Source organism: Gossypium arboreum, chromosome 3, assembly GCF_025698485.1.
Source record: "Gossypium arboreum isolate Shixiya-1 chromosome 3, ASM2569848v2, whole genome shotgun sequence".
In the NCBI taxonomy this organism is placed as follows: domain Eukaryota; kingdom Viridiplantae; phylum Streptophyta; class Magnoliopsida; order Malvales; family Malvaceae; genus Gossypium; species Gossypium arboreum.
Window position 1 is genome coordinate 12,455,371 of NC_069072.1, and position 72,089 is coordinate 12,527,459.

Below are 72,089 nucleotides of genomic sequence, written 5' to 3' on the forward strand. Positions count from 1 at the left end.
ATTACGTATTTAGGGAAACAAGTTCCTTGTCCCGCGTGATCTATCAACATGGGAAGTGCCTTCGCTGATTTTCAAGCTTATCTTAGACAATGAGTTACGTAGAAACTCAAAAGGTCGCCCACAAGTCACCAGGATAATCATAAAATGGACATGAAAGAGAAAATCGAGGGCAAACTTTATGGCGTGTAGTTGGTCATAACCGGACTAAATGCCCGCATCAAACCTACCGTATTAGACAATCATCGCAATCGAATGGAATATGAATTAATGTACTCCATGTTCAAGCTTGTAACAAAATTTTAATGATTATGATGGAATTTTCACATTTATTATAGTGTTTTCAAATAAAATTAAGTCAAACATTTGCTATAACTAAATTAATTACAAACTTGAAAATTAAGTCAAACATTTGTTATAATTAAATTAATACAAACTTGAAATTTTAAATTACAGTGTAAATGCAGTAAATATAATGTTACACCCCCTAAAATTTATGGTTCGATGGTGTCAGGGTGCTCACGGTGGTCATTGTTAACCTCACCCGGGACATCATTCACAACATCCATCTACGAACCTTGTGGTGTGCTAAACATACTTGAGAAATCGTATGTCCCAAAGGTTTGCCCGGGAGGGTTGAGTATTGGGGTGGTAATGGGCCGAAGGTATCAAACGTAATTGGTGATCTCAAAACCGATTGATTAAACATGGAACCGAGAATCTCCGATTAATATGCGTAGCCTAACGAGGCTGGAAAATAATTATTGACCCCAAGTCCAGATGGTAAGAACTACCCTCAAATAGTAAATAAAACCACTCGAGTTCAAGCACTGGCTCCAGTTCGAGTGCAAGAGGCGAATGTGGTAGATAATGTGAGAGGTGCCTAACTCGTTGCATGTGTGAAGAGATAAGCATCGTTCACCCACCAAATAAGAAAGATTTCCTACATGCCATGTACTAGAGTTGGTACTCCTCAAATGGCCGCAAATCAAATGCATAATCCATCCGAGGTCTCCGTTCAGATCATTCCACAATACAATATATTTTTCATACTCTACTGCCCAATTCTTGTCATGTTTCCCCATTTTGTTTATTAAGTGTACAACCCCTAAACTTCACAGAACATTCGAAATATGTTGGATGCACCCGAACTATCATAGTACTCAATTCCCATTACACCACTCAATTGTTGAGAAATTCAACAGGGGTGAGTTAATGCACCACAAGTGTGAATGGATGTAAGTAAAGTGAGGAACAAAAGCCATAATGTGCAGGAAAGAATATCCAAGTAAACTGCATAATTAATAATATTGTTATAATAGCACGAGTCAAATAACATAAATAAAGTAAGTACATTAATGAATATTAGTAAAAATTACCCTCTCCCCAGTGTATGTCTCAATCATCTAGCGGTAAATCAAAAGCGTATATGACCTCTCGTTACCCAGAGAAGAACTCCATCTATGAAAAAAGTAAACTTTTTAGAACAAATTTTCATTAAAAAAAATATTGTTATAATGGTTAAATTTTATCAACCTATTAACGAGATGGAAAACATATGTTTGGTGAGTAACTAATGCTAAGAATGGTATCCTATAAAGCGCCTAGGACTGCAACAATACCAAGCACCCATCTATGTCCATGGCACGGCGCTTTGTCGTCCGAAAAAGCTCACGATACAATGTAGCTAATACTGTTAAGCCCCAACTGTATGAACGGGCAGCGTATAAATCAGATAACAGGGACAAGTATATCAAGTGGACCTTGTTGTTATTTGCATCTGGCATGAGTACGCCCCCTGTCATATGCATTATATATGCTTAAACGATGCACATCATCTCTCGCTCAGTGGCAGTACTTGGTAAATATTCTAAATTCGTCTTCAACCATGAAAATCTCAAAGTCATTAATTTATCGTTACCATCACCGGTCGAGCATCCTAATAAATCATAGCAAAGGGTCTCCGGATCGAACAATGTACTAAAACCCATGACCACTATGTTGTCGGTTGGGAACTCAAGTTGCAGTGCAACATCTTCCAGAGTAATGGTGTACTCCCCACACGTCAAATGAAAAGTGTAAGTCTCCAGACGTCACCGCTCGACCAAAGCAGTGATTAAATTGTACTTCGAATCAGACATGTGGATCAATGTCGTCGATCCAAATTCGGATGCCTTCAAGTATGGCATAAGACGTTCATCTGGTAGATAGCCCATACTATTGACACGACCCCTCAGTACGCAATAAGAACCCTAACAAGATATTCAATAGTAATAGTTAATATATACCACTTAAATTAAAAAAAAAAATTATGTGGAGGTTTATAAGGTGACCCCTTAATAAGAAATAACAATTTTATTACTAACACATTAATTGTATTTGATGTGTGATCTGATGTCTACAGTTTCAAGTAAAAAATTTAATCACCGCCTGAACAAATAACGAAAATGAATTTTGCACCATTTGTTATTTTTGATGATTTAATAATATTTTACCCATATAAATAAATCAATAAATATGTAATTTGGGGTACACTAATATAAGTCGATCATTTATTTTTCAAAACCATCTCACTTATTTTTTTCAAATAATTTTTATCCTAATAACAATTTTTTATTACGTGATGATATTAAACATTTCTTAACTGTAAATTTTTTAAAGATAATTCAGTTCAATTAATTAGTATTCAATCAATTTAACGTAAAATGTATAAATTAATTCTCTTAAAATTTTCAACACAATGGGACCATACAAAAAATAATGTTAAAACAAAACAAAACTATCAAAAATAAATAAACTCAATGGATCATATGTTATTTGCATCTACTAAATAACATAAAATAAACAAATATTAAAAAAAACGAAACATACCGCTGAGTTTCTTTCAAACCCCTTTTCTTTTTTTCTTCCCCTATGTAAAATAAATAAATAAATAATCAAAATATCAATAAAACTCAATACAAAAACCATTTCTAAAATTAAAAAATAACATTCATAACCTATATAAATCAAAACAAATAAAATAAAATTCATAACCTTAATCCCCTTCTCCTTTCTTTCTTTCCCCAACCCCAGACAACAGATACATAAATATACTGAAACAAATACATTTTTTTCCCCAAAACCCAACTCTTTATTTTTTTCCCTTTCCCAACTCCTGACCTGTCATACCTCCCTTCCCAAGCCTCATTTTCCTTTCCCAAGTTGTGACTAGTGATCGGCCTTGCCGTCGCAAGCGGTCAGGATAGTGGTGCCGCTTATCTCTCCTCCCCCTCCCATTGGTGCTGCCTCTCTCTCTCCCTCCACCCACCACCAGCAACATTACAACTCCCCATAAAATTTATGTGGTGTCACCTATCTCTCCCCCTCCACCCCACCTCATCGTATAGCATCTTTTATTACCGGGTTTTAATTAAAACCGGATACTAGTGGTGCTGCCTATCTCTCTCCCTCTACGCCTAGTACTATTGCAAACATATCATTTTTATAAATAATGGTATAGACATACCATTTAAGTTTTTTTTTTTTTGTATTATGTAAGGTAAAAAGCCTTTCATTTTCGATGCTTTTCTATAACTAATAGATTCAAACTCATTCTAATTTAGTTTCTTATTTAATTATATCTTTAATTTATCCAGTTAAATTAATCAATATTTTTATTATTAAAATTATTAATTTAACCATTAAAAGATTGTAAAATTTTATGTGATATAATATAAAATAAAATTAAAAAATATTGTAGCGTAAATTTTAAAATTAAAAACTAAAAATAAAGTAAAACTAAAAAGAGAGTGAATGATAGTTTACGTAAAAGTTTCAAAAATCTCAAAACTAAAATTTTGTTCTACATTCATTTTCGTGATATTCATTTTTCTTTAAAATTTTAATTTTAAATTATGTCATATAAGATTTAACATCTCATTTAATAATTAAATTAATAATTTTAATAACCAAACAACAATATTAATAATTTGAAATGTGAAGTTTGAAAACCCAACCAAAATATATTGAATGTTTAATATAATTAAGTCTAAATAATATTTCAGTTCCATTTATTTTAAATTATGATTAATGTAAAACAAAACTTTACCAATTCGAGTACGTTCATTTTATTTATTTTGTAATTTAAAAGTGGAATTTTTTATGATAAAAAGGTGAATATTTATCTTTATATTACTAAATATTAAAATTGAGAAAATCAATTCTAGTATAGTTCATTCGTGTTTTGCACTGCATTGATTATTTATTTGTGTCAAATTATAGAGTAAAATTTGAATTAAAATATACTCTAAGCAAGATTTTTAAAATCGGACTAGTGGTTGAACTTATCAAGCCATTGGTTCATACAGTTCTATTAAATAAATTATTAAAAATCATAAAAAATATTTAAAAATAAAAAAATCAATTCAATCAAATTTTTAGCCTACTTCAACCGGTTCTTATCGGTTCATAGGTCAATCAGTTTGATGCCTCTCTCTGGACCAGTACTTGTTTGGTCCAATCTAGTTCAAACAACCATGACTATAAGTCTCAGCACTTCGTACATTTGAAATTCAGTCCTCTTACTTTTATTTTCAAAGATTTTAATCGTTCTACTTTTTAGATTTAAAAAATCACTTTCAAATTATATATAACCACGTAACATTTTAATTAAAAGTTAACAATATTAACTATTTAAATTAATTAATAATATTGTAAAAGTATTCAATTAATTAATAATATCATAAAAATATAGTGATCAAATTATGTTAGAAATTAAAGTATGATGATTAAATTTCAAATTGAAGCATAATGGAAGGACGAAAACTGAAAATAAACAATTTTCACAAAATGAAAGAAAAAAAGAAAAGAAAATGAGCTTGGCTTATGCACGTGTCAGCCTGAGAATATATAGGTATATAAATTTAACTTATAAGCTGAAAATTGAATTGAATATGTGTAATTACAAAATAAACTAAAATTGAAATGGAGTAGACAGAATCAAACTGATGATGTCCAATTCATTCTCAAATTTTTTTCTGTATATTGTTTCACACTGCAATTATTGAGATCGTTGTTGGAGATGAACAAGGCATGTGATGTAAATGAGGACTGCAAAGGAGGCTGGGTTTTTTTTTTTTTTATAAATTTGACTCTATAAATTTAAAAAATTATAAAATTGACTAAATTTCAAGATTAATTATGAGAATGACATGATTTAACAGTAGAGTTAGGTGTTACCACATTCTCAGGCGTCACCACCCTAAAAAATTCCTTCAGTTATGATTTAATCATTAAAAAAAAATTCTTTTGGTCCCACCTGATAAATTGGTAATACTGAACTAAAACGTGAAGAGATAAAACGTTTAAGGACCTGATAAAGCAATTGCCTTATTTAGATTTTTATTGGAGGAGAAAAAGTGTCACTAACATTATGCCAGCACCCAATTAAAAGTTTTATCTATTTGCATATTAAGTCTATCATTTTTTAAATTAAATTTAAATAGTCCTTAAAAATTAATTAATGAAAAATAAAAACCTTTCTCATTTATTTTTTAAAACAAATATATATATATATATATTTCTCATTTAAATTACCCAAATATATCCTTAAGAAAATTTCTTCAAATTTATCTAAATTTAAACATTTTAGTTCATTTCCTAGCCTATTTAAATTTAGATAAACTTGAAGAAATATTTTGAGGGTAATTTAAATAATAATTTTATATAATTTTTCAAGTTTATTATTTTTAAAAACTTTAAAAAGAGAGAGATTTATTTTTTTATTTTATATCTTTTAATGATTATTTAAATTTAGTTTCAAAATGAGACAAACTTAACATGCAAATAGGCCAAAATTTTAATTTGGTGCTTGCATTTTTTTAGCCAATCTAAAAAGGTAATTACTTCATCAGATCCCTGAACATTTTATTCCTTCACGTTTTAGTCTGGTGCCGCCAATTTGTCAAGCGACACTAAATTTTATTTTTTTGTAATGATTAAAACATAATTGGGGGAATTTTTAGGATGGTCTTACTTGAGAAATTAGTGATACCCAACTCTAGTATAGAAACAAGGTCATTTCTATAATTAATTTTAAAGTTATGTCATTTTCATAATTTTTTAAATTTATATGATAAAATTACTAAAAGAACCCTTCATAAATTAATGATGATATACATACACTGTGCCATAATGTGATGGGTTTTTTAGGCGGATTTGGTGGGTTAGTGCTATCCAAATCCAATGGATAGCTTAGCTTAGGTTGCCTTTGGTTCAGCAGTTATTGCCAGTGAGGTGCAGTTGCTGCTACCAACGTCACTGCACTGCTATTTGGTTCAACATGAAAGTCTAGTGAGAATGCATTTCAACCACACTGGAAGGCTGAAAATTAGCTGGAGATTTCAGCTCCAATGAAAAAAAAGCAACCCCAATCAACATAGTTTTTTACAATTTTAACCTTTTATTTAATATATGTTTGTTTTGCTGATTTTTTTTAAATAGTAGTTATATATGTATTACCATTATAAAATTAATATTAATTAATTAAAAATAAACATTTTAATAAACATATTTTATTAAATGAATTTATAAATTTACCTATTTTTAATAATTTTGTAAAAGTAAAATAATTTTAAAAAATTCTATTATATATCATTTCTAATTTAATGTCCTTATTAGTCATTTTATATTTTCACATCACCGCTACAGCTGCGTTTAAATCCAAACAGACACTCCACCATTGTTTCTAATCTCACCGCTACAATATCCAATCTCACCGCTACAGTAACTAATCTCACCGCCACCGTTGTTTTTAACCTCACCGGAAGTAAACACACCGCCCATCCAAACTAAGCCTTAGCTTAGCTACCCTATCATCTCTACTCGGAGTGTCGGGTTTGAATCTCAATTTTAAATTTAGTGGTGGATTTTGGTATTATTATATTCTAGAAAATTAATTAAATTTTTAAAAAGTTAGGAGTTTTATAAGAAATTTTAAATTTTGAAGATTTTAATTAAAATTTTTAAGATTTTAAGAGATTTAATGAGATATTTTTAAAATTTTGAGGATAATTAAAATATTTGCAATTATTTCAAGAGTATAATAAGATTTTTTTTTTTTAATTGTGACTAAGGCCCTTAGCTTCCATGACAGTCCATCTTTGTTTAAGATGTTAACAGAAAACTGCAACCACTTACTTTTTGTGGGGGTACAATAGCAAGAAACAAATTGCGGGCAGGAGAAGCTAGTGAAAACTTTGAATGCACATGCTACCAATTGTTTAATTTCTTTTCTGAGTTGCAGGTTGTTCGTTATCCCATGGTGGAAGGAGGTGGCAAATGCTTTCAAAAGTCTGTAGGAGCTTTCATCCTGCAATGGTGCATCCAAGGATAATGTAAACTTAATTTTTATCATTACCTAGAAGCCTATAAGAAGTGACATTATGAGCTTTGAGAATAAGAAGAATAGAATACAGAATAAGAATTCTAGCTTGAAGTTTGCTAGTGAATTTAAAGTTTTCAATATACAACAGTCCTGTGCGATTGTAACTCCACTTATCATGTCGTTTTAATTGTCATGGATAATGTTTAAGCAAAGTGTCTAATGAAGAGTTGGCCTTTCGGTGTCAAGAGATCTTGAGACCCTTGATTGGGTGGTCAGAGAAAGGTCAGAGTCAAAAGAGCCCAAAACAAAGAAATCATTGATACTTTTGAGGACACCTAAGGATTGAGCTCAATCTTTCACTCAATCCTTTTTTAAAATGAACTCGATTCTAGATTTCTAAATGATCCAAAGGTACAAGCAAACAAGAGTATAAAAGCTCCTTGAATCATGAGAATTAATGTTATTGGATTGTAATCGTTGAAAGTTTTTTTCCAATAAATCTTAAGTTTAACTAAAGTTATTTTTTCAAAAGGGACAATATAATTTTGGCTCAAAATTGGTAAATGGATTCATTTTGGTTCTTGAATTTAAAAAAAAATTGATGATGTGATATTTTGAGATTATGTCACATGATCGCTTTAAACTTAAAACAATAATTTTTTAAGTAATAACGTTATACAATTTTAAAATATCACATACAATGTTCTAATAGTTGGACTAGTGAACCAATCAGACCATAGTTCCCGATTCAATCGATTTAGTCAGTTCAACTGCTAGACCAACAATAGTTAAATAATTAATTAAAAATTCATAAAAAATTTTAAAAAATTAAAAAAAAATTATTAAATCGGTTCAACTACCGTTCTTGTCTCAATTTTTGATTTTTGCCATTTTTGAGCAACTTTCGATTCAATCGATTCAACCCCTTTGTTTGGACCAATACAATGATCGATTCTCAATCCAATCAATCCAACCAACCAATCCAATCATATTCCTAAAATACTAGTCACATCATCAAATCTCAATGAAATCCAAGTTCAAGAACCAAAATGAATTTAATTGCCAAGTTTATATACCAAAGTGAAAAAAAAAGTACGAAAATTAAAGTAAATTTAGGGCCAAAAATTATATTATGTTTTAAAAATAATAAAGTTTTAATACACAATGGGGTTTGAACTTCGAAAGTCCATTATATGTGCAACTAGGTATTTATCACTTTCGCAAGGTTGATCCAAATGAAAATCTCTAATAATCTTGTTAAGACAATACAGCAAATTAAGCTTTTAGTGATGTTTTTAGTGGGGTTTGGATCGTAAATGCCGCAAATGTTCAAACGGCGTTTGTCTTGAAAAACGCCACAAATATATGCCATTAGTGGCGCTAATCGAAAAATGCCGTAATAAGTCATTCTATAGTGGCGATTGTTGAAATAGCGTCATAAATAGTATACATATTTAGCAGCATTTTATGCTACGCGCCGCAAAGGTACACTGAATGGGAGCAGCGTTAGCGGCGTTTTTCCCATAAATACCGCAAAAAGTAAAGAAATAGCGTCGTTTTTCCCTAAACGCAGCTAAAGGTATAACAACAATAGCGGCGTTTTTCCCATAAACGCCGCAAAAGGTAAAACAATAGCAGTATTTTTCTCATATACGCCTCTAAAGGTAAAGCAATAGCGGCGTTTTGCCCATAAACGCTACGAATATTTTTTAATTTTTATTGAAAGCGCCATTTTGATAGCTGACCCCCAACCTTTATTCCTCCAAATTGTTTTCTTTAACTCCCTATCTTAGTTTTTTCTTTCCCATCGCCTGCTGCTGCATCATCGTCGACAGTGCATTTGCCATCGATCTCTATCTCCATCGTCGACGCTGCTCCATCCATCACTGCTCGACAGTCCTCTGCTTGTCTGACTCTTGTTTCGAAGCTTGACAGTCATCTGCTCCATCCATCGTTGCTTGATCCGTTCGAGTTGCAACAAATCAGGTCAGCTCGTGTGTTGACATTATCTGGAGGTTTAGAAATTGAAACATGGTTTTTAGATCCCCTCTTCTATCTAATTAGTTCCATGCTTTAATGATACAAACTGCTACAAATTAGCTTCTTGTAATTTAAATAACATGAATTAATATATATTAATGTCAATTTATCTTATCATTTATTTATTATGTTTTTTATAAAAACAGTGAATTGGATCCCTACAAAAGAAGTATTCGATAGGCTCATTTGAATTGCTTAATCAAACAACTCTATTTTAAGCTCTCCTTAATTGCATTAGTAAGTACCTCTTATTACTTACATGTTTTAATTTAATTTAATTAAAATTTAAAATTGCTTGTTTATTTGATTTGGTTGTGGTAAATTTATTACTTATATGTTTTAATTAGAAATAGAGAATTAGAAAACAACCTAATTAGATATTTGATATATATTATCTATTTTAGTACAATGACGTGATTTAAATATATTTAGAACACTTACATAACCGTAATTTATTGTTAACTTTAAACTTCAAGAACTACGAAATGGATAAAAGTTGGATGGATTTGTCAAAGGTAAGCAACGACTATCGAAATGGAGTACAAACTTTTCTAAATTTTGTATTTCAAAATGCAAGCCAAGAGAATATGATTCTTTGCCCATGTAAGAAGTGTGGCAACATCAATTGGCATACTTGTGAAGCTGTCTACGAATATCTAATTGTTGATGGTTTTATTCGGGGGTATAAAAAATAGATTTTCTATAGAGAGTGTACACCCCGTAGAACCTCTTCAAGGATTAATTTTGCTTATCCTCATAATGCTCACCATTAGTCTGTTAGAGAAGTTGACATGGAAGGTATGTTGCAGGATGCATTTAATATACATAGTCATGGTTTGCAATCGTTTCCACCTAAAATTATTGCATCCTATGATTGTGATATTGGTGGAAATGTTTTTACTAAAACGAGAAGAAGTGCACCTGATCAAGAGCCAAATGGAGAAGCGGCGAAGTTCTAAAAGTTACTTAATGAAATGAATGGAGAACTTTATGAGGGATCAAAATTTTCAAAACTATCATTCTACATTCGTCTTTTTCACTTAAAATGTTTGGAAGGGTGGACCGGAAACTCTTTTACGCTACTATTAGAGATTTTGAGAGATATGTTTCTGTTTGCAAAAATCCTTCATTCATGCAAAGATATGAAGAAACTGGTAAAAGATTTAGGCATTGGGTACAACAAAAATCATAGTTGCCCAAATGATTGCTTGTTGTATTGGGGTGATCGGAAAAACTAATAGTCTTGACATGTTTGCGATAAATCTTATTGGATGAATAAGAATGCAGAAGATGTGAATGAGGATGAAGGAGAGGCACAGTCAAGAAAGAAGCCAGTAAAGATTTTGCGATATTTTCCACTAATACCAAGGCTTCAAAGTCTTTTCATGCGTCAAAGACAGCTGAGTCTATGAGGTGGCATCATGATGAACGAACCGATGATGGATTATTAAGGCATCCTACGGATTCTTTAACTTGGAAATCATTTGACAGGAAATTTCCAAGCTTTGCAAGCGATCCTTAGAATGTGAGGCTTGGGCTAGCATCTGATAGATTTAATTCTTTTAAAATCATGAGTACTTTGTACAGTACTTGGCCTATAGTGCTTGTTCCTTACAATTTGCCTCCGTGGATTTGCATGAAACAATATTCTTTTATCTTATTTATGATTATTCCTGGAGAGAAAGGTATGATGAAAACAAGCAGAGGCAGCAGCAGAGGCAACAAGAAAATATGACGAACTCCAGCTACAGCTTCAAAATATGATGAAGATGTTTCAGCAGAATCAATCGTAGAATCCGCCGTCTTAGACTTTTATTTTCTTATTGTGAGAATATCTTAGCAATATAACTTTTGAATATATTTTGTTAATTTCAGTTATTAATTTAAATCATATGCATATTTCTTTCATGATAGTATCATTTAGATTTGAAGTTTGTTGTTGGATTTTAAGTTATAGGAAAATATGTTGAAAATTCGGGTTCTATATGAAAAAAAATAGGTTGAAAAATCTGTTAATGTTAGTGGCATTTTCTCACAAACGCCACTATAGAACATGATCTTTAGAGGCACTTTTACTACAAACACCGCTAAAGAACATGATCTTTTACGATGTTTTTAGTTTCAAACGCCACAACATGCTCGACTCTCTTACGGTGTTTTTCTACATAAATGTCGCAAATTTTAGCAGCGTTATCTAGAGCAACATTTTTTGTAGTGCTTTTGATAAGCGCCGTAAACGGTTTTAGCGGCGCTTATAAATGTCGCTATAGGGCCAAAAAAAGGTCATTAAAAACCTGTTTTGCTATAGTGAGAAATGAATTTACAATTATTTAGGGTGAGTTTGGATAAGTGGTGGGGTATGGTACGGTGCGTTTAATTTACTTTTTGTCTTACACTACAATATTTAATCTCACCGTCACTACTATTTTTACACTAATTACAGGTAAACGCACCGCCCATCCAAACTCACCATTAATTTTGTTAAACCAAATTTAAAATTTTCATTATTACCATTTCAAAATAATTAAGAAATAGTATACAACACCATTAGGCTAAACTCAATCAAGAGATGCGGTGGAGTAAAATGTAGGAACGGGCTTGGGGTTCTAAAGCTCGAGTGACAAACTAAACCTAGAAATCAAAGATTGAACTCAAACATGAGTAGGCAAAATTGTAGAATTGAGTTAATCTAGATTATTACGAGTAAAAGTATTATGGAAATCATTTTATTAATAGTTAAATTATATTTTATTTTTATTAAAAATTATATTGTATTTCTATTAAAATTTTATCCATTTATACTCTTAAAAGATGTTGTGACTAATGGAACAAACTAACATACAAGGACTAATTTTTAATAGTAGAAATGAATAGAGTTTTAACAATGATCGATTGCTATTTAATCTAACATATATGGATTAATTTGTCTATTTTTAAATAGAGAGAATAAAATCCAATCTAACTTCCAATATGAGGGACTCCATGGTACTTTACTAATTAAAATGAATTAATATAAAAGAAAAAACTTGAGTTAATTATTAAACACAATTTAAGTCAATCTAAAGCTAATTAAAACAACAATAGGTAATTAACAAAAGATTATGGCAAAATGCTCAATTTTCTTTTTAATATTCTCCACATTTATCTTACAGTATATGTTCGGAATTTATAACTATTCTTCTCGACAATGTTGTCTTCAATATTCGAATTTAAGTTCTTTCTCTAGGAGTGTAATGCATTTTATCATTGCATTCAATACTTTTTGGACAAACGGCTCGATTTTAATTTAACTAAAATACATGCTATTAAGTAAGTTTTGGTTGTAGGGTTTAAGGTCGGCAACGATATAACTATAGCATCAGTAGAACACTATGACACGTTGACAATTGACTTTTTCATAAATCAAGCACGACATATCTGGGGTGATTTTATCATTGCTAAACACGAATGGGAGTAATAAAATAAGAAAAATAGAACATAGATAGAATGAGGTAGGAAAATATAGAAGTGAAGACAACTGTTTTAGCCCTTTGAATAAAATGATATAATTATATTTGTAAAGGTAAATTACACCAATAGTCACTCAACTTTAGGGTAGCTGATAAAATAGTCACTCAGGTTTCAATTCAGTCACTCAACTTTTGAAAAATAACAAAACAGTCATTTTAATCATTTTCCATTACAGACGTAATGGAAAAGTGAAATGGCATGTAACGGTGGGCTAGTTGTCATTTAAACAACCACATTTAAGAAGTTTGGGCAGTAGAAGAACAATAGAAAAAGAAGAATAAGAGAATAAATGGAAAAGAAAAAGAGAAAATAGAAGGAGCTTCGTATCAGTGATTCGCAATGGTCAAAATTCAGGAACTCAAAGACAACTACACTTCCACGACACTGACGCCTCCATGGATGAAGCCCTCTGCCATATCATGATCTTCGAGGTTCCCACCATAGCCATCTTGATGCAGCTGCTAAAACTATTGAACCTAAAGTTATTTTTGCAAGAGAAATCCATAAGTGCTTTGCATTTGAATCCTTTGTGTGTAAAACAATGTTGGAAGGCTTCGACTCCCCTAACTTTGGGGTCGCAAAAGATTCTGACTCAAAAAGACTTGACCCGAGCAGCATTTCAACACATTTAAGACCTTAAAATCTGCACACCCTAAATCATATTTAGCTTAAAACCTAAGCTTTTTTTTAGCTAGATTCACCAGAATCAAGTACCTCAACCTTGTCCATGCTAAAATGGAGTGTTCCTTTTTCGGGAACTTGAGCCAAAGGAAGCTAGTTACCTCCAGTGGGTTCCCGAATACAAATTTTTTCACAGCTTTTGCAGAGATGTCTAGGCGGTTTTGGCTCTTGCATTGCTTGGGATCTTTAATGAATGAATAAGTTTCAATCTTTTAGGTAAAAAAAGATTGTAGCTTCTCGAATATTTACATGGAAAATGTGACTGAAGAATCACTTTTATCCAGCGGAATTAACGATGGCAATGTTGACGTTAGGGTCAGTTTCACGGTGGTTCCAGGATTTAAGATTGGTGCAACTGTGATACAAAGTCAAGTTTATTTGTCTCCGATGATTACTCATCCGGTCAGTTAATGGGCGATGAACTTGTCTTTGATGACAGAAGAGTTAACTTTGATTTCGACAGGTTGATGGCTATGGTGGGAACCTCGGAGATCATGATGCAATGGAGGGCATTGGCCATAAAGGCGTCGATGTTGTGGAAGCGTAGTCATTTTTGAATTCCCAGATTTTGACCCTTAGGAATCGCTGGTATGAAGCTCCTCCATTTTCTATTCTTCTTCTCCTCTTCTTCTTTTCTTCTTCTTCTCCTATTCTTATTTTTACCTCAACCAATCATCTTTTTTCTTTTTTGACCCTTTGACTACTCATCCAATGTGGCAAGTTAACTGGCCACATCAACTAGTTAACTGGCCACGTCAACTATCCCGTTAAGCCTATGACAGAAAATGTTAACGAGGGACTGATTTGTCACTTTTTAATAACATTAGTGACTATTTTATTATTTTTTAAAAATTGAGTGACTAAATTAAAACATGAGTGACTATTTTATCAGTTACTCCAAAATTAAGTGGCTATTAATGTAATTTACCCTATTTGTAATTTTAAAATTAATAATTCAATTTAAAAAATTCAACATATAATTTCTAACTTATCCTCAAAAAATTATATTTCTATTCTAATAGTTAACAAGTTTTGGCTCTAAGATTAAATTATATTTTTCCCACCCTTAACCATATAATATCCCTAGATTGTCAGACTTGTCATGAAATTAACTTTAGTTTGGGTTGGGCAGAAACATTTTCCCTCTCGTTTTGCTCTCCTCTGTAGCTGCTGGTTCCAGTGACTTCTCTGACCATGACGGTAGGGGTTCAATAGATCTCCCTCTCCTCTTCATAACGGTACGTTTGGCTGTCCCGTTTGGTGCCTCGACCCCCTTGTTATCGGTCGACTAAGTTTTGGAGCTTGTGCTGCATTTTCTCCAGCAGCCTTGTATATATCTTCTGCTTCCGTGTTTCCTCCAGGTAGAAGAAAGACGTCATCGGTGGTTTCAAGTTCAAGAGAGCCGCCCTTAGCCGTGCTCTACATTTTAGGTAGAATAAAGATATCGTCTGTATGCCGGGTTCCGGCCATTATACTAGTAAGACGAAGTCTGTTTCGGATTAATATTTTTCCGTCCTTTGTCTTGGATGGAGGTTTCCTCGAGTCTTGGGGACTCGTTTTCTAAGTCTTTCACAACTATGTTGTCTGTCGAATGGTGTGTGATTTTGAGTTTGTACTCTTGTGCCTAATGTTACTTTTTACCAGTGATAGAAGGGGACTAATAAGGTAGGCGGGATCAAATGACACGTATAAAAATCATATTTATCCATGTCTCACTTCAATTAAAATAAAATGATTGTGCACTCAAAGGCCGAAAGAAAAAGCCCATTAACTTTTAACCACACTGTTGAAATGATTTTAGTTTATAATAATAACACTAGTATTAAATAAAATAGCAATAAAAAATTTTTATTTAGATTTAATTATTAATAATAACAATAAAAGAACCCACGAACATTAGCAAAAGACAACACCAACCAATTTAGGCCGACCCGCTAATTAAGCAACAGACTATTGCCACATAATGCCCACAAAAATTGTTGATCACAAATAAAGCCTACGGGATAATTTTAACCTATTAGTTTACCTATTGATACAAGTACTAAACGAGGGAGGAAATTAGAAATAGAATGTGATGGTGTTAAAGGAAGTGGATTCACTTAAATGGACAGAGAATCGAAAAAGTAAGGGAGTGAGACGGAAAAAATTGTGAAAACAAAGAAAGCAGAGTGTTAAGAATATTGTTTACGGTTGAAGACGAGAGAAAATCCGTTCTTCATTGTTCTTTTGGGTTCTTATAAAAGGAAGGTCTCTTCTCCAGTTCTGTATTTATGCCATCATATAGTTGTATAGCAAGTTAGCTTTTTTTACAATTTATTCTTTTTTTTTCTTTTGTTCATTATAAATAATTAAAATAAAAACAAACAATATTTTATGTTATAAATTAATTAATTTTAAATTTACAATTAATTATAAATTATTTATTTCAATTAAAATAAATTTAATTAGATAAATAAATACATAAAAAAAGATATATATACTAATTTAAAATAATTTTAGTCATTAATTAAAATACATTCATTTATATTAGTTTACTCTTTTACTATTTACGAATAAAATAATCATGTAAAACATAAATTATTTATGGAATATAAATTTTATTTACCTTATTTAATTTAGAATACATTTATTTTTATTTTAATAAATAAAATTTATTTCAATTAATATAAAATATTATATATTTTCTTTATATTTATTTATGAACAGACAAAAAGTGATAACAAATACAAAATTAAAAATATATGTTTTAAGTACTTCTATGAGCCACTAAAATTTGTCGTTATGGTCTTTAGTTTAAAGGACAAAAAGTTACAAGGAGATAGATAAAAAAAATAGAAGAAAGAGCAATTTTTTAAAATAAATATAAATTAGTTTAATATTTTATAAATTATTTATAAAATATGATTTCTAATAGATGTAAAAGAAAAAATTAAGAATATTTTATTAAACTAATATGATTAAATAATATTATAATTAATTATATTTTACGTATAAAATAAATTATTTTAATTTAAATTTTTATTATATAAAAAGAAAGAATAACGAAAAGAAAATATAAAAGAAAAGTTTGAAAATAGACATGTGTTGCACTCAGATGGTGACACAAGTCAAATAGAAAAGATTTTGAAATGGTTGATGGAAGGATCTATTACTACATATGGTTTGGGGATCAATTAAATTATTTTAGTTTGGAGATTTTTAATGTAATTAACCTAAATAAAAATAAACTTTTTACACAAAACTTAAGTTTTGTTTGATAAAGTGAAAAAAATAAATGTTGAAACTAAAATTTACAATATATTAGAAAATTATTTGGTACATTAATTAAAATTAAGTATTGAAGTAAATATGGTGGTTGATAAAAATAATTTTATTTTTAAAATTATTTATTTCTTAAATATAATATAATATTTTGCATTGTTTTAGATAAAACTTAAATATAATAATTTTGGATATTTTATTTACAAAAGAAAATAAAATCTATCTCAAAAATCTATTTTTAAATAAAATTAAATTTAACATTTTCAAATAAATAGCTATCTACCTATTATGCAACGACTGCTTTATTGAAAATTTTATATTAAATAAATAATATTAAGATTATCAAACACATTTTAAAAATAAATATTGAGAACTTTTATTTTAATGGAATAAAATCTTTTAATAGTTTATCAAAACACCCTTAATATTATATATATATATATATATAGTAGTTTTCAATCTCGTGAGATGCATGGCTTGCTCGTGCATTTTATAAAATTGTTATTGATTAAATAAAGATGTATTAATTAAATTTATTGATGAAATAATATTTGAAAGATATGAACAACTTAAAATATATATTTAAAATTTTTAAATATAATATATTTATAATATTATGAATATAATTAATACTTTAATTATTAGAAAAAATTATAACACCCTATACCCGACTCAATCGCCGAATTCAAGCAACATGATATCACATTCGTCGTTGGAACGACTATGATCAACTTATTTCAATTTTAAGCCATTGTAAGATTTAATTCAATCAAACAAACATTAATCACAATAATCAACTATTTAAGGGATTTACACACGTTCACAAAAGCTCCAAGAACTAATCTAAGGTTGAACATGAACCAAACATCCATCATATGATACCAAATTGAACAAGAGCAATTACTTAAGAACAAACCAAATTAGACTCAACTAGGTACATGCCAACATTGAATGAAAACGGAATATACAAACATTGACGAGATCGGGATTATTGACTGGATGTTGAAGTCTTAGTTCAAATATCTTGAATTATGCCGAATTTGCGCACGAAAAACAAACCATATGTTGAGCAATGGAACTCGGTAGTATTTTTATGATTCAAATAACAAAATTACAAGTTAAGAAAATTGTAACATCCAACTAGTATGTCATTCATATCAAGTGTCAAACCAATACATTTATCAATGCAATAGAAGTGATCAATTGCATTTACATGCCAACACCTATTATAAAGCCTTTTTAAAACTCAATACCAATCATGAATTAAACATTTATGTCATTAACATTATAAAAATCAATTTCATGTTCATTATGTTGGAAAAGCAGATTGGAAAACGCAATGGAAAATAAACTTAGATAAATCACACCATGAACGTCAGAAGTGAATTAATTTACAAATGGATTCAAAATTAAATTATCTTGGGCCACAGTCCAATGTATCATTCTACCAATGAATACATTTATATCTCTACTCATGGAGTTAACTGTTCCAATAGCCAAGAATAGTCATCTCTCTAATTAGAATTGTAGAAGACATAATAATCCTTCTTAGTATTTGAATCAAATGTTCACTTTGATTCTTTTACGGGATTACAGATTTATTTAGACATCTACTAAAGTAAGTTATCTTTCTCGCAATGTAAACGTTCTTTACAATGCCACTTATCTTCAGTTTGAACTTTAGACAATCAATGAGCTAATATTTGATTGTCACAATTTCGCTATGCATGCAAAATATAAAAAACAATAAATACAAAAGACATAATAGTGAAATGTGAAATTAACTTTATTTATTTATTCATCGTTTAAATAAATAAAAAACAGTTACATGTTTACTACAATATGGGCACATTTCCTAACACATTCCACAACAATAAACCATTTAAGTCTCTTTCTGGAGTCGATCTACTCATTCGTATTCATTTTAGCCTCCCCAAAGCTCATTTCCAATTTATTCACACAGAAGTTCATGTATTTCCTTTATCATGATCCACATATATACACAATTGATTCCATAGCATTATACTATTTCATTTCGATATATTTTATCAAGTCACTAACTCATTTCATTATCATATTTATTGTCAATCTATTTCATTACATTGTTAAATTTCTAATTCCAATTATAATATCACTCCTGATAGAACCATTCATATTTCCACATATCATATCCTGAATTTTATCGTATTTGCATACTCGTACCCTGTACATTGTTCTTATCATATGACAATGATTTCATTATAGTTCAATCCAATATATATGTTCACATTCAATTTCGAATCACAATTCAATTAATCATCAATACACAACATCTCATTGTAAATGTATCTTATAAATCATCTTAAATATGAATAAATAACTAGTTAGAAATATATCATGTTAACATGTCATTTTCCAAATTGAATCGTTGAATTCATCACAATTTCATACCAATCTTTCAGACTTATTAATCTGGTTTACAAATTTCTTTCACATTAACTATTCTTTTCATTATAATTATAAATTTTTACATATTAAATCCTTATTAACTTGACTTGGATATGGACGGATACACAAATCCAACCAACACCCCAATTTGGCACTTGGTGCCTCATCATATAATTTCTGAATAAAATAGATTGCCCCCAACGCTCATCGATATAACAAAAGTAAATATTGCACTTAGCATTCATCGACACATAGTCGAAGTAACCATTTGACACCCAATGCCTCATTGGAATATCTGAAGTAATTAGTTTGCACCTAGCATTCATCGGAACGTCTGAAGTAAAATGCGCCCAGCGCTAATTGATATATAGTCAAAATAACTCCACCCGAGCAATTAATAAGGTAATAATTTATCCAATTTTCTTATAAGTTCAATTCTCATTCTATCGATCTTAATATCATCAATTTATCACTCATGATATCATTTCATGCATAACATATAATACCATTTCAATTCCAAACCAATTTCACAATTTCATTTAGTTTTTAAGATTTTCACTTTTATTCAATTTAGCCATCTATCTCAATAATCAATTAAATTTACACCAATATGATTTGATCAGTCATAATCAACTGTTAATTCATTTTATAACTCTTCGATTATTTTTCCTCCTCCTCCTCCTCTCTATTCCACTTCCTTTATGTACAAGTATTTATAAAAGAATCTTTAGCCTTAGTATGACACGTTTTTACGTAACATGAATTATCATTTCACTATTTAGACATATACTTTTAATAGAACTGTCTTCTTGAGTAGTAATTACTAAATTATTTATATTTAGACCTACATAATTCGAAATTAAGATCCGCTTTTTGTTTTTGAAACCTGACTCAATAGAATGTTTATCATAAAAATTTCAGAATTTATTTCTTGGTAGATTAATACCAGTTTTGTTTTTTTAAAACCTCTCCCTATTCTGCTTTTAGGCAACTTTGACTCTTCTTCACTAAAAATTAAATATCTTTCAGTATAAGTCTTCGATTATGTTTTTGTTTTTCTCTTTGGAAATAGACTAATTAATATTCTAGGCATATAAATTTCATCACCTAATTTTTTTTTTACAATTTATAATGATTTTTCAAATTTAGAACAACTGAACCTGAAATCATTCTAACATTGTCTCATAAAAAATATTATATCTCATAATATACAATTCTATTGCTTTCACCGTTGGTTTTGTGCAAAACTAGACTCAATAAGATTTAAATTAATGCTAGATTCAAACTTTAACTCGATTCCTACAATTTTTGGTAAATTTTCAAAGTTGTAATACTACTGTTGTCAATAAAGTGTTTAGTTAAACAATTTGCTCTCCCATGATTTAAGTAAGTTCTTCTAGTTTCATTAAATAACATAATACATTCCAACCAAATTCAATGCCAATACATATAATCACTAAGTTACACAAATTTCTATTGTTGTTTAAATTAGTCTTCTAGTTCGATAATCAATCTCAAACATAATATTTTAAACTCAAATAATTATTTTCAATTTCCTCGATATCATACATTGCATAACAAAATAAACATATAACAAATATAATTATTCAATTTATATAAATAAAAACATAACATGAATTAACTTAGTAAGTTCCATATGAACTTACCTTGCGAAACAATAACCAAACAAGCTTTTAAGGACTATTAGACAATTTTTGCTTTTCAACAACTAGCCTCGATTTGGTTCAATTATTGGTCTATACAATAATTAAGTTCAACTTATCAATTCCAAACATCTCATATAATCCTATTATAAGCATGAATCAGTTCAATTTTATTTTTCAAATGTCCCTTAAACTTTTACATTTATTCAATTTAGTCCCTAAAACTGAAATAGCCATATCTTTCAAATTTGAGCTTCGTTTTCTAATCTTATTTCAATCTCTTCCTTTATAAGCTCTCTACTATTTATTTTTATCAAAGTCTCATAACAGTGTTACAAATAATTCTTTTTAGTCCTTATGTTACGAAACTAACATTTAAACTTTATAACTAGTCATTTTTCATATTTAAGCTAAAAATCTAATAATTTAGCACAAGAAACTTCAAGAAATCAACAATAGCAACTTTTGAAAACTTTAACAGTTTTGCAAAATAATACATGGGCTAGCTAAATCAAGCTTCCACAATCTTAAAAATATAAATTAAAAAAAAAATGGACTTGAAATAGCTTACTAATCAAAGGGTTAAAATTAAAACGTTTGAAAACCTCCTTCTTCTCTTGAACATTTGGCCAAAGAGAGAATTGAAAAAAAAAAGATGATAAATATCTTGACATCACTAATTTTTGGATTGTTACAACATTAAAAGATAAAACTGTTATAATATGTATATATATAATTAATTGTTTAGAATCTTAGTATACATGTGTTTTTATATAGATTTTTTTTTTTTACTGTTGGGGGGAGGGGCAAGCCGTTGGAAGTGATCGTTGGGGGAGGGGAAAAACGTGCTAACTTGGACACGTTTTTGCTTAGCGCATTGAGCTGGAAGCGCTTTACTGGTCAGAGGAGAAAAGTTTTTTTTTTCCCCATAAAAAGGACACCAGTTGGACACGTTTTAGCAAAATTTGCCTATTTCTGTCATTTAAAAAAAAACTGACCTATTTTCGTAGTTAAAAAAAAAGGTTTTATTCTGTAATTTAGCCTTGTTAAATTTAATGTTTTTTATTTTGTTTAAATTAAATGGGGTTATTTATTGTGGGGTCCCTAGAATAATTTGAAATGAAAATCTTTGTCAAAAGTGACATGTGGTGGCTTATGTTTGGGGATTTTTTAATTTTAACATCAACAAAAATTAAAGTTCATATATCATATTAAATATTTTAAAAATAGAAGAATTACATTTATAATTTTGTTTAAAGTACAAGGGTAATTTTGTCATTATCCTTATATATATATATATATGTATATGTGTGTGTGTGTGATATATATGATTTTACAACGTAATTTGTTTATATGAAACAATTAAAGGCTTTATGGGCTAAATAAGACTTTGGGTAAGTAAAATTATTGTTATTTGAACTTTAATCCGGTAGTATATAAATTAAATATGAAAATAATAATTTTAAATATTATACAATATTAATATCACAAAAAATTATAAATTTTATAATAAAATAAAAATATTTCAATTTCTAAAATTTTGCATGTGAAAAAAATCTATATAAAAACACGAGTTTAGAAAAATTTTAAATTGATTAAAATATTCTTTACTGTAAATAATATTACTAAATTGAGATTAAAATAATAAATTACTAGTATTATTAAGTGATAATAATAAAAGTAATATTAATTAATATGATAGTATACTAATGTAAAATTAATTAATTTAGTCATATATTTTAAAATTTTTACTTAAAATCACAAACAAAATCATAAATATATAAAATCATTGAATATATTTGGATAAATTAAAATAATGAAAATTCAATATTTGTAATTAAATAAATATAATTTATATATTTATTTTATTTTAAATACTATAATAATTAATAAAAATAATTATATATAAAAATATAAAATCAATATATTGTAATGCTATCTATAATGTATAAATTTATTTATTTATTAATAATGTTTTCATTATCAATGTAATAGTTCATACCAATTAATTAGACTTTGGATTCATATTAAATTATAGTTATTATTTTAGATTAATTATCACTTAATTAGTGGTATAGTTTTATACCGATTAAAACTAATATTTAGCATCATAAATATATGCATTACCAAGACATTTTGATTGAAAATAACATCTAAAGAATTATTGGAAAAAAAGTCATATTTTAGTATTATTTAATAAGTTTTGTTTTCACACAAAAAAGGTATGATTTTCATTATTATTTGAAATGCTTACTTATTATTACTACAGTTTTACTATTATTTGATTATACTAAAATTTATATAATTGTGAATGTTGTTAACCATTGTGTTCTAAAATATTATGTTAAAGTTAACAGTATTAAAGTAATGATTTTTTGTAGATGAAATTTTAATTCATATTCAAATGATAAGTTATTAGATCTAATTATTTAATATTTTATTACGAGTTATTATCTACTTTTCATTTTCGTTATTTCTAAAATGTTATTTTATTCTCTTAAATATATTTTTTCAAATCTAATGGAAGTGTATTTTAAATTAGACTAATTCTGATTTAATTAGTATATATATATTTTAAAATTATAAAATATATTATTTAAAATAAAAACGTAAAATCAGGTACAAGTTACAAAATATTGGGAATAGTAATTGGGCCTGGAGGCCATTAAACTCGCCTTTCGTGGTCCTTAAGAAAAATAATGTCAAAGTAAATTGGACTTGGTTGGAATTCTAAATCTCCTATATTCGTATAGGCTTACCTTCGGTAGTTCAATTCTTAGACCACTTCCTATGAATGCTTGTCTATGCATATTGAGAAGGAGACAGTGACGTCACTTTGTTTGCCAATTCCCTCTTACTTGGTATATTTATTGCCAAGGTTGAGAAGGAACAAAATTATTATTAGACATTCGTTTTATACGAGTTCTAATATTGTATAAAAAATTTGTTTATTATTTAATTATTTAACTATTATATTTTATTTATTTTATAATATAATTTCCACTAATATATATGTTTTTTAATTATTTAATATCTAAAAATAAAAATATATTTAATTGTAATTTGTTTGGTTTTTTTCTTTTACCGTTCAAAAACATATTTTATTTTAATCTGGTTATATGATTATAAGTATGTTCCCAAATATAATTGTCCAATATTTATGATACACTGATTTAATGTTCGTTAACTTAAAAGAAAAAAGAAGAGTTTTTAATGAATAAAAAATTAAAATAAACAAATCAACACACAAAAACCCTCTCATTTAAGCTTTTTCATTCATTAATAGTTATCTCAACGAGGGTTTTGGTGCCTAATTTTATACCAAACTGAAGCCACAGAGTAGCGGACTAGCAGCGTACCCAAGGAAAGCCCATGTTGCTGATTACTTGATATTGCAGGGTGCAGCTTTATCAACTGAAAAGCCAATTGCATTGGTTGCAATTGTTTCCTCCATCTATATGTTTTAGGTCTTTGACTCAAGGCAATACATAATCATCGTGATTTAATGAACAAAATTAAGCAAACTTGATTATGCTGTTAATAAATTTAAATTTTAATCTCTATATTTTTTATTTTTAGGAATTTAACACGTATTTTTAAGAATTTAATCTTTTTATTTTTAGATTTTAAAATTTTAGTTAAGTTGTTCAAATTTTTAAATTTGTTGGTATGATGTTTTGAAATAAAAAAATAACGTAACTAAAAAAATGATGTTGTAATGAATTTAAAATTAAAAATTAATTATCGATGTTAACAGTTGGACATGAATTTTAAATCTAAAAAATAAATAAACTAATTTCCTAAAAATAAAACTCGTGAAAAGTACATAAACTTAATTTTAAAAGCAAAGTTATAAAACCGCCATGAATCTCATTTATTTACTATTTTTAAATATCAATTAAGGAAAAATAAATGTTTCTTAATTTCACTTGTGATATTACAAAAGAAAAAATTCTACCTTTAATATATCTAATAATCATCCTTATTATATATACTAATATGGTTCTCAACTAGACTTGATCATGGGTTGAGTTATGTATTCTATACCCAAAGGCCCATCTAAAAAATGAGAGAATTTAAGTACAAAATATAGGCTCGAAAAATAAACTTTGACAAAAAAAAAAAAGGCTCATTTTCTCAAATGGTCAAGTCTTAAGTAAGAATTTTTTGTTGGGGCCTGAGTCAGCCCAAATATGTCCTTTTTTCTTTTGCTATTGTTTTTCTATCATTTTGCTTGCTAAGTTTTAACTATCTTTATATTATTTAAGTATAAAGATTTTTTAATGTATTTTTAATTTGTTGCGAAAATTTTATTTTAATGTTTTTAGTGTATTTAATGTATTATATTTTTTAAAAATTATTTTTATATAAAAATAATATAAAAAATTTAATGCGGGTAGGGTCAAGCTCGGGTTTAGCATCTTTTTATTTGGAACGGGTATGGGCAAAAATTTTAGGACCATTTTTTGGGTTGGACCGGAGCCTAAAAAACATGCCTACATTTTGGCATCACCCCGATTCAAACTCAACTTGACCCATAACTAGGTCTGTTTTTAACCTACGTTTCGCATTAAGTTGGTTATTTGTTCGTGTCAATTTATAAAGTAAAAATTTGAAAGTTAAAACATGCTCCAAGTCCCTAACACCTCCTACATTTGAAATTTAGTCCTTATTTTTATTTTTAGAATATAGTCTTTTAGTTTTTGGATTTAAAAATAGATATCCCAACAAATTGAAAATACATTAAAAAAAAAGTCTTTATACTTAAATAACACTAAGATAGTTGCAACTTAGCAAACAAATATCTCTAAAATAGTAGCAAAATTTACAATAAAATAAGAGTTATATAATATCTAAACAATAACAACAAAATAGTAGCAATATAATAGCGGAATGACAACAAAATAGCAACAAACAACAGCATAAAAGAAAGTTTAGGTTGATTGGATCAGGCCAAGGAAAATCTTACTCGAGGCTCAAACCGTGTAGAAAAATAGGCATTATTTTTTTATCCAATCTCATTTTTTGGGCTTATATTTTTGCTCAAGCTTGTCACTTTTCAAGTAGACCATCAGGCCTAAACAGGTGGCTCGACTCATGATTAGGTCTATTACTACTGTTAAAATTCTTCTATTAAAATTTTAAAATAAAAAAAATGTTCACTTGATAGTCACGTAACAATAAAAATAATGTTGAAAATATTGATTAGAATTTCTTTTAAAAACACACATTCAATTCGTTATGGTAAAAATCAAAATTTTGTTAGAATAATGTTAAGAAAAATAGCATTAGCATTTTGATTGAAATAGTTAATAATATTAATTATTTAGAGTAACTAATAATATTATAAAAATAAAGGGATTAAATTATGTAAAAAATAAAATATATAGATTAAATCTTAAGTTTCAGCATAATCTAGAGGTTAAAATTAAAATTTGACTATTGTCTTATAAATGGGTAACCGTATATTAGTCTCTATAATTTTTAGAATATTCGGATTATACATAATCATGTAATATTTTAATCGAAATAAAAATATTCTAAAAACATAACTTGAAAAAAGAAAAAAGAAAGAGAATTGCCACTTATATAACCTTCCTTCCTTTTATATAATACGTATTATATATTGAATTATAAAATGAGAGTTGTTATTATGATGGTTAATTAATAAAAAAAAGAAAAAAGAAAAGAAAAAGAAAAATAAACTAATATAAGTAGATCTCCTATACAAAGAGCCGAACCGACAAGGCCAGCTTAACTTGGGTCAGAAATTGCGGTTGAACCTTGGGTAATCCATGGGCTTAGCCCTCACTTCATGTATTTGTTCACTGACCCAGGCTTTCACCAGCCCATTACTTTTCACTTCTAAATTTCCCTTTACACCTTATCCTTTTGCAAGTAGTATTAACACAAACCATCAAATAACTCAAAAGAAATCCTTTCTCCAATCCATGCAAGCAATTTTTTTTAATGTTTTCTTTTACTTTCTCAATGTAAGAAAAACTTTTAATGTTTTGTCTAATCCATTTAACTCTTATCCCTTATTTTTTCGAAGCATGATTGTTAATATGATCCAAAAATAGAGAAGTAAACCCAGAAAAACATTAACATTGTCATTTTTCACATTCAAAGTCTCCTTCTTCCTATATTTGAAGTTGCAATTTTTTATTTTTACAACATATCCTTTGCTCCCTTCCCAATCCCTAACCCTAATTTCAATTTCATTCAATTTACCCTTTTACCCTTATTTCCCCTTTACAATCTTTTAACCCTATTATTGAAGCTGCCCACCTGCTTTCTCGATGCTTAAGATTTCATAACTTGAGACCCTGTTTTTTTCCAGTTGTAAAATATATAATTATAACTTAAAAAAACTATGATTAAAACAACCGAAATTATTAAATTATTAAAATTTCAGCTAAGGAATTAAAAATATATATATTTTCATATTTGTGATTAATTAACGTAATAGAATATGTTAATACACATATTTTTTTAAAAAACATTACCAACAATTTATGATTTTTTTTTTATAAAAAATTGCCTCTTAGAAATCCCTAACCATACCCTAATTTTCCTTTTATTGATGAAAATAGAATTACCCTTCCAGCACTAACCGACGACAACCGGTAAACCAAAACGAAAGCAACCGGCTAGCGGGCGTGTAATAGCTATCCTCCCCATACCTCCTTTTCTCCTCTTCATACTAGGAATGAGAGAGCAATTGATATCCATCGCGCACTTCCCATTATATAAATAAATCACAAATCTTAAACTCTTTTCCTCTCTTCAAAAATTTTACATCAACAACAAACAACACTGTTTCTCCAAAGCCAAAAATATTAAATAAAAAGAAAATAAATTTTAATTCTCGTAAAATCCCCTCTCTTCAACGTCTTTGCTACAATCACGAGAATCCTTCGATCTGAAATATTCAACTCCTTTTTGTTGTTGTTGTTGTTCTTTGCAGAGTTTGCTTAAGAACACTGAAATTTTTTTTTGTTTGTTTTAATCTTTATAATTTGGCCATTTTTTCCCCCTTTTTGTGTGAGAAAACTGAAGTAATATTTTGGTTTTCTGTTTCATTTAGCGTGCCTTTATCTGCAAGTAATGTAAATTTACTTGTAAAATTCTTCTTGGTGATGATCTGTTGGGGAGGTAAGGAGATAAAAGAAAAAAAAAAGAATTTTCTTCGTTTGGTGATTTTCTGTTTGGTTTTGAGATCTGCTTTGTGCTTAATTTTTGGTTTAAATAACTGTGTTTTTTTTCATCTTCTTGTTGTTGATTGTAGGAATTTCTGTTTGGAGATAAATCAAAGCTCAAAGCATGATTTGTTGGTGAAAATAAAGAAAAAGGTTGGAAAAAACTTCTATCTTGATTGGAAAAAGGAAAAGAGATGAAGCGGTCTAGAGATGAGGTTTACATCGGCGGCTCCCAACTTAAAAGACCAGTGGTTTCTTCTCGAGGAGAAGGGTAAAATAAAATTTTATCTTCTTTGTATATTGAGTATTGTTTGGTCCAATTTCGTGTTTTCGTTATGAAAGCTACAATGAGATTAAGTTTGAAATCGTTACAGGTCAATTACTGTCGTTTTTCTTTCGCTTGTTTAGTTTAGCAGATTTGATTAGTGTTTTTGCTTGTTTAATCTTAGTTTAAGTAAGTTTGGCCTCTTTTATAATTGTGAATTATCTTTGACCTTTGACGAAAAGATATGTTTTTTCCCTAAAGTTCTGGTTGGAAATATTTCATTTTCTCTAAAGATGTTTGTAGATAGCAAAAAATAGTAATATTCTTTCTTTTCCAGATGGGCAAGTTTCCAATTTTTCATCTGTGAAGAGCCTGTGTAGTATTAAGATATGGTTTTATTTGTGCGTAGAAAGGTTAAATGACCCTAGCTGTTTATATACTTTTTAAGGTGATAATGATATATATACACATGTATATGGATATATATTTAAATTCCACATGGAAGAATATGTGATGATTTACTGGAGATCTTTGATCTTATGTTGTATTTTGTTTTTCTATGATGAAGCTCTGGGCAACAGCAGATGGTAGGAGGGACAGGAGCTACCCAGAAACTTACGACAAATGATGCATTGGCATATCTCAAGGCAGTTAAAGATATATTTCAAGAAAAGAGGGAGAAATATGACGACTTCCTTGAAGTAATGAAAGACTTCAAGGCTCAAAGGTTTGATCATTATCGGCTTTTTTCTGAAGTTTTGCTCTTTATCCCCTCATAATGTTTGTACGAAGCAATTTGTGACTTGCTGTAATGGTGGGCTGAATGTAGAATTGATACTGCGGGTGTCATAGCCAGGGTAAAGGAGTTATTTAAAGGGTATCGAGACCTAATTTTGGGTTTCAATACCTTTTTGCCCAAAGGATATGAGATCACCCTCCCATTGGAGGATGAACAACCTCCCCAAAAGAAGCCTGTGGAGTTTGAAGAAGCTATTAATTTTGTAAACAAAATTAAGGTAGAATTTGTGCATTGCTGAATTTTATGAGATAGCTGCATAATATCTGATCTCATTCTTGGATTTTTGCAGACAAGGTTTCAGGGTGATGACCATGTCTACAAATCATTTTTAGACATTTTGAACATGTATAGAAAAGAAAATAAGTCTATCACTGAGGTCTACCAGGAGGTATGTTAGGTTATATTTCCCTTCCTTTCTCTGACTTCCCTATTTGAATGGGAATTGTGTGCTGCCTAGGTTGTTGGATTTTGTTGATCAGAAACTATATTTCATTATAGGTTGCTGCTCTTTTCCGAGACCATCCAGATCTGCTTTTGGAGTTCACTCATTTTCTGCCTGATACCTCAGCGACAGCCTCTAATCATTATGCTTCTACTGGTAGAAACTCTATACCCCGAGAGAGGAGCTCTGCTATGCCTGGAATGTGTGCAGTGCCTGCTGACAAGGTTTGTTTTAGCCTAATCCTTAAGTCACTCCTGATTACTTATCAGCAATCAAGCTAACATTTGATTTATGAGAATATCTGGCAGAAAGATAGGAGTACAGCTCTGCTTGGTGACTGTGACCTTAGCATGGAACGTGCTGATCCTGATCATGATAGAGTTATGACGAAAGCTGAAAAAGAGCAAAGAAGGCGTGGTGAAAAAGAAAGGGACAAGACAGAAGACAGAGATATAAGAGATCGAGAGCAGGATGATCGAGATTTTGAAATTGATGGCAACAGAGACTTCAACATGCGGTTTCCACATAAACGGAATGGAAAACCTGCTCGTAGAAGTGAAGAATCAGGTGTGGAACAATTGCAGCAAGTTGGGGGGGATGGTTCTACATATGATGATAAAAATGCAATGAAAAGTGAGTTTTCTGCTTCTCAGTTGAACAGTATAGGAAAAGCTATGGCTGACAATAATAAAACATAAATAGGTGCTTATCTTTCTGTACGACATTTCTATAGTATATAATATAATTTTAACCTCATATTAATATAATATTTTTCTTCTGGGGTCTGCTATCATGCCATTGACGAATTTAATCTTCATTAAATTCCTTAGTATCTGCTTACTTTTTCATTAAATTCCTTAGTATCTGCTTACTTTTCGTGGAAGTACTATAAGGGATATTTCTTTTGTGTGAATGGCTATGCTTTTCCTGATTGGATGTAATCATTTTATGGCAACTTCCATCTGCATGTTTTTCTTGTTGATAATCTGGCATTGTAAAATTTTGAAATGTTAATAATTGCCTTTTGATTTTCCTTGACATGTTTTTTCTTTGACTGACTGGATCCCATATCAGGTGTTTACAATCAGGAGTTTGCTTTCTGTGATAAAGTGAAGGAGAAGTTACGAAATCCTGATCATTATCAGGAATTTTTGAGGTGCCTTCATCTCTATAGCAATGAAGTAATCTCACGCACAGAATTGCAATCTTTGGTATGGTTAACAGACATCATTTGTTTGTAATTTACTAATTTCTTCATCAGCTCACATGAGGAATTCTTGTTGTTTATCTTAATTGTTTTAGTTTGTTTTACATATTTTAGTTGGAACACTAGAAGTTTTATTATGTTTTTCAACTGAAAAAGCTCAAGGCATTCCTGCACTTTTTTGAATTGACCCATGCAATTTGCAGAGATTCAACACCAGATCATTTTGTGCCCCCCAAAATGATAATTTGTGTCACCAATTTTTAATATAATTCATGTAAATAATATATGTGCATATATACATATGAAAACTGCTTGGTTAGGGACATGACTGAAATAAAATTAGTAACTTAGTGCCTTGTGGTAATTCTTTCTTGTTAGGTGAATGATTTGCTTGGAAGATACCCAGATGTGATGGATGGTTTTAATAAGTTTTTGATGCAGTGCGAGAAGAATGGTACGTATCTGCAAAAAAGTTTTAAGTTGGTTTTATATAATTCTGCTGTGTCATTGTTGACTAATCAAATCTATTATTATACAGAGGGCTTGCTTGCGGATTTTGTTAGTGAAAGTAAGTACTACTATCTGTTCTCTTATCAACTTCAGTCAAGGTTTCCTTGTGGTTTATAAAAAGCAAAGTAATCACTGTTACAGTCTTAACTCTTAACATCCACTATAGATTCATGTTGAGCAAAACTAGTGGAGCATTATAGTTAAACTGAACCAACCTCTACTTTTGATTGAACTTAAATATATTCTTAGCAAGTTATTATGCTTGCAGAGTACTTGCGGAATGAAGGGCAGTTACCTAGATCAGTTAAGATGGAAGACAGAGATAGAGATCGTGAAAGGGATAATGGGGTCAAGATTAGAGACCGTGAAACCCGGGAAAGGGATAGACATGACAGAAGTTCCTTTGCCAATAAAGATGCAGGTCACAAGGTTTCTTTATTCTCCAGCAAGGATAATAAATACTTTGGAAAACCCATTAATGAACTTGACCTCTCCAATTGTGAACGGTGCACTCCTAGTTATCGACTTCTTCCAAAGAATGTATGCAGTTTTTGCTTTATACTCAACCTTGTTATCTTGATCAGGAAGATATGTTGATTCTGTTATTACTTACTGTGATTGTCCAATGCCTTGCAGTACCCAATACCTTCTGCAAGCCAGAGAACAGAGCTAGGTTCTGAAGTTCTCAATGATCATTGGGTTTCTGTCACTTCTGGGAGTGAGGACTACTCTTTCAAACACATGCGCAAAAACCAGTATGAAGAAAGCTTATTTCGATGTGAAGATGACAGGTTGGAGCTTCCATCAGCTGTTATAATCGCCGTGTTTTTCCTTATTATACATGGGTGTTTTTATTTCACTTTAGCTCTATTTGGGGTTTGCATTTGTGCCTCCGCCTAAGCTTTTGTTGTAAATTTACCTTTCATCTAGTCGGTGGCGCATGCACATAATTTCACAACCATTTTATGCCTTTGTTAACTGTATGAAATTAATTTGTGTCTGCATGCCTTCTTCAACTTTACATCCTTTGGCGCTATTAATCACTCAAAATATATTTTAATGTTTTCAATTATAATTAATCAGTAATTTCTAATATCTTTATTTTATGTTGTCAGGTTTGAACTGGATATGTTGTTAGAGTCAGTGAATGCAACAACCAAGCGAGTAGAAGAACTATTAGAAAAGATTAACAATAATATTATCAAACTAGACAGTCCAATTCGCATCGAGGAGCACTTCACAGGTTATAAGCTGACTAACAATGAATAAAATATCTGCTTGTGCATTGTATAGCACACCCTTTCCTTTTTTTTTTTTTTCCTGATGACTATTCTCTTATGACTGTCACTGCAGCTCTGAATCTTAGGTGCATTGAACGTTTATATGGTGACCATGGACTTGATGTGATGGATGTTTTAAGGAAGAATGCCCATCTTGCTTTGCCAGTTATTTTAACCCGCTTGAAGCAGAAACAAGAAGAGTGGGCTAGATGTCGATCTGATTTTAATAAAGTTTGGGCTGAAATTTATGCTAAGAATTATCATAAATCGCTTGACCACCGTAGCTTCTATTTTAAGCAGCAGGACTCCAAGAACTTAAGCACTAAAGGTATCTTTAGCTTTCTCCTTTTAATCAGCAAAAACGGATATAGAGCTTGATAGTTGAATACATTGGTGTCCAGGAGGACTATATTGTGTTGTATATTTTATATATATTTATGCAATTTGATTTTTACTTTTAAAAAACAATTCTTTGAAATTTACCATGAAGTGATGCCAACTGACAGTGGACTATCATATTAATTGTAGCTGGTCTTGAAAACTTCATTTATCAGTGACTTGATGTTTCCCCTTTTTCATGCTCCAGGAAATAACTTGCATAGTTGATTGATTTTATACAGTGTCTTTTTCTGAATCCACCCCGCCCGATTTATTTTGGACAATATTAGTAATTTTAAAATATTATAATGGAAATTTACTAATTGAAAATTGCTTTAAATATTTTACTCTTGATTATTCTATAATTTGTTCTTTTAACTGAAACAATTGTATCACATTTATCTTACTTGAACTGTTTTCATTGTCCCTTTTTCATATTTGGTACAGCTCTGTTGGCTGAGATCAAAGAAATCAGCGAGAAGAAGCGCAAAGAAGATGATGTGCTTCTTGCTATTGCTGCTGGAAACAGACGGCCAATTATTCCCAATTTGAAGTTCGAGTACCCTGATCCTGAAATTCATGAAGATCTTTATCAGCTCATCAAATATTCCTGTGGAGAAATGTGTACAACTGAACAATTGGATAAAGTAATTAAAATATGGACTACCTTCATGGAACCTATGCTTGGGGTTCCTTGCCGTCCTCAGGGAGCAGAGGACACTGAAGATGTTGTGAAGGCTAAAAACAACACTGTCAAAAATGGTACTGCTAGCGTTGGTGAGAGTGAAGGGAGCCCTGGTGGTGCTGGCGTTGCCATGAATTCCAAACATTCGAATCCTTCCAGACATGAAGATGAAAGTATTCCACCTGAGCAATCAAGTTCTTGTAGGTCTTGGTTGCTGAATGGGGATAATGGTGTCAAGCAAGATGGTTCTGCTGATATAGATAGTGTTGGTCATAAGAATGCATCTTCCTGTGATGCTCCTCAACAAGATAGAATGCAGGTTAGTCCAGCTAATGGTGACGAAATAGCAGGGGTCAGTAAACAAGCTAGTACCAGTGAACGGTTGGTCGCTTCAAATGCATCTCTTATTGCACGAGTGGAGCAAAGCAATGGAAGAACTAGCATTGAGAATACTTCAGGTTTGTTTTCACCTCTAAAGTTTTTCCTTTTTAATGTCAAGCTAGTTATGCTATTGATTTTTTCAAATTTCCTAAACAGTTAACTAGAATGCTGGGATATATTTTGTTGCTAGGTCTTATTGCTACTCCTTCCAGACCTGGTAATGCTGCTGTTGAGGGTGGACTTGAATTAAAGGCAAATAACGAAAATTTACCTTCATCAGAGGTATGGGCAATATTCATTTGGCTGTCAGTTTGAGTTCATCTCTGAGATGGTCAACAAGTTATTTCCTTTGCTTCATTATTGCTCTCTAAAATATGTTCCCTGCGATTGGTACTCTTTCATGATCTGATATTGGGACTAAATAAACTGTACTTTCTGTTGACCATTTGGATATTTAATCAATCTATAAGGTTTATCAATTTAGATGTTGTATGCTATTGACTCATCTCCTGCTATTGGTTTTTGGTTTTTAATGAAGTGTCTGACTTTGTGATTGTATCTTTTATAATTATCTATTATTGTTTATGGGAGATGTGTATAAATATAAAACATTAGCCTACATATTTTCTGTGACTGGACAGTTCGGCTTGACTCAAGTCACAGACAATTTTGCCAGTTGTAATCTTACTTTCAAATTGTGCTAAAATATACATATACCGCAGGGTGGCGGTTGTTCTAGGCCAATCATATCTGGAAACGGGATGATGACAGAAGGCTCTAAAAACCACAGGTATAATGAAGAATCTGTTGCACAACTTAAAGTTGAAAGGGAAGAAGGTGAACTATCCCCAAATGGGGATTTTGAGGAAGACAATTTTGCTGATTATGGAGAAGCTAGTTTGGAGATTGCTCTTAAGGTGAAGGAAGGTGCAGCAAACAGACAATACCAGAGACATGGAGAGGAGGAAGTGTGCCGTGGGGAGGCTGGGGGAGAGAATGATGCTGATGCTGATGATGAAGGTGATGAAAGTGCTCAGAGGACATCAGAGGATAGTGAGAATGCTTCTGAGAATGGTGAGGTTTTTGGAAGTGATTCTGGCGAAGGTGAATCGAGGGAGGAGCAAGAGGAAGATATTGATCATGATGAACATGATAATAAAGTGGAGAGTGAAGGGGAGGCTGAAGGGATGGCTGATGCCCATGATGCGGAAGCTGATGTTACATTGTTACCATTTTCAGAACGTTTCCTGCTAACTGTAAAGCCCCTTGCAAAGTACGTCCCTTCACCATTACATGAGAACAAGAAGGATTCACAAGTTTTCTATGGAAATGACTCATTTTACGTGCTTTTTAGGCTTCACCATGTAAGTAACATTTTGTTGAAGTAATTTTTAACTGATCTTAATGGATATTTCTTGTATAGTTTGCTCATCAACTCAGTAATCCCTCTGCAAAATTTTGACAGACATTGTATGCGAGAATACAATCAGCTAAGATTAATTCATCATCTGCAGATAGGAAATGGAGGGCTTCTAGTGATCCTAGTCCTACTGATCTCTATGCTAGGTAATATAGTTTTAACTTCTGTTGGTACAGGCAGATGTTTAAAAGTGGTCAGTACTTGTTTCCTTTAAACTCTTTTATGGTACAGGTTCATGAGTGCACTTTACAATTTGCTCGATGGCTCTTCTGATAATACAAAATTTGAGGATGATTGCCGAGCTATCATTGGAACTCAGTCTTATGTTCTATTCACATTAGATAAGCTGATATATAAAATTGTCAAACAGGTAATGCTATTGTTTTCCCCTAACTTTCCCCCTTCTTTCCCTACGCGCTCTCGACCTCAACTTTTTCATCTTTGTGGTGCTTGCCTCAGCTTCAAGCCATTGCAAGTGATGAAATGGACAATAAGCTTCTTCAACTATATGCATATGAGAAATCAAGGAGATCTAGAAGATTTGATGTTGTTTATCATGAAAATGCTCGTGTTCTCCTTCACGATGAGAATATATATCGAATTGAATGTGTAAGTCTCTTTTTTTTAAAGATTGATGATTTATTTGATCTGTGTGGATATAGAACTCTCACATGCACTCTGCATCTTATATTTTATGTTTGCAGTCATCAACTCCAACGTGTCTTTCCATCCAGCTTATGGACTATGGACATGATAAGCCTGAAGTGACAGCTGTTTCCATGGACCCTAATTTTGCTGCATATTTGCACAATGACTTTCTCTCAGTTGTTCCCAAGGAAAAAGAGAAGCCTGGAATATTCTTGAAGAGGTATATTGACTAATAATGACTATAGATGTGGTTCTTGACATATAGTCCTTGAAGTTAACATGATATTTAAGTATGGTGTTTGCAGGAATGTACGCAAATGTGCGGGTGGTGATGAACTCTCTTCAACATGCCGGACAACAGAAGGACTTAAAGTGGTTAATGGTTTGGAGTGCAAGATTGCTTGCAATTCTTCCAAGGTATAATCCCATTAGAAATTCCTTCTCCTTGGTGAAATTTACTAATATTCCTTAAGGTTGCATTTCTTGTCAATATATTTATATGATTAGTTAATTGAGTGGAATTGGTACCTGGTAGGTGTCTTATGTTTTGGACACGGAAGATTTTTTGTTCAGAGTGAAATGGAAATCAGCCTTGAACCAGAACAGCCAATGCCAAAACCGGGCAACGGTTTCAAATGGGAATTCAATTAGACTACGAAGACAACAGCGATATCAGAGATTACTTCTAGCATATACTTCCATGGCATAAGTAGATATGGTACGTCTGTATCCATTTGCTGCTATGTTCTGTTTGCTCTGAATTAAAGGACAATAATGAAGCATAATTTCCCCTTTGAGTTAAATCCGTTTCATATATATATATATATATAAGTTAAATAAAATTAAGAAAAAAGAAACATTCGCCGACATATTTGGCTTCAGATTTCTGTGTGTTTTGTCAGTTAGGTAATTCATTAATTACATACAAACACAGGCGTTAGGGGAGCGGGTGAAAGAGTTGACAATGCCAAAGAGCAAGTGGAAACCTTTTTATTTTATTATTTTTGAAATGAAATCATGGCTCAATGTACTATCATATATATGACCAAGGAAATAAAGGAATAGATTTTGAGGGCTCAAAAGAATTGTAGTTAAATCTTTGTAAGTTGGTGGTGGTATTTTGAACCACAGTCGTCTACTGTACATAGGAGGGTAATATGATATCTTGTTCTGGTGTAATACTCGACATAAATGTTCATTATCCATTCATATTATTATTTATCTTTGTGCTCCCTCTTCTTATTTGTTGGCATGCATTTGTTTCGCTTTTATTATTATATTGTTTTGGACGTGCTTATCTATCAGCTTTACACTTGTAAAAATCGAGTGAGACATGGAACGGATCGAATATCTGAAACCCTCAACTTCTTTTATTTATTTACAGTAATATTTGTAGGATGTTTAAATTATGTTATTTTTAAAAAGCATAATATAAAATGTGTGTTGTATTTGTATATTTGAATATGTTATTTGTATAGATAAAACGAATTATTTACATGAAAAATCTTTGTGGAATTAGAGTGAGTTTATGAATCTGCGCTGCATTGTAAATTGAAGTTAAATATCGTGGTTCTGAGTAGAGGGAAGTAACGTGCTGTCTTGATTCAAAATTAAATGTTAATCTAATTGGGTATGATAATTTCTTTTATATTTTTATTATTTTAATAAAATAAAATATTGTTAATTGTTTTAGGTATAATTATGCTATAGCAGATGTTAATATAAATTTTTTTATCACACATATATATATATACTAAGAAGGTATTTTGTTAATCATCCTGGGCGGGGGCTTGGGCTTGACGTGACTAATTGGAGAATTAGACCGATCCTATTGGATTAGGTCTAGTCAGGATTGAATAATTACTCTGTGCTTACGTATCATGGGTGAAAGAGGGGAAAACGAGGAGTTAGACATGAAATCAAGGAGGGTTAGAGAAAATGAGGAGCTTTGGTGGTTAAAAAAATAGAGTCAAACCAATATTGAAGCGAGAGGTCATGGGGGTTTGTTGAGTTCTCTCTAACATATAAAAAAAAAAAAAAAAAATCAAAGAGAAGCTTAAATCATGGAAGTGGGTGGACTTATTGAGCGTAGGCATAAGCTAGTGTCTTCTGCCTAACTGGCTTCCCGTTACCAGCTATTGCAGGCACGCGTAATGCTCTTCAACCTAAACAATGGATGTCAATGATTGTACTGCATTCTGATCGGATTCGAAGGAAATATGGAGCTGTGCAGCGGTATTATAACATCATCTCGGTAACAAGGTAATCCCGAGCAAAACATTGGATGGGAGTTTAAAGCTGCCCCGTCGGTTGTTATTCATCCCGATAATGCTGGTTAAAATGATCAACATCAACATCACATTCTGTCCACTCACTGGAAAATGGCACCGTTGTTGGCCAACATACGGGTCTTAAGTGCACAAATTGTATCATCAGACGCTATAGCTGCAGAAGCTCGTCGATTGATGAAACAAGTTTCCGTTTTCCAACTATACATTGAATGGCCTTAATGTGTTTTGTCTAAAAAATAGCATGCAGGTGACTTTGGGGTTTCAATTTTCCTCTCAATGTTTTTTGTGGATTGCACAATGTATAAGCATCGTACCTAACACAAAGACAAACAATCCTAAAAGAATCGTAAAGAAAGCAATTTCAGAAAAAAACTCTCTTCATGTTTAGCAATATTAAAAATTAGGATTTTTCTAGTTTAATGGATCTGCTATGGTATGCCAATATTGGTAATTTACAGAGAGTTAACTAGAGAGGTTTAATATTAATTGAAATTACACTTCAATTGAAAATAGCTGGCCAGTCGATCCTAGTGTCCTAAAGACACTAAACTGCCACAGATTATGCCTCCCTTAGGCAGCATAAGCTTACTAGCTCCGCAAGTAGCTTCCCTTCACCATATGGTCGACTTGCGTTAATTTGGGTCACATATTAATTTTGAATAAGAAATTAAAATTATCGATTAAATAATTTTCAAAGATTCTATTTTAACCCATTAAAATCATGATATGTGCAACATAGTTTAAATTTCTTTCATTTCAAATATTTAGAAAATATGATGTTCCACTTTAAAATTCATCATTTAATCTAAAATAAATATTTATTCAATTACTTAAATATTTGAAATAAATAATTAATCTTATATTAAACTAATCATTAAATTGAGAAAACATATATTACTTCAACAAATAAATCTAGTGATTCAGTAAAAAATAGAATATCGGTAATGACAATATATCGCAAAGAAAAGAGAAATAAAAATAAAGAACACACAGATTTTTACGTGGAAACCCTTTTGGGAAAAAATCACGGGCAGAGGAGAAAAAAATTCACTATGTCGAATTCAAATAATTTAAAAGAGGAGTAGACTATGTCTATTTATAGGCTTGTAAAATCATATTCTAATAGAAGTGTAGTAAGACTGGAACACCTTATTTTAATCAATATCAAATAGATGGAGTTTAATAAGGTTTAAAAAACCTTATTCTAAAATAAAATAAAAGAAGTGTAGTTCTATATGGATTTTACTTTTATTTTATTTCACCACTGTATTTTATTTAAATAAGGATTCGGGTCACTTAATTCTAACAATCTCCACCTTGACACGAATTCTCAATGAACAAGTTTTTCATCGCGAAATCTTAACGAATAAGTTCTCCACCTCTTCCATAAAACCCCTTAAGGGTTTAACTTCAACAACGAACACTAACCAAGTTGAAGCAATGGTCAAACTTGGTTATAGGAAGTGACTTAATCATCATATCTGCAAGATTTTCATGAGTACTAATTTTGCTCTCAACAATATCACCACAAGCAATAATATCACGAATAAAATGATATCGAACATCAGTGTGTTTTGTTCTCTCATGAAACATTTGATCTTTTGTAAGGAAGATGACACTTTGACTGTCACAAAATATTATACTGATTTGAAGGTGTTCATTGAGTTCACTAAAGAGTTCTTTCAACCAAATAGCTTCTTTACAAGCTTCAATAATCGCTATGTACTCAACTTCAGTGGTAGACAAAGTGACTGTAATTTGCAAAGTGGTTTTCCAACTGATTGCATAACCTCCGATTGTAAAGACATAACCTGTAAAAGATCTTCTTCTATCAAGGTCTCCAGCAAAATCAGCATCAACATACGCAATGACTCTATCTCTAGTTCTTCCAAACTATAAGTAAACATTAATAGTACCTCATAAGTATCTTAAAATCTACTGAACTGCTTTCTAATGTTCTTTACCGAGATTCGCCATGTATCTGCTAACTGCATTGACTGCATATGATAAATCTAGACGTGAACAAACCATAACATACATGAGAGATCCTACTGTATTAGAGTATGGAACATGTAAGATGTACTCAATCTCATCATTTGATTGTGGAGACAAACCTATGAAAGTCTGAAATGGGCTGCTAAAGGAGTACTAACAGGCTTAGCACTCTGCATATTGAACCTGCAAAGAACTTTCTCAATGTACCCCTTCTGACTTAGGTACAGTTTACTTACTTTTCTATCTCTGAGAATCTCCATACCAAGTATCTTCTTTGCTGGTCCCAAATCTTTCATCTCAAATTCTTCACTTAGTTGGGCTTTGACCTTTCTTTTCTCTCATTTATCTTTTGTTGTTATCAACATGTTATCAACATAAAGGAGTAGATACACAAAAGAACCATCACTGTTTTACTTAAAGTAAACACAACTGTCAAAGCTACTTCTTTTGAAATCATGAGAAGTCATAAAAGAATTAAACCTTTTGTACCACTGTCTTGGTGACTGTTTCAAACTGTAAAGGGACTTTTTCAGCAAGCAAACATAGTCCTCTTTTTTTGAGACTATAAAACTCTTTGGTTGTTGCATGTAAATATCCTCCTCAAGTTCTCCATACAAAAATGCAGTTTTTACATCTAAGTGCTCAAGCTCCAAATCATGCATGACAACAATACCAAGCAAAACTCAAATCAAACTATGCTTTACAACTAGAGAGAACACATCTGTGAAGTCTATTCCTGGAATTTGACTGTAACTCTTTGCAACAAACCTTGCTTTATATTTAGGTTCTTCAACTCCTAGAGTCATTTCTTTCTTTTTAAACACCCATTTACAATGAACAACTTTTTTATCTTTAGGAAGTTTTACAAAATCCCATGTTCTGTTTTTGGAGTGATTCCATCTCCTCTTGCATAGCAAACATCCACTTTTCTGAGTCTTCACAACTAACTGCCTTAGAATAATTAGATGGCTCTTGGTTTGCATCTATATCTTCAGCCACATTTAAAGCATAAGCAACTAGATCAGCTTCGGTATATTTCTTTGGAGGTTTAATTTCTCTTCTAGTTTTATTTTTGGAGATAGAGTATTGTGGTGAAGAAGTAACTCTATTATGAATTTTTGTGCTAGCTTAAGGAGTCAACTTTGTTGTAGATTCTAGATTAATCTGACACTCCACCTGCTTTTTATTTTCTTTATTGGAAGAGTCTTTAAGAGATAAGTTAGGTAACATAGCAGTTTCATCAAAAACAACATCTCTGCTAATCACAACTTTTCTATTTTTAGGACACCATAACTTATACCATTTTACACCAGCTTTATAACCAAGAAAAAACACATTTAATTGATCTCGGTTCCAATTTTCCATTATCAACATGAGCATACATAGAACACCCAAAGATCTTTAAATCAGAATAGTCAGCAGGATTACCAGACCATACCTCTTATGGAGTCTTTTTCTTAATGGCAATGGATAGAGATCGGTTGATAAAAAAAATGTAGTAGAGGCTGCTTTAGCCCAAAACGACTTTGGTAAGTTAGCATTTGACAACATACATTGAACCTTCTCCATGATCGTTCTGTTCATTCGTTCTGCAACACCGTTTTCCTGTGGAGAGCTGTCAAGTGTCTCACGATCCCTTCTGACTTGCACAGTTTATTAAACTCATCAGAACAAAACTTTAAGGCATTGTCTGTGCAGAGGTATTTTATTTATTTTCCCATCTATTTTCAATAATAGTTTTCCAAGACTTAAATACGGGAAACACATCGCTTTTCTACTTCAGGAAAAACGCCCAAACTTTTCGAGAAAAATCATCAATAAAAGTTAGCATATAATTAGCTCTACCTCTCTAAGGAACTCTTGATGGCCCCCACAGATCAGAATGAATATACTCCTACCTTCCCTTCATGTTATGGATTCCTCTAGTGAATCGAACTTTCTTTTGCTTCCCCAAAATGCAGTGTTCACAAAACTTCAGTTTGCAAATTCCTTGCCCATCAAGAAGTCATCTTTTGCTCAATTCTATCATGTCATTCTCACTCAAATGCCCTAGGCGCATATGTCAAAGTTTAGTAATATCATCATCTGACAAGGAAGAGGTAATGACAGCTGCATTACTAGTAATAGTAGAACCTTGCAAAACATATAACTTGACAATCTTTCTCTGCCAACCTTTAGAAATCTTCAAAACCCCACTTTCAGTTGTATATCTGTACCCTTTTGAATTAAGAGTACTCAGTGAAATTAATTTTCTCTTCAATTCTGGAACATGTCGTATGTCACTAAGTGTTTTGACAACTCCATCAAACATCTTAACTTTAATTGTTTCCAACACCTGCGATTTTACACGAAGCATTATTTCCCATCAAAATAACACCTTCAAACACTGTTTCATAAGTTGTAAACCAATTTCGATTGAGACTCATGTGGAAGGTGCAGCCCGAATCAAGGATCCACTCCTCGTTCTGTAATGGCCTAAATTCAAAGTTATCGGAACAATGGTTTCGTAACCACAAATCCGATTTAAAGAGAAATTTATTTTAATATTTTTACATGAAAATTGATATGATAGGAAAATCGTATGAAAATATTGATAGAGAAATTTTACCGATTTAGTGGTTAGTTAGAAAAAGAAATTATTGAAGAAATTGGGTAAAAACAAGGTATCGAGACTTTTATCTCGTAAAATCGAGAAAATAATTTTATAAATATTTATGAAATGTTATTAATGTGGTATTAAAATTTCGTTAGGAAATTTTAATGTTTGGGTAGTCAATTAAATGAAAAGAACTAAATTGTAATAGGTGTAAAAGTTGCTAGAATGATTAAATAGCTTAAGAGTCTAATGAGAAAGGATTTAAAAGGCAATTAGACCTAAAAGTTATTTGGGCTGGACGGCAAGGGTATGAAATCAGCAGAAAAATTGATAAATTAAGGGTAAAATTGGAATATTACAAAATTAACTCAATAAAGCTAAGACTAAATAGGAAATATCTAGATTTCTCTTCATTTCTCTTCAATTCCAGCAGCTAAAAATGCCATAGGAGGGTTCTCTAAGCTGGTATTTCATAATTTTTGCACCAAGTGAGTTAATCCTTGCCTTTTTCTTGTAATTTTTGTGTTTCTAAGACTTTTGCAACTAGGTCCTACTATTAAATTCATTAGTTTTTGATTTCATGGATGAAATTGAAAGTCACCATGATTGAGTTCTATAATTTTATGATGAAATAGAATGAAATTAAAGCTTTAATTTGTTTATGATATGATTTTATTAGGTAATTTCAATAGAAATTGATTTTTAGGACCTAATTGTGAAAATGTTTGGAATTAAAGCCTATTGCTAAAATTCTGATTCCTAAGGGTTGTAAACTAGTTTAAAGTGATAGAATAAAGTGTTAATTGAGAAAAATCATCTCAATTGAGAGGCTAACTGAGTAGGGACAAAATTATTATTTATTAAAAGATTAGGGGAAAAATGGTAATAAACAGCTTGCACTAACAATATTGGACAGCAGCAATAGACTAACTTTGAAAAATAACCATAAATTGTAGGAATCTAATTAGAAGATGAAAAAAATATGTAATTAAAGCTTATTAAGTCTAGTTTCTCATAGAATAAACGGTGTAAGAAATGGATTTGTAAATTTTGAGATATAATAAATTTTGTGAGACAAGGTCAGAATGAATTCGGGTTCCCATGTTTTGATTTTGAAAAATAATAAAAAATTGAATAAAAATAATTAGGGGCTTAAATTTATATGTATAAAATCCTGAATAAGTCTATTTTCAAGAGAAATAAATGGGAACATCATCCAAATTCTGTATGAAGAGATAATTAATTTTTAGTGAAGAAGGGTGAGAATTGTTGGACAGCAGAACAGGGGTGACTTTAAAGAATAAACTGTACTTATTGGCTAAACCAAAAATTCTAAAAATTTTATGGTAAGAAGATATATGAGTCTAGTTTCAGTGAAAATTATCAGATCCTAATTTGGAGTTCTGTAGCTCAAGATAAAAATAATTTAGTGACTATGACTCAAGTAGACAGCTTTGAATGAACTATAAATAATAGTTGAAATTATAGAGAATGTTGCATATGAACATGAAATGTATTAAATTGATAATTAAATTTATTTATTTAGATCCAGAAGATTCAAATACGAAGCTAGATCAAGGAAAGGAAAAGGTTCGGGATTAGTAGATTTTTTGTTTACAAACAAGTATCAAGGTAAGTTCGTGTAACTTGAATTATATTCTTAAATGCTTGAGATTGTATGTTATTGATGTGAATATGATTTGAATGTTCATTGTATGCAAATTAATGAAATATTGATATATTTGATAAAATGGGAAGAAATCCCGGTTGAATGAAAGGAAAATTCGATGGATCTCTGAAAAGGAATTGACGGTAAAAAGGATTAAGCCCGGACGGGTGATCCTATCCTGATATAGCCCTCTCGAAGAATATGTGTAAAATGGATTTAGCCCGGACGGGTAATCTGAATTAGGGTCTGAATTTATCTTGGACTGGTAATTCAGATCCAAGCTCATTAGAGTAATTGTCGTTGCAGGGGATTTAGCCTGGACTGGTAATCCCGACAATACTCTATGAGTTTATATTGCAGAGGATTTAGCCTGGACTGGTAATCCGGCTGCAAGGTTAAGGTTCGCAGGAGTGTGCTCTCTGAAATGGAAATGTGCGAAAATATGAATTGATGGACCCGAAATTGTACACTAAAAGTGTACCTCTGAAAATCCATCGAAATTTCGATAAATTCAACGGGATAAATATGGAAAATAATAAGGGAATGAAAATCATGGTATTGATGAGTACATCAATCATAGTATATATTATTGGTATATGGAAATTATTGTACTAACTTGAATGTTGAGTTTGTGCATATTAGGGTAATAATGTATTGAATGGATATATGAATGTTTATTGTATTGTATTGAAAATATTAGGTAAGTATAATTCTTGTTACATGAGCTTACTAAGCACAAAGTGCTTACCCCGTTTCCTTTTTCCCTATTTTGTAGTGTTAAGAGCTCGGAGGTCGGATTTGGTCGGAGACACATCACACTATCAACCTCAGGACTTCGGTATATGAAGAAACTTTATTTTGGAAATTAATGGCATGTATAAGCTAATAAAGTAAATGATTCTATGAAATGAATGTAAGGTCAGCCAATGGTATGGCTAACAAATCTTGGTTTAGTTATGTGATGAGGTTATCTTATAAAAATGCATGAATCTATCTTGAAAATGTGTTGAATTGGATTGGTCTCGATATAATATTGCAGGGAAGGTTAGATATCTGTAAAGGGATTATATTGAGTTTTCTTAAAAAAAAAAATTAATTCGTAAACTCCGGTAATACCTCGTACCTATTCCGAAAATGAATACGGGTAGGGGGTATTACACGCTCGCTTTAGAATTGTTGATAGAAAAGACTAGAAATTCATCATCGCTGTAGTCTTCTACAACATCAGTTTCACCAGAATTCTGGTTGTTTTTCCTTTTGATTCGTAGCCTCCCTTTTGATCTTGTTCTGTAGCTTATAACATTCATATTTAATGTGCCATTTCTTTTTGCAGAAGGTATAAGTTTTACCTCTATTTGAAGACTTCGATATACCCTTAGATTTATCGCGAGAATTCCGTTCTTGTGTCCTTCCACGATCATCATCAGCATTCTGATCTTGTCTCCCACAAACAATGAGACCCTCTCCTTGAGAATCGGTTTTAACCATAAGATGTTTCATCTTATCATATGAGGTTAAAGAATCATAAACCTCATTAACTGTGAGAGACTTGCGGCTATATAAAATCGTGTCTCTAAAGGTTGAATAAGACGGGGGCAACGAATAAAGTAGAATCAACCTTAGATCTTCCTTATCATTCTGAACCTCCATGGCCTCCAAGTTTGAGAGAATTTCTTTAAACACTGTTAAGTGTTCGTACATAAGCGCACCTTCCTCCAAACGATGAGCATAAAGACGCTGCTTCATATGCAACTTGCTGGTTAGAGTTTTTGACATACATATTTGTTCCAGCCTCTTTCATAATGCAGCGCTAGTCTTCTCCTTCATCACATCCTGTAAAATTTCGTTAGACAAATGCAGATGTAATTGTGTTATAACGCCTTTCGATCCTCACGCTTCTTTTTTTCATCCGTTAATATTGAAGGCATCTTATCTATCCCTAACAAGGCATCCTCTAGATCCATCTGTACAAGAACTACTTGCATCTTAATCTGCCACAACGCAAATCTAGTGTTGCGATCCAACAGTGGAATTTCATACTTCAACGCCATTACCGTGATCAAGATAAACAAGTCAGAAGCTTGGATACCAATTTGTAAAAAAATAAAATATCAGTAATGACAATATATCACAAAGAAAAGAGAAATAAAAATAAAGAACACACAGATTTTTATGTGAAAACCCTTTCGGGAAAAAACCACAGGCAGAGGAGAAGAAAATTCACTATGTCGAATTCGAATAATTTACAAGAGGAGTAGACTATGTCTATTTATTGGCTTGTAAAACCATATTCTAATAGAAGTGTAGTAAGATTGAAACACCTCATTCTAATCAATATCAAATAGATAGAGTTTAATAAGGTTTAAAAAACCTTATTCTAAAATAAAATAAAAGAAGTGTAGTTCTATATGGATTTTACTTTTATTTTATTTTACCACTGTATTTTATTTAAATAAGGATTCGGGTCACTTAATTCTAACAAATTCATTTCTATTTATTCAATTATTAACGATTTTATTTAAGTGTTCAAATTAAATGCAATTTGTCAATAGTCATATTAAACTAGTAGAGGGACCAAATAGAGATAAATAAATTAGGCTACAATAACCTATGCAATTGAATTTCAACTTGACATCTATCAATCACATTGTGATCAATCTTGGTGTTGTACCATTAAAGGTCCAAGACTAAACTCTCAATTATATATCACTACAAAAGTTAACGGGAAAGCTTTATTGATTGACCTTGTCATATATATGTAACCTTCATAAGACATTTGTAATCGCTTCAAGTTTTATCTGTTCACCAAATTTAATCATTTTTTCTTAAAGTACTATTATATATATATCATAATTTAAATAATCATTCACTTGCTAAAGAATTTAAGTTACTTTAACATGACCTTAAATTGAATTCTATTTACATAAGTCATATAACACCTTTAAGAGGAAATCTTTGGCTCTCTATAAGAGCCATGATTTCATATCTATAAGTAAATTCGCACTATACATGAATTGCATACCCAACAAATGGACTTACTTGCTTACTACTTTGAGAACCTTTTAGTCAACAGCCCCTCAAAGCATACAAGTTATAAATGTAAAGTCATATACTCACTTAGGATTAAAGTGTAGCATACAATGAACGTCACGAGTAAATTGATCTAAAAATGGATTCAAGATCATTCAACTTGAGCATAATCCAATGCAATCTAGGCCAATACATCTAACTCTATTTCGAGAGTTGAATCTATTTCAATAGCCAAGACAAAATTATCTTCCTATGAGGACTTTAAATGATATAGTAGTTCTCACACAAGGTATTTACTCTTTGTAACCCCATGAATTACAGTCATATTAAGATTACCAACGATAGAGAGTTGTTTTCCACATACAAATGTTCCTTTATTATGTCATTTTCTTATAATTTAACATAGATACTTAGTGAGTCATGTTTACTTATACCATTTTCATTACATGTAACTATTTGAAGATGATATAACACCGAGAAAATTAAATAAAATGTATATATTTATATAAATAACAAGTTAGTATATTTGGTTTACATCAAATATGATTAAATTACAAATCTAAAGGCCTTTGATACGAACCATAGCCTGAAAGTGTTTAAAGAGAATCCAAGGGAAGTGCTAGTTATTTCTAGTGTTGTTTAAATAAGAGATAATCTTGCTCAAAGTATTATTGTATAATTAGTTTTTTTTCGACTTGTTTTTTTTCTAAACCAAAAAACAAATACAAATCTAAAGACACAATAGTCTAACATGCTGAACCAGAACACACAGGGCCTAGTATTTTGAAAGGGTTAGCATATACAGAGGTATCTAAGCTTGAAAATTTATACCAACTTGGTACCTTAACTATTTTTAGACCTAACTAGTACCTAAACTTGGAAATCGTAAGCCAACTTAATTTTTTTTTTAGGTACTTGACTAACACTATTAAAAATATGCTAACGTGGTCTAAGCGACCAATATCATGGTGATACATGGTAGCATCACATTTTGACATGTGGCCAAAAAATGCTACGGTATATTTTAACAATGTTAGTCAGGTACCTAAAAAAGGTACAAAGTTGGCTTACAATTTCAAATTTAAGTACCAGTTAGGTCCAAAACAAAAACATTTAGGTACCAAGTAAGCATGAATTACCAAATTCAGGTAAATCTATATTAACCCATTTGGAAAATAAATAAAACTACCAATTAAAATAATAAAAATTATATGCTTGTAATTAGTTTTGAGTTTCGATTTATAGCATGTATAAAAAAAGTAAAAAATAAATAAAAATTATAACTTTTTCTATACATATAAAATATTATAATCAAGTTTAATTATCATATCTTTGTTCCCCATTATGTCTTATGCTACCATGAGGCAAAATATAGGAATTTTATAATGTGCACTTCTTTTAAACTTTGATTGTAATCTCTATCGAATTATTGTTGTTTTAAATCATAGATTGTGTTAAATGCTAAATGAAAGCTTCATTAAACAATTTATTCATCCCTCTTCTTTTATTGCTGTCAAATGGGATTTTCCTGATTTGAGTTGCTGGTGCTGGTACTATGAAGGACATTCGATGGGTTTTTGACATCAATAGCATAAAATAAATAAATATTAGAATAGGGGTTGATTTGATCTCCTAACCCCTACACATCAGTCTTTGAGTTGAAGTGAGAAAAAAAGTTTTGAAGCCCTTCCCCTCCCCATCCGAAAATTGCAGTTAAGTTTCTTCGCTGGTATTTTAAAAGGTTAATACCAGTTGTTTTGTCATTTTAATTTTTTTATATTACAATTTATTTTATTTTTTATGGTTTAAAGAATAGTCAGATGTTCGTTTTTTTTAAGTTAGTTATTTTATTATAATTGTATATGTTTATTTTTTATTGTTATTTTATTATTTTTTGTTCTATTTTTACAGTTTAAAACAAATGGAGAATCAATTTTTTTGTAGCAATTCATTTCAATGGTGTTATTTTAGAAACAACCGTTGCTTGTATTCTTAAACCTCATTAAAAAATCAGAATGAGATTCGATAGGACTGTGTCCGTCGGTGATATGAAAGAGAAGGTCATTGAAAAACTTTCTCGGTGTTGTGGAAGGAGGATGACAAAACTATTTTACAAATTTCCAATCTCGTTAAATCTTATCACATTTATCAAGATGGAACTTATAGATGATGATGACGTTGAGTTAATGATCGCATTGTATTGTCCGCTAGGGACGGTGAACATTGAACATTGAACCGATTCAATTATTTGTTGAATTAGCAAATGCGGAGCCCGTTGAAAATAACACAGTTACGTCAACAATATAGAGTTAAAGACCCGCGTACAGAGGTTTCCAAGTCGTCTGTGCACGGTTTTGAAATCGATCTCAACATTGGATGTTCAGATCAGTATGATGGTGGATTACAGAAACATCTAGTCGTTATTGAAACCAATGCGCTTGATGAAGATGGATCCGATAATAATGATTGTTTTGATCACAAAGGTGAAGATTTTAGTGACCCTAATTTAGACGATCTCCTAAACGATATCGACGACGAAGGACCGGATAATGGAAATGATCACGCCCTTTTGGCCGAAAACCTGAGTCGTGACATCATCATACCAATGATCTTGAGGCCCATATGTCGATGTCGATCTTGATGCAGCACATGTTTCCAATTTTTTGAGTACCTGGACATCATACTTACTCATTTAATGTTAGAAGATCTTGAATTGGAAGAGTTATTCGTGGGTTAAAGATTTGTGAGCAAAGATGGGTGTGTTGATGCCATCAAGCATTATGGTTTGAAGGTGTCTGTCGAATACAGGATGGCTGACTCTAAATCAACGTTCTATGTTGGTGAGTGTTGGAAGTTGATAGAAGGGTACAAGTGGCAGGTACGAGCTGTATTTATCCAGAGGTCCCAACAGTGGGAGATACAGAAATTTGTTGAGCCTCATACATACACTTTTGCTCATATGACGTAGGACCATCGCAAGCTTGATTCAAAAATCATATACAATTGTATATTGGCAATGGTTAAAAATGATCCCACCATTTCTGTATCGGTGCTGATTGCCGAAATGCAAGAACAATTCCATTATATAGTTTCATACCGGAAGGCATGATTGACTAAACAGATGGTCATGGATCAGTTGTATGGAAATTGGGATGCGTTATACAATGAATTCCAAGGGTGGATTGTCGCCATGCGAGAGTACATTCTAGGGACTGTCGTTGAGTTGTAGACGTTGCCTTATCACGACCGGGGCAACCAACTACATCTGGTGAAAAAAACTTTTCATCGTATGTTTTGGACATTCGGTCCATGCATTCGGGCCTTTCCCCATTGCAAGCCGCTTGTGCAGGTAGATGAGACCTGGTTGTACAGAAATATACGTAGATCCTCATCATTATGGTTGCACAAGACGGGAATCAGAACATTCTACCAATAGGCTTTGCCATTGTCAAAGGAGAGAACTCGGAGTCGTAAGAATTTTTCGTGGAGAACTTGCAGAGATTCGTTGTCACTCAAGACAATGTTTGCATCATTTTCGATAGATCAAAAGGGCTAGTTACCACAATTAGGTGTTTGGGTGTTCTGTGGAGATCTATCTACTACATGAGGCACATTACGGTGAACTTCCATAAGGAATTAAAAAATATGGGTTGACGAAGACAAGTTGTGAAAATGGGTAATTATCTGTCTTATTTTTTTTCATATATTTAACAGTTCAAGGTATAAGGTAGAGTTGTTAGGAAATGTGCCCATTGTGAGACCTAAATTTTTCCCAGGCTACGTAATTCCAGCCCCAATACTCAATTACAGCCCATACACGTATAAAAGCAAAATAAATAATAAACCCAAAATACAAACCAATTACATTAAACCCACATAAAACAAAAGCCCAATTTTTTTTTAAAAAAAAGCCCTAGCCCAAAGAGAGAAACTGCCTCCCTTCAGCCACCATGTGCCCACGTTCTACACCCACGACCATCAACGCACTCACAAACCACGTTCACCATACCTACGACGTAAGCAAATAGGTGAAGAAACAGTTGTAAAAATAGCTATAAAAGGCCACGATTATGCATTTTTTTTACGATTTTTGGAATACAAAATACACAAAAAGAGAGTAAAGAGCAACCAAGAAACACTTCAAAGGTGGTTATTCATCATTTTCTTTTTTTTTTTCTGTGGTTATTCATCATTTTCTTTTTTTTTCTGTTCTTTTTCCTTTTTTCCATTTCCATTCAAATCCGTAAAATACCAAATATAAGGGAAATAGGGAAACTCACCGGAGTTACGACGCGTTCACACCACTGGAAGGCCCAGCTCCGATCGTCACAGTCGGTCTCGGCGGCGGTAGAAGTCTTGGTTATTAGCCTTTCGGCTGGAAACAAAAGGAGAAGGGGAAAGTTTCTAAGTTCTAGGGTTTTTCTTTAAAAAAAACAAAGTTAAAATGTTTTTTATGAAAAAAATATTTTAAAATAGGTTTTAAATTTTAGTAATAAAATAAAATAGCATTGGGGGAAGGAACAGAACGTGTTTTGACTTGGTCTATGCACATATTCTCTTTAAATGGTTAATTTGTACGTTTGGTCCCTCCCCTTTTGCGCTGACTTGTAATTAAAACCTGTTTATACTTCCCTTGCTTTTTAAATTGTCCCAGGAACTTGCGCGTCTACTTATTTTAGTCCGCACTGAAATGAATCGTTTTGGGCATGGTTTATTTGTTTTTTCCGTCCTTGCGAATTTGCGTGTGCTACATTTGGGTCCTGATTTTGGTTTTAACAGTTTATTTTATTTATTAATTATCCCTTTTAGTTTGATTTTATTTCAATTGAGCTTTTTTCCATGTATAATTCATTATTTCTTAAATTTATTTGGCACTCAACTTTTAAAATTTATTTTAATATACTTTTTAGGTTATCTAAATAATTTTCTACTTTGTTTTTATTTGTTTAAATTATAAAAAATATTATTGTAAAATTCTATTTTATGTAGTGTTGTTTTAGGATTCTTGTATAATATTTAGTTAAAATACCTTTATATATTACTATTATACATATATATAATTTATGATAAAATTAGCTCTATTCTATATACATTATTGTTTTCAAATTATTTTATGTAAATATTTTCTTTTAAATTTATTGTATATATATTTTCTTTAAAATTTATTTATGTACAATTTGGCATTCTTTTAAGGATCCTATTTTAAATTGTATATTTTCGTATTTTAAATATTGTGGCATCTTTGTATATCGTTATCTACATTATTTTTTCATTTTCATATATATATCATTAGTTAAATCAATTTGTTTTGTTTGAAATTATGTTATATATTATTTCTTCTTACATATTATATTTTAATAATCGTTTATATTATCGGTTTTATATACATATAAGTTATTTGAATTCTAACATGTGTTATTCCTTTGTATATTGTTCATATGGTTTTTAAATTGTTTTGTGCTATATTGATTCCTAGTTTTCATATTGTTTTGTGTATTATGTGTCATTTTTTTATTTTCATATTGTATTCACATTTTATTGTTTCATGCATGTAATTATGTTTTTTATTTCTTGTTACTGCATCATGATTATAATTCCATCGATTGTCTTTTATCTCCAAACAAACGAATATATTTTGAGCCGGTTACATAATTGCATATTTGGAAACTATTCAAAACAAGGCAATGTTTCGTGTTTAGAAATTCGAGAAATCGTGCCCTAATGTGCTGGGTTTCGATTTTTTTTTTGGCTAAATAACGAAATACCCTTTTAAGATTTCGTTACGTGTTTTGGAAATCATGAGGTGATCTCAGCTTTTCGAGGCTTAAAATATCGTGTCCTAACGTGCTGGATGTGGTATTATATTCCTTTGGAATGAGTGAACCTTAAAATCTAACTCGATTTGTTCACACATTTTTAAAGGGATCGTATTTTAATGTTTTTTCAAATTTTCAACATTAGGACATTAATTAGTCAATTGGTACCAATTTTGGGTGTTACGAGGGTGCTAACCCTTCCTCGTGTGTAACCGACTCCCGAACCCTTTTCCTATATTTTCGTAGGCCCAGAATCATTGTTTTAATAAATTAAAATGTTTTATTAAAATGATCAAGATGATCCGGTCACACCTCGAAAAAGATCAGTGGCGACTCCATACCTCGTTCTAAAGTCGATCCTTGTTTTTTCAAACTGAAAAAAGGTTTCGATAGCTTGGCGACTCCACTAGGGACCAATAATAGAATCAAGCAGTAAAATTGATTGTTTTCTGTCCTTTTGTCGAAAATTTAAAATTTGGTTTTTAACATACGTCCCCTTTTATTGCATTTCATGCGTTTTATGGTTTTTGTCATTTTATTTGTGTTTTGCATTTTGAGATTTTTATATCCCCTCGCATCATCTTGCATGACCGTTGTGGTCGTACCTTTTAGGTGGGAGTGAGAAACTATGCCTTTGTGAGGTTTTCACCTCTGCATGGGCTAGTCGACTGCTTCCGGGATACATCCGTACCTATGTCTTCGTGAGGTTTTCACCTCCGCATGGCCATAGGGAAATGTATTCCCCTAAATCGAACTCGATCCACATGAGCCTATAATGGGTGAGGGTTGAGGAATCTGCTTGTTCAGGTCCTTTTCTTAAAATCGAGCAGCATATAGTGAACTCTAGGAGCCCGCCCTAGGTAGAGCTATGTTGAACCCTAGCGATTACCCAGTTAGGTGTTTGATTATTTTCTGTTTGCTTTGATTTTTATTTTGTTGTGGTTATGTTTGCATGTCATTTCATATTAAAGAGGTGTCGATTTTTGTTAGGCTGCTAAATTAGAAAGCTTGTTATGGAGAGAAAATTCCTTGATAAAATAGAGGATAATGCGGCTGTCTGTGTGTGGTCAGAGAAAATGCAACTTGAGAAAGGGGATAGCCTAGCTGAGGGGTATACATCGGGGTTGTTGGACTTCACTCGCATCAATGTAACCTAAAACGAGTTCAAGGAATTGAGAGATATATGAGCTCGTTGAGATGATGAGACTAATCAGTTGTTCTATCAAAGTTATGGCGACTTACCCTACCTGCTCGATATAAAGGTGGACAAGTACTTATTTCGGACTATGGCTCAGCTTTGGAACCCGTCATATAGTTGTTTCACCTTCAAGAAGGTGGACTTGGTGCCTACTGTGGAGGAGTATACAGCTTTGCTTCGTTGTCCAACGGTTCAAGTCAATATAATTTATTCCAAGGCTGCTAATGCCTAGGCTTTTATAAAGAAGTTAATGAGTATCACCGAGATAAGTGAACAATGGGTTACAGCCCGAATTCAGCAACAGGGTGATGGTAAGTGCATTCCTTGGGTGAGTTTGAGAGACCTGATCGTAGCACATCCAGATACAAAGAGGAAAGTTGACATTTTCGCCTTAAGCATCTATGGTTTGGTAATTTTCCCAAAAGCTTTAAGGCATATAGATGAAGCAGTTACCGTCTTTTTTGATCGACTTAACAAGCGGGTCACACCAGTACCGGTAATTCTAGTCGAGACATTCAGATCTTTGAGTGCATGTCGGAAGGTAGGTGAAGGTAGATTTATAGGGTGTGCACAGTTATTGCTGGCTTGGTTCCATAGCCATTTCTGGAAAGTGGATAAGGTTTCCTACCAGGTTTTCTCTAAGAGTTACTCCCCGTTAAAAGAGATAACAACCATGTCCAGGAGAGATAACATATCAGAAGAAAATTGGATCGCGCTCCTCCGAAATCTTCAGGAAGAGGATGTTAAGTGGAGAGCTCATTGGTTTGTTCCTGATGAGATCCTCTATCGGTTTGGGAGTTTTGATTGGGTACCTCTGCTTGGAATTTGGGGAGCTGTTGGATATGCCCCTTTGCTCGTTTTAAGACAATACAGGTCAAGGCAGTTTATATCGATGACACATGGACTAGCCCAGAGTGAGTTCTCGTATAGGGAGAACAATTATAAAAAGAAGGTTCGAGAGATTTCTTATGCTTGGAAACAGATACGCCGGATGAAGAGATTGGCTGTAGGATCAATGGCGACTCTTGAATACAATGGGTGGTTAAGTAAAAGGATCAACGATAATGTCCCTGGGCCAAATTTAGAGGGCATTCAATCAATGGAAGAATACTTGAAATTAATCCCCTCTGAGCTAGAAATCATAAAATAGGACTTCGAAAAGAGAAATTTGGAGTTAGGGAAAAAAGATAGTACAATTGGAGGAGGAAAAGATGCATTTGAGGTTGGAAGCCTACGTTCAAAAACTCGAGGCCGAGAAGTTGAGAAAAGGGGAAAGAATCGTGGAATAAGACTTGGACAGTTTGAAGACCGATTACAAGAAGCTGCGTATGTCGATAAGAACTGCTGGATTGGAAAAAGCATCATAACAATGGCGGCAAGAAGTTCAAGGAGAAAAAGCTAGGGCTGATCAGTGGGATAAGAGGTTTCATGATGCTCGAGTACGTGAAAATGTCTGAAAGAAAAGCTTGGTTGAGGGCCAAGATGAGAGGGAGATGTTAGTAGCTTGGGTAGCGGAGCTAGAGAATGCACTGCATCAGCACCATGGTCGTAACTCCGACATTGAATTAAGAGCCAGCTTGAGCAGGATCGAGGATTTGAAAGGAAGGTAGAAGAACTCGAGTCTGCATTACAGAACTGTGAACTTCGAATCGAATTCCTTGAGTCGAATAATGAATAGTGGAAAGAGTAGCTCCGTCAATCGCAGGACCAGGTCAGGGATAGAGATCATATCATGGGTGAAGCTATAGCTCAAATATGAGAGTGGCCGATGATTTACAGACCTTAGTAGTTCAAGCTTATGTGCTAACTGTGAAGTATGAGTTAGAGTCAGACTGGGGTCGTGAGCTGGCTTGCCTTCTTAAGAAAGTTAAAACTTTGGGCATTAGGGCAAAGTCGTATATATGATCTGTTTTATGTAAAGGATTTTGCTTTCTAATAAAGTTTTTTGAATAGAATTGAATCAGAATCGACGTCTGTTTAATTTTGCATTCATCTCATGCATTTGTACTTCATCGTATCATGTGTATTAAATTTCACAAAAAGAACCCTAATTAATTCGAAATTGTATTATAGTTATCCTGGAACATCAATACTACACATGTAAAAAAACCAAAGCTATGGATCAATGATTGGAAAAATTAGAGCAAATGCAGAAAGAGATACAAGATCAACTGCAATTACAAATGCAAGAACAGTTGGCCAAGATTCAGAAGGATATGAAAGATCATATGTTGGAATCTCAAAAGATTATGATGAACCAATTGTCTCAGCTGCTGACTGGAAGGCCAGAAAAAGGGAAGAGTCCCATTATCAATAATGAGGACAATAGTGAGATCCTTTCTTACCCTCCAGGTTTCACTCCAATAAATACCCTAGTACCATCACAAGGGGTGTCTGTCAATATCAGACCCCAATATCAACTGATACTTCAGCACCCATAAATTTCTCAATGGGCTCGTGTTCTAACCCTAAAGACAGTCGACAAAATCCTACAGTCTCTGATTTAATGTAGCTGAAGCAGGAAAGGCAGGAGTGGAATTCCCAAAGCAATTGGAAGACTGATACAAGTGGTTGGAGGAGAAATTCAAGGCGTTGGAAAGCGCTGATTATCATTGCAGAATAGATGCTAAGGAGTTGAGCCTAGTCCCAGATTTGGTACTCCCTCCGAAGTTTAAAATGCCAGAGTTTGAGAAATACAACAGAACCAGTTGCCTTGAGGCTCATATCACGATGTTTTGTCTGAGGATAACTGGTCATGTCAATAATGATCAGTTATTGATTCACTGTTTCCAAGACAGTTTGTCTGGGGCTGCGGCCAAATGGTAAAATCAATTGAATCATAGCCAAGTTAAATCATGGAAAGACTTAGCACAGGCCTTTATGAAGCAATATGACCATATGATGGATATAGCGCCTGACAGGATCACGTTACAGAACATGGAGAAAAAGTCAAATGAAAATTTTAGGCAGTACGCTCAGAGATGGAGGGAAGTTGCTACACAAGTCCAACCGCCATTGTTGGAAAAAAAAAACAACCATGCTTTTCATTAATACCTTGAAGGCACCTTTTATTAATCACATGCTGGGGAGTGCGATTAAGAGTTTCGCGGACATAGTGATGTCCGGTGAAATGATAGAGAATGCGATAAGGTACGGAAAGATAGAGGCTGGGGAAAGCACCAGGGGGTCTACCCCGAAAAAGAGATAAAATAAAGTCAACAATGTAAGCATGGGTTATACAAAACCAATCACAGTAAACCAGCCAAAAGCGACAGCCACAGGCCAGCAAGTTTCGTCAAGGCAGGAGCCCAATACAAAGCAGAACGCAGAGAAACCTCAGTTTACTCCCATTCTAATAACGTATCGGGAGCTGTACAAAAGTTTATTCGATGCGCACATTGTATCCCCGTTCTACTTAAGACCGTTGCAACCCCCATACCCCAAGTGGTACGATGCAAGTGACCAACGTGAATATCATGCAGGAATCACAGGACACTTGATAGAGAACTGTACCTCTTTCAAAAAGGTAGTCGAAAGGCTCATCAAAATGGGTGTTGTGAATTTCGATGATGCACATAGTGTAGAAAATTCGTTACCCAACCATACTAATAATGGGGCAAACGCGATAGTCGAGAATATGGGGAGGAAAGTTAAGTTGGATGTTGCAGAAATAGAAACCCCGTTGAGGGAGGTTTGGAAGAAGATGATGGAAAGAGAGTTGATTATGCAAGACTTGAGGAGAAAATCCCGAGAGAGGAGGAACTACTGTGAGTTCCATAATAAGGAGGACCATGAGATTGAAACATGTGATGAATTCAGAGCCCTGGTACAGGGTCTAATGGACAATAAAGAGCTGGAGTTATTTGAATTTACTGAGGAGGAAGATGTATGCACCTCGAAAGAGAGGTTGATGGAGAAGGTTTCTGAGGTCAATCACCCGGTGGTAATTATTTCATGACCAAGAATTAATGAAGCTGGAGCAAAAATTACACCAAGAGTTGTAATTCAGAAACCCACGGCTTTTCCTTATAAAGATAGCAAAAGGGTGCCTTGGAATTATAACTGCAATGTGGCATTATCAGGAGAGGGGAGTCCGGTCAGTACGTCAGATACAAAAGTCGAGCTTGTAAAAGGGAAGTCTTTGATGATTGAACAGGGGGAAGAAAGGTCAAGATCACTGGTTAATAAGCCTATAACGGAGAAAGAAGTTAAGAAATTTTTGATGTTTCTAAAGTACAGTGAGTATAGTGTGGTGGAACAATTACACAAACAATTAGTGCGCATATCGGTGCTAGCTTTGCTCCTAAATTCGGAGGTACACCATAATGCATTGATGAATGTGTTGAAAGAAACTTATATCGCTGATGACATTTCGGTAAACAAGCTAGACCGTCTTGTCAGCAACATAAGTGCTGATAATTTCATCTCTTTCAGTGACGATGAGATACCTCCTGGGGGCATGGGATCCACCAAAGCTCTGCACATCACCACTTACTGCAAGGGGTATACATTACCAGGGGTACTAATTGATAATAGATCAGCGTTGAATGTCTTGCCCCTATCCACATTGAATAGGTTGCTAATAGATAGTTCTCATATGAAGACATGCCAGAACATAGTAAGAACATTTGATGGCACTAAAAGAAAGGTAATGAGAAGGATTGAAGTGCCTCTTCTAATCGGATCGAACACATATGAGCTAGATTTCCTAGTCATGGATATCAAGCCTTCTTATAATTGTTTATTGGGGAGGCCGTGGATTCACTCGTCAGGGGTAGTACCATCATCGTTGTACCAAAAGCTAAAGTTGATGACAGAAGGCCGGCTGGTAATGATAAATACAGAGGAGGACATTATTGCATCCGTCACTAGTGATGCGCTATATATAGAAAATGATAATGAGGTAATAGATTGTTCATTTCGGTCATTAGAGTTTGTAAACGCAACTTTCATCGCTGAAGGGGGCAGAGTCCCGATGCCAAAAATATTTTAGGCTACGAGGATGAGATTGCAACTAATAGTGGGAAATGGGGCATTGCTTGGAAGGTGTCTTGGAAAGTATCTTCATGAACGAGTTGAGGTGCCGATTTTGGCTCATAAACAAGATCGTTTTGGCTTAGGGTATAGGCCAGATGCAAAGCAAAAGTGAAGGGAGATGAAAAAGAGGCAAGAGAGATGAAGAGCTCAATTGAGTGGGGTAGAGGTCAAGTGGGAACCGATGACTTTTCCCCATATATCCAATACATTTGTGTCAGGAGGAATTATTTATCTTGAACCAAAGATGACAGGAGAAGGAATGGCTGAAGATTTGATGGGAAGTCTGAACATCAATGTCATATCTGAAGAGAAGGTGATGGAAAGAGACTCAGTAAGCATTCGCCCTTATGAGCCTGGAAGTGTTCTGAACAACTGGACTGTGGAAGAAATTCCTGTAGTTTTTAGAGCTAATATAGAGTAATGTTGAAAACACACTTGTTGTTTTAAAGCCTAGAAACAATAAGAATCTTTTGTGAAATAGGCTCGTGTTCAAAACATCTTTATGTCAGTATAAATACGCCTTTATGTCTTATTCTGAGTAAATATTCTTTTATTTTAAGCAAATATTCTTTTATTGCATTTTACATTTAATTATGCCATACAAATACGCTATTCTTAAATTCTTTTATTTTTCTTGGCTATCTTTTCATGCCAATAATAGGTCTCTAGATATCAATGACATGAGTGACGCTATTATGGACTCAGAATTTCCTTTTGAGCGAGACATGTATCTGAAAGGATCTCAGGATTTTAAAGACAATGAAGACTATAGCTTACCTCCATATTTGTTAAGGATGGTATAGCAGGAAGAGAAACAGATTTTACCCCATAAGAAGACAGTTGAGAATGTGACCTTGGAAGAGGGGAAGGAGGTGAACATTGAAACTTGCATAACTGAGGAAACAAGGCGAAACCTCATTGATTTATTGTAAGAGTTCAAAGATATCTTCGCGTGGTCGTATCGGGACATGCCTGGGTTAAGCGCTGATATTACGGTGCATCGCGTCCCCATAAAAGAAGAGTGCAAGCCTGTTCAACAAAAGCTTCGAAGGATGAGACCCGATGTTGCAGTAAAAATAAGAGAAGATGTTCGGAAGCAATTTGATGCTGGGTTCTTGCAAGTTGTTAATTACTCAGAATAGGCAGCCAACATTGTCCCTGTCACTAAGAAAAATGGAAAAGTGCAGACGTGCGTAGATTACAGGGACTTAAACAAGGCCAGCCCAAAGGACAACTTCCCACTGTCTCACATCAACACTTTGGTGGACAACACGGTAGGTTACTCACCGTTCTCATTCATGGATGGTTTCTCTGGATATAATCAGATAAAGATGCATCTTGAAGACAGGGAAAAGACTATATTCATAACCTTATAAGGGACTTTTTTCTATAGGGTGATGCTATTCGGGTTGAAGAATACGGGAGCAACGTATTAAAGAGCCATGGTAACCTTGTTTCACGACATGATACACAAGAAAATTGAGGTCTATGTCTATGATATGATCGCAAAATCCCGAACAAAAAAGGAGCATATACAGGTTTTGAGGAAATTGTTCCTGAGGTTGAAGAAGTTTTAGCCAAAGCTCAATCCAAAAAAATGTACTTTTAGAGCTAGGTCAGGGAAGCTGCTTGGTTTCATAGTCAGTAAAAAGGGAATTGAGGTCGACCCCGACAAAGTTAAGGCAATTCAAAAATTGCCGCCGCTGTGCACTCAGGAAGAAGTTCGAGGTTTCTCGGGAAGACTAAACTACATCGCCCGATTAATTTCACAGTTGACTGAGAAATGTGACTCCATATTTCGCCTTCTCAAGAAACACAGCCCAGGCGTGTGAGATGATGAGTGCCAGAAAACCTTTGACAAGGTTAAATAATATTTGTCCAATCCTCTAGTGCTAATACCACCTAGTCTTGGTAGGTCATTGATATTGCATTTGATAATTCGATGAGATGTGTGCTCGGCCAACACGATGAGACAGGAAAGAAAGAAAGGGTGATATATTACCTAGTAAGAAATCACTGAGTGTGAAATGAGATACTCGCCAATTGAGAAATTATGTTGTGCCTTAGTTTGAACCATTCAGAGATTGAGGCAGTACATGTTATAATCTCAAAACTGGACCCTCTAAAGTACATGATGAAATCGACTGCTTTAAGTGGAAAAATGACCCGATGACAGATCTTGCTTTCTGAATTCGACATAGTTTATGTGAACCAGAAGGCTGTGAAAGGGAGTGCAATAGTAGACTTTCTGGCCAGTAGAGCTTTAGAAGATTACGAGCCTTTGGATTTTGATTTCTCTAACGAAGATCTAATGTATGTGGCAACTACCGAAGAGGACATTCCAGACGATCATTCTTGGAAACTGAATTTTGACGAGGCGTCAAACACTGTTGGTAATGGAATTGGGGCAGTCTTGATATCCCCAAATAGAGATCATTATCCATTCACTTGCAAATTGGATTTTGATTGCACGAACAGTATGGCAGGGTACGAAGCATGTATCGTGGGAATTCGTGTAACCATTGAGACTAAAATCAAAGTATTGGAGGTGTATGAGGATTCTGCACTGGTGATCTATCAGCTCAAAGGTGAATGGGAAACAATAAACTCAAAGTTGATCAACTATCGAGAGCTAGTTCTGGATTTAGTTAAGGTGTTTGATGATATCACTTTCCATTATCTCCCGCGGGACGAAAATCAGATGGCAGACGCCTTGGTTACATTAGCTTCTTTGATCAGAGTAAATAAACAAGACGATATGAAGCCGATCCAGATGAGTATTTGTGAGGCTCCAGCTCATTGTTGTAATATCGATGAAGAAGAGAAGAGAGATGATTGTCCTTGGTATCATGATATTCTACGATATGTGAAGAATCGTGAATACCCTGATCAAGCTACGGAAAATAATAAGAGAACATTAAGGAGGCTGGCCAGTGGCTATGTTCTAGACCGGGAGATTCTTTATAAAAGGAGGAAAGATCAGGTGCTGTTAAGATGTGTTGACGCTGTTGAAGTTAAGAAAATTCTAGAAGAAGTCCATGAAGGTGTTTGTGAGACGCATGCCAATGGGTTCACAATGGCCAGGAAAATCATGAATTCGGGTATTACTGGTCCACGATAGAGGAAGATTGCATCAGTTAAACCAAGAAATGTCATAAGTGTTAAATTTATGGAGATAAGATCCATGTACCTCCTTTGCATCTTCATGTTATGACTTCACCGTGGCCTTTTTCAATGTGGGGCATGGACGTCGTTGGGCCAATTTTGCTAAAGGCTTCTAACGGACATCGATTCATCTTTGTGGTCATCGATTACTTCACCAAGTGGGTAGAGGCTACTTCATATGCCAATGTCAAAAAGTTGACAGTCAGCAAGTTCTTGAAGAAGGAGATCATATGTCGATATGACATACCAGAAAGGATCATATCTGACAATGCATTAAATTTGAATAACAGTATGATAGTAAAAGTCTACAGGCAATTTAAAATTAAGCACCACAACTCGTCACCATATCACCTAAAAATGAATGGTGCGGTTGAGGTATCCAATAAGAATATCAAGAAAATCGTGGGGAAAATGACTGAGACTTACAAGGATTGGCAGGAAAACTTACCATTTGCCCTCTATGCCTATCGAACATCTGTCAGGACTTCTACCGGGGCAACACCTTACTCATTGGTTTATGGGATGAAGGCAATTTTTCCCATTGAAGTCGAGATTCCTTCTCTCCAGGTTTTATCAGAGTTGAAGCTTGACGAAGCAGAATGGATCCAGTCACGGTATGATCAGCTGAACTTGATTGAAGAAAAGAGGTTAGAGGCTATCTGTTATGGTCAAATATACCAGAAGCGAATGATACGAGCGTACAACAAAAAGGTTCGCCTTAGAGTATTCCATGAGGGAGACTTGGTATTAAAAAAGATCCTCCATTTGTAGAAAGATTTAAGAGGGAAATAGATGCCAAACTAGGAAGGACCTTATGTGGTAAAGAAAGCTTTTTCTGGAGGAGCACTGATATTAACTGAGATGGACGATAAGAGCTTGCCTAACCTAGAAAATTCAGATTCAGTCAAGAAGTACTTCGCTTAAAAGGTGAAAACCGACAAAGGGCTCCTTAAAAAAAAAGAGAGGACGAGGTGAAAACCCGCAAAAGGCGCCTTAAGACCAAAAGGTTTTTGAATTGAAAACCTGAAGAGGGCAATTCAAATTTCGACCAAAGAGGAGGCATGTGGTAGTCTTACTATGCTAGAATTAACGAAGAGGAAGTGTGTTAAATCTTGGGGCATCGACAAAATACTCTAGATCTTCTAGACATGTGAAGAGTCCAAAATGGTTCTCATAGAGTGCGTATGGAGGAGCTCGTGCTGAGATATCTGGGGCACTCATTTTTGTTCCCTTTTACCTAATTTTTGTATTCCGGCAATATTTGCTTTCTTTGATTAATCCATTCTTTTTTTTTGAATTCTGATCTTAATAAATTTTAGTTTTGTCTATCTTTATAATCTTTTTCAAGTGCTTGTATTGAAATAATGATTAATGGACTAATAACACTTTCACAAAAGAGTTTTGCATATTACTCTAGAATGCCCTAAACAGTACAGGAACCTAAAATTGGACTAATGTTTAGAACTTGCCCAACTTAAGGGTTGGAGATATTTGAGTTCAAATTGAGATTATCTCTAAGGATTTTTAGTCAAAGATATTGGTTGAACAGGAAGGATATTGCGTCAATAACAGAAATAAGCGATGTCAACCTAAGCATAAGGATATTTATCATTCATGCAAATATCAGGTGTACACATCAGGTCATGACACCCAAGGGGTGGTGTAATAGACCGAATTGATGAAAGATTCAGGTCCTATACTCCTGAGTTGTAGGGGAGGGTTTGGAGATGATACAAACCTTAGGTCTCAGAAGTACAGTGAAATGGACCCTGAAGTTACAATAGGGCAAACCAATTGAGCAGAATAGGTGTTTCTATGGGTCTTCTGTTAGAAAAGGCTAGCCAAGCAAGAAGGCAGCATAGTACGATAATGATAAAATTCTGATGAGTAAAGAGTGATGACACTTTAAGCTTTTAAAAAAAGGAAATCATTCTCATAACATTTCTACATTCATATCATTCATAACACATCTAGTTAGGAGCATTTGATTCATTTCGATCATAGCATCCTAATTATTTGGCATAAGCATAGATACATGAAACTGAGTCTACAGGATATGTCCCAGAGGACGGTGTAGTAACATTGGTGAAGTCAGATCTTATTCCCCTGATGTTGTAGTGGAATAGATCGAAGATTACAAACCTTATCTCTCTGAAGTTGCAGTGGAGCAGGTTAAAATGATAAGTCTTATCTCCTTGAAGTTGTAGAGGAGCAGACTGAAGATAGCGAATCTTATTTCCCTGAAGTTGCAGTGGAACAGATTGAAGCTAAAAATAAACAGATCTTATCTCTCTGAAGTGGCAGTAGAGCAGATCATAGCAAACCTTATCTCCTTGAAGTTGCTGTGGAGTAGGTTGAAGTGACAAGCCTTATCTTCCTGAAGTTGCAGTGGAGCAGGCTCAATATGCAAGTCTTATCTTCCTGAAGTCGCAGGAAGCAGACTGAAAATTACAGATCTTATCTCCCTAAGCAGTAGTGGAGCAGATCGTAGACGGTGAATTTTATCTCCATGTATCGGCAATGGAGCAGATTTTAACTACCAACCTTATCTCTCTGAGGTAGCAAGAGAGCAGGTTGAAGATACAACTCTTGTCTTCCTGAAGTTGCAGGAAGTAGACTGAAATTTACAGATCTTATCTCACTAAGCAGTAGTGGAGTTGATCGAAAACGGCGAATCTTATCTCTGTGTATCGGCAATGGAACAGATTTAAGCTACCAGCCTTGTCTCCCTGAAGTTGTAGTGGAGCAGGTTCAAAATTACAAATTTTATCTCCCTGAAGTCGCAATGAAGCAGACTGAGGATGTAGAGTGGATTAAAAGTACAATTCTTATACCCCTGAAGATGCAGTGGGTTAAAATGGGGCTACTTCAAGAAGATGAACATAAAGAGGTCAAGATGTGGCAAGACCGGGCAAAATTGGCCTTTTTGTGATCTTTGCTTCATTTTCGTTACACGACAACGACCAAAGAGGGGCAGCTGTGAGACCCAGATTTTACCCGGGCTACCTAATTCCAGCCCAAATACTCAATTACAGCCCATACACATACAAAAGAAAAATAAATAATAAACCCAAAATACAAACCAATTACATTAAACCCAAATAAAACAAAAGCCCAATTTTTTTAAAAAAAAAGCCCTAGCCCACAAAACTTTTCCAGCAAAGAGAGAAACTGCCTCCCTTCAGCCACCATGTGCCCATGTTCTCCACCCACGACCATCAACGCATTCACAAACCATGTTTACCATACCTGCGACGTGAGCAAATAGGGGAAGAAACCGTTGTAAAAATGGCTATAAAAAGCCACGATTATTCATTTGTTTTTTTTTTTTACGATTTTTGGAATACAAAATACAGAAAAAGAAAGTAAAGAGCAGCCAAGAAACACTTCAAAGGTGGTTATTCATCATTTTCTTTTTTTTCTGTTCTTTTTCCTTTTTTCCATTTCCATTCAAATGCGTAAAATACCAAATATAAGGGAAACAGGAAAACTCACCGAAGTTACAACGCGCACGCACCACTGGAAAGCCTAGCTCCGATTGTCACAGTCGGTCTCGGCGGCGGTTGAAGGCTTGGTTATTAGCCTTTCAGTTGGAAACAAGAGGAGAAGGGGAAAGTTTTTAAGTTCTAGGGTTTTTCTTTAAAAAAACAAAGTTAAAATGTCTTTTAAGAAAAAAAAGATTTTAAAATAGGTTTTAAATTTTAGTAATAAAATAAAATAGCATTGGGGGAAGGAACAGAACACGTTTTGACTTGGTTTACGCGCATATTCTCTTTAAATGGCTAATTTGCGCGTTTGGTCCCTCCCCCTTTTGCGCTGACTTGTAATTAAAACCTGTTTATACTTCCTTTGTTTTTTAAATTGTCCCAGGAACTTGCGCGTCTACTCATTTCAGTCCACACTGAAATGAATCGTTTTGGGCATGGTTTATTTGTTTTTTCCGTCCTTGCGAATTTGCGCGCGCTACATTTGGGTCCTGATTTTGGTTTTAACAGTATATTTTATTTATTAATTATCCCTTTTAGTTTGATTTTATTTCAATTGAGCTTTTTTCCATGTATAATTCATTATTTCTTAAATTTATTTGGCACTCAACTTTTAAAAATTTATTTTAATATACTTTTTAGGTTACCTAAATACTTTTCTACTTTTTTTATTTGTTTAAATTATAAAAAATATTATTGTAAAATTCTATTTTATGTAGTGTTGTTTTAAAATTCTTGTATAATATTTAGTTAAAATACCTTTATATATTACTATTATACATATATATAATTTATGATAAAATTAGCTCTATTCTATATACATTATTGTTTTTAAATTATTTTATGTAAATATTTTTTTAAATTTATTGTATATATATTTTCTTTAAAATTTATTTATGTACAATTTGGCATTCTTTTAAGGATCCTATTTTAAATTGTATATTTTATGTATTTTAAATATTGTGGTACCTTTGTATATACATTATCTACATTATTTTTTCATTTTCATATATATATATATCATTAGTTAAATCAATTTGTTTTGTTTGAAATTATGTTATATATTATTTCTTCTTACATATTATATTTTAATAATCATTTATATTATCGGTTTTATATACATATAAGTTATTTCAATTCTAACATGTGTTATTCCTTTGTATATTGTCCATATGGTTTTTAAATTGTTTTGTGCTATATTGATTCCTAGTTTTCATATTGTTTTGTGTATTATGTGTCATTTTTTATTTTCATATTGTATTCACATTTTATTGTTTCATGCATGTAATTATGTTTTTATTTCTTGTTATTACATCATGATTATAATTCCATTGATTTCCTTTTATCTCCAAACAAACGAATATATTTTGAGCCGGTTACATAATTGCATATTTGGAAACTCTTCAAAACAAGGTAATATTTCGTGTTTAGAAATTCGAGAAATCGTGCCCTAACGTGCTGGGTTTCGATTTTTTTTTTGTTTGGCTAAATAACGGAATACCCTTTTACTATTTCGTTACATGTTTTGGAAATCATGAGGTGATCTCAGCTTTTGGAGGTTTAAAATATCGTATCCTAACGTGCTGGATGTGGTATTATATTCCTTTGGAACGAGTGAACCTTAAAATCCAACTCGATTTGTTCACACATTTTTAAAGGGATCGTATTTTAATGTTTTTTTTTTCAAATTTTCAACATTAGGACATTAATTAGTCAATTGGTACCAATTTTGGGCGTTACGAGGGTGCTAACCTTTCCTCATGCGTAACCGACTCCCGAACCCTTTTCATCGATTTTTGTATGCCTAGAATCATTGTTTTAATAAATTAAAATGTTTTATTAAAATGATCAAGGTGATCCGGACACACCTCAAAAAAGACTGGTGGCGACTCAATACCTCGTTCTAAAGTTGATCCCTGTTTTTTCAAACTTAAAAATGGTTTCGACACCCATATTGTAGTAAACATGTAATTATTTTCTATTTATTTGAACGGTGAATAAATAAATAAAGTTAATTTCACATTTCACTATTATGTCTTTTGTATTTATGTTTTTTTTTTATATTTTGCATGCAGAGCAAAATTGTGACAAAAAAATATTAGTTAATTGATTGTCTGAAGTTCAAATTGAAGATAAATGGCATTGTAAATAACATTTACATTGCGAGAAAGACAAATTACTTCAATAGATAATCTCAATGAGTCCGTAATCCCGTAAAAGAATCAAAGTGAGCATTTGATTCAAATATTGAGAAGGATTATTATGTCGTCTACAATTCCAATTGGGGAGATGGCTAGTCTTGGCTATCGGAGCAATTGACTCCATGAATAGAGACATAGATGTATTCATTGGTAGAATGATATATTGGACTAGACTGAAGATGAATTAATTCAAAATTCGTTTGCAAATTAATTCACTTGTGATGTTCATGGTGTGATTCACCTAAATCCTGAGTTAGTCACAGACCATACGTATGCAACTCATGTGCTTTGATATAAGTGGAGGCTTATGCTCTAAAGATTATCAAGCCCATAGCCGGTAGGTACATGACTTGTGTATGACATGACTTTACTAGCAATAGTGGAATTAATAGCACAATTAAAGAGTTAATAATGTCCTCTTATTAACATTGTGTGGATTGATAAATATGGAATTTGGTTACGGGTTGCTTGTTTTCGAACGAGCACTTTATCACAGTCATTTGTTGACAGTGATCATATTAATTATTAAGAAGAGACAATGGTGAAAATGAGATAAAATAAGATTGTATTGAGTGAACGGATTTAACTTAAAGGAATCAATGATATCATATGAGGGTAACACACACATGACGAGGTTATTGGACAAAACAGTTGGATGAATTGTTTTCATAAAGAGTATACAATAAGAAGTTTTCAATCATGGTACTTCTTGTGGACTGGCTCCATGATTAAGTAATTGTGAATTATCGGAATGATGCTTCTGAACATAATTGCAATCATTAGAGCCTAATTGTATATGTCTAATTGGTCCCTCCGCTAGCTCAACAAAAGCTCAATTGGACTGCATTTGAATCAGAAGAAAATTCTACAGCTTTGGGAATAATTTAATTGAGTTGATTTATTCGATGTGGAAATAAATTAGATGGTAATGAGAATTGTTCAACTAGAGAATTTGATTAAAGAATTTTCTTAAAAAATTAATTTAAAAAATCCAAGTGATTTTTGGAAAAATTAATTTTGATCAAGTAAAATTAAATTAATCAAATCAATTAAAATTAATATGATATTTTTGGATTTTTCAGTCAGATCATTGGCTTAATGAGTAATTGAACTTAAAAATTAGACATGAGATCGTAAATTGGGCCCGAGATCCCAAAACCTAGACCATGACCCAATAACTAGTTGAACTGAACCCGATATGTGAAACTGGGCTGACGGTCCAACCGATGGCTAAACCGAACCGATCGGGTCGTCATTGACCCAGACCGAACCAGCTCGGGCTGCCGTAAGGATATTGCACTTGCATTACCGGATACAGCGGTGCTAGTGGCTGCAACGGTGGCATCCTGGTGGCCAATGGCAATTGGTCGTCGGTGGTTGAGCAGTGGAAGAATTGCACTCCTACTGGGACTCTACTAGATAATTTAATTTCAGATTAATTATTCCAAAAATAATAATAGTTTAATAGTTTAATATTAAATTAAATTTAATACTTATTTTAATAGTATTTTATTAATTTAATATTAAAGTGATTATCTTAATATTAAATTAAATTTAATGTTTATCTTATAAATAATTATTTTATTTTTTAATAAGATTTAATATTAAATTTAATCTAATATTATCTTGATAAATATCAAGATAAATATTAATTTAATATTAAGGTGATTAAGTTTAATTATAGTTGAATTCTCCAAACTCTCCTATATAAAGAGAGTTTTGAGTCATTATTTTCACACAGTTGAATTAAAGAGAAAGATGAAGAGAGAAAATTCTCTAAAAAGATTATTTCAGAAAATTTCTAGAGATATTTTTCTAATTTACAATTTGACCCAAAAGTTTAAAGAAATTACAAAACAACCCACTAGTAACTTTCATGAAAAAATTTATAATTCAAAGCGAGGATAGTGGAGAAGACTACTCGGTCGAAGCGCTCATCCTAGACGAATCGAAAAGGTACAATTTTGATTAAGTGTTTATTACTTTAGATATTACAACCAATGTCATGTTTTCGAAAAAAATTAAAACTTTAGTTTTTCCCTAAATTTATTTTATCCCTGCATTTTCTAAACTTGTTTTTCCAACAGGAGCCACATCGGTTCAAACGGAAATGGGCTGGCTTTGAAGCTGATATGCATGGTCAAATGACTACTATATTACAAGAGTGATTTGGGAGTATGGAGCCTTGGCAATAGGCTCAAAGTTTCGATAATAGTGCGAGATATAGTCATATGACCACCAATTTGGCAGAGGCCGTTAACGTGACATTGAGGCATACACGACATCTCCCAATTCTATCTGTATTCTCAGCTACTTTCTACCGAATGGCTACACTGATGTCGAGAATGGGGTTCAAACAAGTAAATAAAATGAATGTGGGGTTCGTGCACATCAAGGCGGTTAGGAAGGTAATGGCAATCAACAGCCAAAAAGCAAGGGCCATGAACATTCAATTATATTTTTGACATTATGAAACACTTCATTACCTGTGTGTGCACATTGTTGTAGCATACACTGATGCCTCTATTAATGTCGAACAATATATTGATAAAGTATGCACACTAGAATGCACATTACGTATTTAGCGAAACAAGTTTCCAATAATTGGGATGTGTCAACGTGGGAAGTTCTCCGTCGACTTTCGAGTTGGTTCCAGGTCACTCGCATGTCACTTGGATAAGAAATGGCATGAACATAAGGGAAATGGTTGACACTAGACATTGTGGCGTGTGCAGATCAGCGAGTCCTAATCGAAGCAAATGCCCACATCGAAACTACCACCCGAGAGAGTCATCTCCATCGGATAGAATGTAAATTATGTTTTGATTTTTCATTCTTGTATCAACTTCAACTATTTACATATATTTGTATTACGTATCTATTTTTTATTGAATTTTCATTCTTATATCAACTTCAATTATTTTCATGAACTTGTAAAATATTTAAAAGAACTTGATGGGCACATATATTTGCATGAAGTTGTTTCAAACATTTCATTAACATGAGACAAACTTTAGCTTGGAATAAAATATGTCAAAATTTAAATAAACAAAACATTACAATAAACGAAATTATTTGAATTAAAACCATCAAAATCTATGCTTTGATAGGGTTGTCCGTAGGGTGTATTGTTGTGGTGGTCTTCTTTCACATTGCGGGTGCTCTCGACGGTCAATATCAATCTCACTCGAAACTATAGTGTCATTACCCATAGGCGATCCCTAGAGTATACTGAGTAAACTCGCAAAATTGTTGGTCACATACAATTGCTCAGGAGGGGTGTAATAATGAGGTGGGGATGGGTTAAACATGTCAAACATCTTTGGTAAGCTCGTCTGCTGATAAGAACTGCAATTGCCCCTCCTCCGTGTCTATTGCGTAACCTGAGTACTCTGAGGAAAAATTGTAACCCCCCATCTCTTGGTGATAGGAACTATCGATTG

At 32.7% G+C, this 72,089-nt stretch overlaps 3 protein-coding genes and 1 pseudogene across 6 annotated transcripts; all 4 read left to right on the top strand.

The window, feature by feature from the left end:
• The first annotated feature begins 8,527 nt into the window (after nucleotides 1–8,527).
• On the top strand, nucleotides 8,528–14,005 carry LOC128290542 (uncharacterized; annotated as a pseudogene).
• A 13,503-nt stretch (nucleotides 14,006–27,508) lies between these two features.
• On the top strand, nucleotides 27,509–37,678 carry LOC108475972 (paired amphipathic helix protein Sin3-like 4). 4 transcript variants are annotated; one of them, XM_017777992.2, is made up of 24 exons: nucleotides 27,509–28,104; nucleotides 28,238–28,419; nucleotides 28,982–29,140; nucleotides 29,243–29,429; nucleotides 29,502–29,600; nucleotides 29,711–29,878; nucleotides 29,963–30,287; nucleotides 30,729–30,865; nucleotides 31,240–31,315; nucleotides 31,400–31,429; nucleotides 31,640–31,911; nucleotides 32,008–32,162; nucleotides 32,487–32,614; nucleotides 32,725–32,979; nucleotides 33,477–34,172; nucleotides 34,286–34,377; nucleotides 34,818–35,459; nucleotides 35,561–35,661; nucleotides 35,747–35,885; nucleotides 35,975–36,124; nucleotides 36,220–36,383; nucleotides 36,469–36,580; nucleotides 36,699–36,881; nucleotides 37,066–37,678. In XM_017777992.2, the coding sequence occupies exons 2-23, from the start codon at nucleotides 28,343–28,345 to the stop codon at nucleotides 36,870–36,872; spliced, it is 4,338 nt and encodes a 1,445-aa protein (XP_017633481.1). In that variant the 5' UTR covers nucleotides 27,509–28,104; nucleotides 28,238–28,342; the 3' UTR covers nucleotides 36,873–36,881; nucleotides 37,066–37,678. The 4 variants fall into 4 exon arrangements, with proteins under 4 accessions (XP_017633481.1, XP_017633482.1, XP_017633479.1 ...); XM_017777993.2 differs by having other exon boundaries at nucleotides 37,070–37,678; XM_017777991.2 differs by having other exon boundaries at nucleotides 27,511–28,104; nucleotides 37,098–37,678.
• A 20,309-nt stretch (nucleotides 37,679–57,987) lies between these two features.
• On the top strand, nucleotides 57,988–59,907 carry LOC108475141 (uncharacterized). The gene is made up of 3 exons (XM_017777135.1): nucleotides 57,988–58,686; nucleotides 58,768–59,661; nucleotides 59,752–59,907. The coding sequence occupies exons 1-3, from the start codon at nucleotides 57,988–57,990 to the stop codon at nucleotides 59,905–59,907; spliced, it is 1,749 nt and encodes a 582-aa protein (XP_017632624.1).
• A 2,199-nt stretch (nucleotides 59,908–62,106) lies between these two features.
• Nucleotides 62,107–62,916, top strand: LOC108475140 (uncharacterized). Its single transcript, XM_017777134.2, has one exon. It carries the CDS (start codon nucleotides 62,107–62,109, stop codon nucleotides 62,914–62,916), a length of 810 nt encoding a protein of 269 aa, XP_017632623.2.
• The last annotated feature ends 9,173 nt before the right edge of the window (nucleotides 62,917–72,089 follow it).

Bases quoted from the DNA above. Each gene is read 5' to 3' on its own strand.
- LOC108475972 (XM_017777992.2), top strand. From the start codon at position 28,343: ATGAAGCGGTCTAGAGATGAGGTTTACATCGGCGGCTCCCAACTTAAA. The intron at 29,879-29,962 runs GTTTGTTTTAGC...AATATCTGGCAG, and splicing joins GTGCAGTGCCTGCTGACAAG to AAAGATAGGAGTACAGCTCT. The intron at 31,316-31,399 runs GTACGTATCTGC...ATTATTATACAG, and splicing joins GATGCAGTGCGAGAAGAATG to AGGGCTTGCTTGCGGATTTT.
- LOC108475140 (XM_017777134.2), top strand. From the start codon at position 62,107: ATGTATGTGGCAACTACCGAAGAGGACATTCCAGACGATCATTCTTGG.
- LOC108475141 (XM_017777135.1), top strand. From the start codon at position 57,988: ATGGGTTATACAAAACCAATCACAGTAAACCAGCCAAAAGCGACAGCC. The intron at 58,687-58,767 runs GTCAATCACCCG...GTTGTAATTCAG, and splicing joins TGATGGAGAAGGTTTCTGAG to AAACCCACGGCTTTTCCTTA. The intron at 59,662-59,751 runs GTAATAGATTGT...AAAATATTTTAG, and splicing joins ATATAGAAAATGATAATGAG to GCTACGAGGATGAGATTGCA.